Source organism: Arachis hypogaea, chromosome 14 (assembly GCF_003086295.3).
Source record: "Arachis hypogaea cultivar Tifrunner chromosome 14, arahy.Tifrunner.gnm2.J5K5, whole genome shotgun sequence".
Taxonomy (NCBI): Eukaryota; Viridiplantae; Streptophyta; class Magnoliopsida; order Fabales; family Fabaceae; genus Arachis; species Arachis hypogaea.
The window spans coordinates 1113242-1185330 of NC_092049.1; the positions used below are offsets into that span (position 1 = coordinate 1113242).

A 72089-nucleotide genomic window follows, 5' to 3' on the forward strand; every position below is an offset into this window, starting at 1 on the left:
AGTCGATCGACTGGATTCTTCTAGCACCTTTCCTGTTGCTTTTGCTAGAGACTAACCTCTCTTAGAAGTTTTTATTTTTTTTTATTCTTTTTTTTCCCTTCTTTATTTGGCTTTTAGATTTTATATCACCAAAAAAAGAAGAATAAATATTCATCGATAATAATACATAGTTTGTAATTAAATTAAAATATTTACATTAGGATTTATTGTTCCAAAGACTTCTCTTGAAACAAGTAGTTGAATTTTCAAGCATTTTACCATGATTCATGAGTAAAACTTACAAGTTCTCTTATTCTTATGTTAAAACCGATTTTGAGTAAGTATGATCTAACATAAGATGAACTTTTCTTGAACCTTTTTCATTATCATGGCTAGGGATGACAATGGATATCTGTAGGAAAAATATCCCTTTCTCCTCTCCATATCCATTTATGAAAATACCCCCTCTTGTCCACTCCTTGTTATAAGTCCATGTTTAATTGTTTCTGCAGGAATGGCGGATACCTGCGGATATCTATGGATATTGCTTTAATTTTTTTTAAAAAAAAAAATTATATTAACACAAAATACATAACTAATAAGGTAACACAATCTAAAATTCCAAGCACATTTAACATAATTCAATACAAACATTAAATATTCAAGATGATAACTTATAACTTTAATATATAAATGAGGGTATTTTAGTAAATTTTTCTATCAATGTAGTTAATAAAACTCACCCTTCATAACTAGGATTTTTTCTCATTGATATAAAATATTTTCTGAGAGCTCATGTCAACAGCTATTCTAAATGTGTTTTGGTATTGAGATATTGTTGGAAGATAGTAGAATAGTAAACAACCTCCTTAGGTATGATATTGAGGCCTATAAACTTACTCTTTAATGAAATCTATAAATTTTTTATCATCTTATAACAATATAAGAGTGAAATATACATCCTTATAAGTATCATAGAATATTCGCATCCTCTTTGAGTATTCAAGAGGAGCCGTGTATAATAATTTTTAGAACTTCTTAAAGAAATATTGTTTAAAATCTCACTTCCAAGATATTTATAAAGTAACTACATACAGTACAAGAAAAATGATGAGAATCATTGGATTTATCGGCGGATTTACCAAAAAAATCCGCCGGTAATATGTTTACCATCAGGATCCATCGATAATTATTTACTGGTAGATTTTTTCGCTTGCCGCTAATTACCGTTGAAATATTTTTGTTGGTAATTTTACCGACGGATTTAATCGATGGTAAATCCGATGATAAACTTAATTTTTTTTTAAAAAAAATGTTTAAAACTTAATATATAACAACAAATTTCAGCAAATAAAAAGAATTTACAAACAAAACTAAAAAAATCCTAAGAAACCAAGACAAAGAATTTACAAGTTTCAGCAAGTAAACACAATTTACAAAAAGAATTCAATAAATAAAAATACTAAGGCTTGAAAATTTTAAAAATCATAATAAACAAGGAATCAAAACATAGAATGAATAAATCATCCTTAGACTCTATTGGAAGATGGAGCCACGGAGGCTTAGAGACTGAGAGAGATGGAGCATCACGGTCGGCACAACGACATGAATGACTATCTGATAGTCATCCAGAAAATAATTACCAGAAGTGATAGAGAGAGCAAGAGACACACTCAAGACTGTCTAAATAGTAAAAAGGGTTTAGTCAAACACAGTAGCAAGCATTCTATGTATAAAACTAATTGAATATAAGGGAAAAACATTAGGAAATGATAATCTTATTGAATAACTTACCATATCCTTAGGGTCATCCGGTTCTAAATGAAGCTTTGCCGGTAAACTTCGTGATTGGACATCGATAGTTGCCACCTGTGCAATTTTTCGTTTGATAGCCTGCTTTGTAGGTTCAGTACCTCGCTCAACTTAAGCATCGAAAGAAATTAATTGCTGAATATGTCATTTTCCATCTTCGCTACAAACAGCCTGAACTTTACTGCCAATAGGATAGTTATCTTGAGGATCATATCTGATATCCCACTCTAAAGAGTGAAATAACAGAAGCAGTTAATTATGAACATTTAGATTTACAGTTTCTCTGACAGTCAGAATAGCAAATAATATATACCACTTCATTATCCTTATCTTTTGACAAAGTAAAAGGTGTACTAGCATTTGGACCGACATTTAAATCACATATTTCATTATCTTGTTCAATTTCTCTAGTCTGGAGCAACCAACTTGTATTCATAATCAGCAAAAATAATTCGTAAACCAATTCAATAATTAACAAAATCAGCATATTTATAGTCAACAAACCCAATCCCTAACGTAAGTCTACAATAAAATTAGTAACAATAACATTTCAACATTTTAAGATCAACGTCTTCCATATTCTAATCAGATCCATCAATCAACAATCAATAAAAGTTCGCATTCTTTTCTTTTTTTTATTCGTTCACAATTTTATCAAAAGGGCTAGATGCAACTTTGTAGAACTGTCCATGGGAACAGATGTTGGTTTAGCACCCAACAAACCATAATCTTCCAATAAATCAACGCGGTACTTTCTTTGAGATAAAGAAATTTCTTGAGCAGAATGAGCAACTTCAATACCTAAAAAATATTTAAGAATACGCAAATATTTGATTTTGAAATGCTTATTTAAAATAGATTTAATGGTAGCCATCTCAAAAATAGAATTTTCAGTGAGAACAATATCATCAACATACACTAATAAGACAGACACTTCAGCACCAATAAATTTGACGAAATCAGAGAGAGTCTGCTGGTACCACAAAAAATAAAAAATTTGGATAATTTTTCATACCATTGTCGCAAACCATACAGTGATTTCAGTAGTTTACAACATTAATTTAGGTGACTAGAACGGATTCCAATAGGCAAGGTCATGTATACATCTTCAGATAAATCTCTGTGCAAAAATGCATTGTTAACATCTAGTTGATGGATAGGCTATACCTCTTCATGGAAGCCAGAACTAATACAAGTCGAATGGTAGCTGGTTTCGCTATAGCTAAAAAAAGTCTCCAAGAAATTCACTCCTTCTGTTTGAGTGAATCTTTTTGCTACGAGACGAGCCTTACAGCGTTCCACAGATTAATCAGGGCGATGCTTAATCCGATATACCTATCTACAGCCAATGGATTTTACACCAGGAGGACAATCCATAACAGACCAAGTTTGGTTCAAATTCAATAAGAATATTTATTGGCGTCCTGAAAAGACTTTTGCTCAATTTCAGAATGCAAGGATAAAATAAATTTCTGATGAGAAGAAAAAAGAGAGGTCAACGACAGAATTTAGGAAATAGGATACCTACAAGTTGAAGATGGTGGAGTTGGAGTAGCGAGAGAGAGCCGCATATATAGTCAGCGAGATGGTTTTGAAGGATGTCTTTGACGGAGGCTGTGACAGATGGTAGGAGGAATAGTTGAAGACAGTGTAGGAGAGATTATGTATGATTGGGAAGCAGGAGACATGGTCAAGGATTGTGAAGGAGGGGAAGAGATGAACTTAGATGTATTAGGTTAATGATGAAGTATGGATGGGTCAATGGGTAATCGTTCAGGCCTAATGGGAAGGAAAATGGGTTTTTCAGTTGATGTTTCATGAAATTGTTTTGTTTTAGACATGTGTGGATTTAGTACATTTAAAAGTGATTTAGTAATAATGGCAAAAGGAGTTACCATTTCAAAGAAATCAATGTTTCTGAAAATTTCAAATTTTTTATTTTTCAAAGTGTAAACAATGTACCATTTAATTCCATTTTTAAAATTAAGAAAAACAGCTTTCTTTGTCCTTAGATCAAATTTAGAACGATTAGCCATAAGAGTTGATAGATAGCATAAGCAACTAAAAATCTTTATCTCATTGTAGTTAGGAGATTTATTAAATAAAATTTTAAAAGGAGTTTTAAAATTATTTATAGAAGAAGGGACTCGGTTAATTAGATAAACTGCATTATTGATAGCGTAAGACCAAAATAATAGAGGTAATTTAGATTGGAACATAAGAGCACGAGCGACATTTTAAATAATGTTGGTACTTAGGTTCCAATCATCTTCAAATTGTTGTCCAGTAAGAAACAAGAAGAGTGTAAAAAAGTGAGTTGGCAATTGATCATGGAAGTTATTTTTGAAATAGAAATAATATTAAAATTAAAGTAGGATTGGTAAAGAACATCATGAAAAGTTAATGAAGTTGAAAATTTAACAACACCTTTAAAAAAAGAAGTAACTTTAGAACTATTAGGCAAATGAACAGTAACTGGATTAATTTTATAAAAATATATGAACTAAGATAAATTTGAGGTAATATGATCCGTGGCACCAGAATCAATGATCCAAGTGCTTGTAAATTTATTTTGTGCATTAAAATTATTTAAAATAGAATAAGTGTGGAATGAGCACCAATAATGGGTACCCAAAGTTGAGTTAGGAAGAAGCCCAATTTGGTTGGAGGGTAACCAACGGTTTTTTGACGGTTTAGAATTCACAGATAAGTTCTCGTTGAAAGTATAGCTTCTAAACCAACAAGGGATCCTTTCGTACAAAAGTTTGGTTGTTACAAGTAACAAACCCCTAGTAAAATTGATAACCGAAGTATTTAAACCTCGGGTCGTCTCTCAAGGAATTGCAAGGAAGTGTTCTTAAAATTGGTTATGTAAAGGTATATTTTGGGGTTTTTTTAAGATAAGAAGCAAGAATAGTAAATTGCAAAAGGAATAAACTAATAACTAGAAAAGCTATTGGCAAGGTATGAGAACTAGAAGTCCTATCCTAGCTATCCTTATCAATTGTGATGAGAATTTCCCGTTGCTCCCACTTAGTTAACCCTCAACAAATGAAGGAAAGTCAAGTGGACTAATCAATTTGATTCCTCAAGTCCTAGTCAACTCCCAAGGAAAGACTAGCTTTAGAGGGATCCAAATCAATCAGCAACTTCCAACTATCAATCAACAAAGGCGTTTGATAACTCAAGTGTCATCAATTACTCAACCAAAGCCAAGAGGAGAAAATCTAACTTAAAACATCAATTAATAACAAATAATAGAAGAAGTAATAAATACGAAATACCTCAATTTGCATTAATAAGAGAAATCAATTCTAATATGGAGAGTTCATAGCCAAAATGAATAAGAAGAGAATCCACAAGAGGAATAGATAAACTAAAGTAATGGAATAAATAAAAAGTAGAAGAAAAACAAATTAAAGGAACATTGAACCTGGAATTGGGAAGAAACAAATCTAAAACTAAGAGAAATCCTAAATCCTCAAACCTAGAGAGAGGAGAGAGCCTCTCTCTCTAGAAAACTACATCTAAAACCTAAAATTGTGTGAATGAGAAGTCTCTCCTGATTCCTCCACTCTGCAGCCTCTAATCTGTGTTTTCTGGGCCGAAAACTGGGTCAAAAACATCCCAGAAATCACTGGGGGCGATTTCTGATACGTACATGTCGCGGCTCTGTCACGCATACGCGTCACCCACGCGTACGCGTCGCCTAACAGCAAGACAACTATGCCAAATTATATATCGTTACGAAGCCCCGGATGTTAGCTTTCCAGCGCAACTGGAACCGCCTCATTTGAACCTCTGTAGCTCAAGTTATGATCGATTGAATGCGAAGAGGTCAGGGCTGACAGCATTAGCAATTCCTTCAACTTCTTGTATTCCTTCTACTTTTGCATGCTTCCTTTCCATCCTCTAAGCCATTCCTGCCCTGTAATCTCTGAAAACACTTAACACATATATCAAGGCATCGAATGGTAATAAGAAAAGATTATAAATAGCAAAATCAAGGCCAAAGAAGCATGTTTTCAATCATAGTACAAAATCAGGAAGGAGAATGTAAAACCATGCATTTTGTATGAACAAGTGTATGAAAGACTGATAAAATTCACTCAATTGAGCACAAGATAAACTGTAAAATCGCAGATTATCAGAGGGTGAGAGACTTTTATCCTTACTATATAAAGATTGAGATTCTGCATTTTGTAGAAATGCTAGAAGGATGTTATGTTGGGTTGGAGTGAGACCCAAAGCCTGCTCTGTGTGTGTTCTCTGATGAGAGGGAACTGGTGGCATGAGAGAGATAGGAGGTCGTGTTGGCACAACAACGACAGCATTAACAGAGGCAAAGGCACGGTCAAGGAATCGTGGTCTCCTTGGGTGACGCTAATGACCTGGAGGGTAGCTATGTTTGTTGTAAAAAAACATCCACGGTGTGCCCTCCTCGACCACAATAAGAGTAAACCTTTGAGGAATCGCCGCTGCCGCGTCCTGGGTTTGAAGAGGCATACCCACGACCATGGCCAAGAAGAGGATGACGAGTTTCTACTGCAGCAGCTATGGTTCGTTGATTGTCCGAAATTCCAAATGTGTTTTGAAGTTGACGTTCATGTTGAACGACAAGAGCGAAAACCCTAGTTACGGACGAAAGAGGATCAACAAGAAGAACTTGTAACCGGACTACAGAAAAACTCATCAAGACCTTTAAGAAATCGAATGATGAAATATTGTGAGCGATGTGTTTTGGCTGGACAGTTACAGAAGGGAAGAAGATGTGAGTTATCAAGCTCTTTCCATAACGTCTTCAAAAAGGTATAAAATTCTGTTACTGACTGATTTTCTTATCATAAATTTCTTCTTGTAATTCTGCAATACGAAGAAGATCACTTTGAAAAAACTACTCTTTAAGGTCAGTCAACACAGAAGAGGCATTAAAAAAATAAACAACACTTTGGGTAATAGAGGGAGAGGGGGAATGAAATAGTTAAGACAACACCAGGTTATTGCAACGCTCCCATATTAGAAACAGAGGATCGTTATTGGAGATGATGGCCATAGAAAAATATTGACACCAAGAGTGATAGTTACTGCCAGTAAAATGTTGGATTTTCACTAGGATGAATATAAAAAGAACTAGTGGGATCTTGTGCTACGTTAGAAGATGATTCTACCATTAGAAAAGAAGAAGACAATGAGAACTGATTATTTGGGTTTGAAAATAGAGATGAAAAAATAAAAAATATGTATTGAAATTGTTGTTTACATGATAAAAAATCATGCTATTTACAAGAATATTTCAAACTAACCTCATAAATATTTATCTACCAACTATTTATCATTACTCTAACACAACTACTTATTATTGTCCTAATAAAAAGTAAAGAGGTTAACACAATAAAATAGAACAACAAAAGTATAAAAAGAAATAAACAACAAAGAATTAAAAAAAAAAAAAAAACTCAAACTATAGATATTTTTGGTATTGTCCTCAATAATTATTGGGATCAATATCATACTACTCTTTATAGCTCATAATTAATCTGTTAATAATTTCCGCTACTCCTATTTCTTGATTCCTGAATATTCTATTATTCATTTTTATCCATGTATTTTCGATGATAGCAAAAAAATCAATTAATTAACTATATTTTATGCTCTTTCTTTCTTACGGGCACTCCTGTACAGCTCTTTAAATATTGTTTAATTGTTCTTTATTTTAATTTTTCGGACGGCTCATTTTTGTTTTTCTCTTTTGTTTTGCTTAATTTTTTTTGCGCAATTACCTTATTTTGAGCTTGAAAAATGACTATAATATTTTTTTCTTTATTATATTGAACTGCTCCTGATTTTACCATTAAATTTCATACGAATCTATTTTTTGTCATAAAAAATAATTTGATGATTGGATGTTCTATATGAAAGTAATTTTTATTTATTAAATATATTTAAGAATGATAATTTAAAATTATTTTTTATTTATTATGTTAAAATATTTTTTAAAGTAAAAAATATTATTTAAAAAATACTTTTTTATTTTTTAATTTTTAATTTTTATTTAAAAAAATTTATCAAACATACTAAAATTTTGGAAAAAAATATTAAAAAATATCTTTTGTTACCACTTAATAGCATTCAAATACACACTTAGCCTCATAAAGTTTAAAATTCTAATTGGTTCGTGAAATTGAATTTAAGCCTTAATTTAATATTTAAAATTTTAATTTATTTAATTTAGATTTTTTATATTTTTTGATCGTATTTCTATCATAAAGTTATTAACAATATGTTAAGAAAGACTCACAGTTGTCATACTAGACTCCATAAAAACGAATTCATTTCTATTTTTTTTTTTTTTACTAAAGATATGAGACTCAAATTCGCAATCTCTTAATTGAGTATAAGGAGACTATACCATTTAAACTATTACTCATTGACAATTCATTTCGATTTTGACAATGAAATAGCTAAAAGATGATATCGTATGATGTGTTATTATATGGTAACGTTTTTTAAGACATTAATCACATCATCTTCTATTTCAAACAGTAACTCTTTTAATATTGTTCAAGTGAACATTTTTGGCATTTTAAAGTTAAAAAGATAAAATGATAATCTTATAATATTTAAGAATTTGAATACTAAAAAAATTATAGCATATTGGTTTTAGACATCATAAGACCAAAAATTCGTATAAAAAATAGAAGTACTAAAATGATGGGCTGATGGCACTCATAACGCTTAATAGACTAAACAAGGACATCAAAAAGTGCAATAGTTCTTTTGAAATTCATTGGAAAACATAAATTTGGTATTAAATTCGAAACTATTTAATTATATTTAAATTTGATTTGTTGGTAGAATTGTGTTTTTTTTTCAAAGATAATACTTTTATTGCAATCAAATAATTCAATTACAATACCCACACAAATAGGGATAAGCATATACAATAATAAAAATTTGGGAAACTCCCATAAACAACAATACCAAGCTAAACCATTAGGGATTTAAAACAAAAAGGACAAGATATTCTCTCCTCTTTAGTTTTAGTTGCTATGCCTCCCAAGTCGCCCAAATTCTTTCACAAATGTCAGAGCTTGAGACAGAATTTTCCCAACCTCAACACTGTAATTTTAAAAAATGTAATTTTAAAAAATGAGAGCGTTCCTGGATAACTAGATCTGCCATAGAAGGTAATTTACTTGATTGATTTTTTTTTAGTCTCTTCTTCTTCTCACCGCTTCCATCAACTGACACCACCACTCCCATGGTTCTATAGTCGGATCTCTGGGAATCACACTTGTTACTGGTGATTGATTCCAAACTTGCACAACTCCCGGACAAAAAATCAGAGCATGGAGGTGCGTTTCTGGCAGTGAAGAACATCGTGGGCATAAATTGGGGATCTGAGGTATCCTCTTATGAAGATTTGTCTTCACTGCTAGTCCTTCGTGAGCAAATTTCCATAGAACTGCCTTGATTTTTGGTTGACATCGAACCTCCCAGATGCTCCTCCATAGTTGTCTACTTTGAAATCTGACATGAAGACCTTCCATAGGCTTATGAAAAAATTTGTAAGCTACTTCATATCCCGTTCTAACATTGTACTGACCTGAAACATGCTTTATCCACCTGACTGAATCTTTACCTTCTTCAATGTCCATTTGGCAGATTTGTTGTGCTATATTAGGACTGAACTTACTATGAATGAGCTGTGTATTCCAACCCCCTATCTCATTGAATAGTTGTCTTAGCTAGATCAGATTTCCATCACTGCAGTCTTCTTCCTGTACTCGAAATGGAGGTAAGTTACCAAACCATGGATCTTCTTTGAATTTTACTATACCCTGTGTCGTGACTTTCCATTTGGTACCCTGTTTCAGTACTTTTCTGCCTTCCAATAAGCTCTGCCAAGGCCAAGATGGTCTCAGGCCTGGTTTTGCTCCTAAAAAAGAGGTAAGTCTAAAATATTTGCTTTTGAAGATTTTATAAAACAGAGAATTTGGTTTAGTCATTAGTCTCCATCCCTATTTTGCCAGCATCGCCAGATTAAACGTTTTGAGATCTTTAAACCCCATACCGCCTTCCTCTTTAATTCTGCTCATTGTATCCCAGCTGATCCATTGGAGTTTTTTTTATTCTGTTTTTGACCCCACTAGAATTGCATCATCATTTTGTGAATATCATCTAATAGTGATTCGGGCAGTTTGAAACAACTTAGAGTATAGATAGGTATAGCACACCCCACAGCTTTGATTAAGATTTCTCTTCCGCTTGCTGACAATAGTTGATGCTTCCAATCTTGTAGCTTCTTCGACACCTTATCCTTTACATAAGCAAATGTCTGACATTTAGATCTGTTAACAATAGATGGGAGCCCCAAATATTTGTCTTGTGCACCAATATTAGGGACTCTAAGAAAAGTAGCGATTTCTTCCTTAATAGCAAGAGGTGTATTCTTACTGAAAAATACTGCAGACTTACTGAAATTGATAATCTGACCGCTTAGGGAGCCATACTGCTGAATAATATTAATCAAATTAGCACAATTATGTGGAGTTGCTTTACAGAATAGTAAAGAGTCATCAGCGAATAAAAGGTGGTTGATGGATGGACATCTACTGTTCAACCGAAGCCCCTGAAATAGGTTATCCTATTCTCCTTTGTGGAGCAGAAATGATAGACCTTCTGCGCATAATAGAAAAAGGTAGGGTGAGAGGGGATCTCCTTGCCGGAGCCCTCTACTTGGTTTAAAGAAACCAATAGGAGAATTTTCCACAATAACAGAATAAGAAATAGTAGTGACACATTCCTTTACCCATTCTATCCACCTCTGACAAAAACCAAGTTTTTCCATTACGAACCACACAAAACTCCATTCCACTCGATCATAGGCTTTGCTCATATCCACCTTTAGAGCTAAATCAGTGCCCCCAAATGATTTATTCTTTAAGAAATGCATGCATTCATGAGCCACAAGAATATTATCACTAATAAATAAATGCACTCCGATTGTCACTAATTATTTTATTCATAAGAGGCTGCAAGGGATGGATAAGTACCTTGGAAATAATTTTATAAAATAAGGTGCTTAGGCTGATGGATCAGATCTGCGACATATTTTCTGCATTTGGAGTCTTTGGAATTAGACAAATTTGATGGTTGAAGCTCTTTAGTATTCTTCCTCCACCAAAGAAGCTCTTAACTGTCCTGCATACATTCCCTCCGATGATTCTCCAATAAAATTAAAAAAATTTTGCCGTAAATCCATCATCTCCCGGGGCAGCCCCCGGGTTAATAGATTTTATTTGTTTAGTAACATTTTTGGTGTTTAATATTTAAATTAAATTTAATCTCATTTTTAAAGATTAAATTTGACTTAAATTGATTATCATATCTTTAGGTATTTAATATTTAAATAAATATGATCTAATCAAATAAGATCATATTGATTTAAAATAGTTAGAGTTAATTTTAGAGTAATATTTTTTATTTAATTTTAGATTTTTTTATTTTATTTTAAAAAAATTTAGCCCACTTTTAGACTGATTAATTAGGGATCTATTAAACAAGTTTGTAAGGTATTTTATACATTCTTTTATGAATAAATTTTATGAGTGCTATTATGCACATTTTTCAATATGTATTCAAATGATGGGAGTAATTTACTTTACTTGTTACATGAAGAAATTTGAAGAATACAATCTAAGGTAATTTTTAGTGTTAATTCTTTCAATTTCTGCTCTTTAATCTTAGTTGTCAAAAACAGGTTCTTTGAAAGTCTAGTAACAAAAATTCTTTCGGTGATCTAGATGGCAAAGAACAGATTTCTTAGAAGTTTAATAAAAAAAATTTTATCTATTTTTTTCGTTGTATCTTTTCATCTCTTTTTCTTCTATTTTTTCTTATCATTTGATATCAGTTACAAGTCGTAAATAAATTCTTATTTATCTACGCGTGTTAGGGTTTTTGTCTAATTCCTTTGTTTTATCTTTTCTTTCTATAGTTTTACTTTACTATATTTATAAAAATAAAATCTTTTTTTTATATGAATACAACAGTATAAAGTATAGCTTTATCAAGAAGTTGGGTTATAAGATAGTTTGATTTCAGCAATGCCATCTTGAATGGAGATTTACATCAAATTATATATATGTTTCAGCCAATTGACTTTGAGGTAAGACTTATTCACATGCATGCAAGTTTAATAAATCTCTCTATGACTTGAAACAAGCACCTAGAGAATGGTTCAATAAGTTGAGTATGGCTCTACATTCTTTTAGTTTTGTTAATACAAAATGTGATACTTCCTTATTTATTAAGAAACAAATAGATTATGTTATCTACATATTGTGTTATGTGGATGATATTATCATCATTGAAAATAATTCTATATATATTAATATGATAAAGAAATTTGATATTTTTTTTTCTACATGTATCTTGTTTCTTGAGAGAGCCAAATAGGTGTAAATCTATTTCTTTTGATGAAACAAACAAGAAAAAAATCCTATACTTTATTCAAATATAAAAAATCCTATACTTTATTCAAATATAAAAATCCTATACAGCTTTTGATGAGCCAAATAGATTATTGTAATTTTCTCCATATTTCTCCAAATTAAATTGAAAAATCCTATACTTTATTCAAATATAAAAATTTATAAATTGTTTAGTTGATAAAGCGATCAAAATCTCCGTAATAAAAACATCAGGAGTCCAAGAGGAGTGATAGAGGATCAGCATGTTTTGTGGTTCGTAGAAAATTAGTTAATGTTGACTTAAATGTAAGATAAATTAAATATAAGAAAAAAATAGACTCTAACATTTGTGATAAAGTAGTCTAAACTTTGTTTTGTTGATTTCCAAAATTTATTTGAATTTTGATTTTATATATGATAAACTTGAGAAATTATGTTAACAGAGTTAAATTCATAGAAAATATTTGCACTTAATAAAATTTTAATATTCATTTTATATTAAAAAATTGAAAGCATAACCTTCTTTTATTTATTTATTTATTTATTTATTTATTTATTTATTATTATTATTATTATTATTATTATTATTATTATTATTATTATTATTATTATCTCATAAGAACATTGTCATGTAAATAGCAATTCTCCTTGAAATTGGTATTTGACTTGCATATTATGAATCAACTACTATAAGAGATATTTGAATAGGTGTCACAATTGATTGAAATACAACAATCAAGTTTTTCCTCTTATTAAATTATTTGATTTGAATAATGGAAGCATATATAATCTTATTATATAAGAGAATATGAAAACCACCTCTTTATCATATGGTAAACTTCCTTGGGTTTAAATGTCTGGGCTACATGTCCAGCACCCTGCATTTTTATTACAATAATAAATACATGCATCTAGTGAAGTAAATTCAAATATATTTAAAAATATTTATTTTGTAAATAAATTATGTTTACAAAAATGTATAAATACTAATTATATAGTTGCAAATGCAAATTCATTATTAAACTGACAAATTAAATGCAACTTACCTTTACTGACACATATGTTAAGTAATGGTCTTCTTTCATTTTGTAAATTTCCGTGAATCTGTGTAAACATTAATAAAAAATTATTAAAAGAAAAGTATGCAAACTCTATAATTTCAATCAAAATTAGTTCTTGAATCCTAATAAGGGCAAACTAATTTTGAGAAAGTATACAATAATGCAACAAAACTATTGTTAGAATTTGCATCTATATATTAATTTAAAAGAAAAGATAAAAAAAAAAGTGCTACCCTAATATATATGATGAGTATGTAAGGCGTAAAATTGGGTCCTATGACTCAATTAAAATTTATTTTATTAGGACTAGAATTTATTATAAATAGAGTAATAGTGATAGAATTAAAAAGTATGAATTTTGTTTATTATTTTTTTACGGTATTTTTTAATTTGAGGTGTTAAGGAACTCTATTTAAAAGTTTGTTGTTGGCCAATAAATTACTTTATATACAAAACGGAATTCAAACCCGATATTTACTTAAACAGAATAGTAAATTAACTATTACACCAATCCAATTTAATTAAAAAAATATGAAATTAGTAATTCATATATTCTTTTTGGAGAATTCCATTAATAGAAGGTGAATGATATTCTATCCTCTCTAAAGTAACATGTAAGTTACCTTATCTGATGTGTCATATTTTAATTGGGTGTTTATTTTAACCTGAATTACCTTAGCCACTCGTCGCGCCTCCCAAGCATCACCGTCTCATTGGTGTTTCGTTTTCTTTTCCCAAATCATTCTTCTAGAAAAGGTACTCAAACTCTCTCTAATTATGTTTACTCCTCCTCACTCTTTCGTCGTTGTCATTACGTCTCCCAAGTATCACCGTCTTATTGGGTGTCTTATTTTTTCTTTCCAAATCATTCTTCCAGAAGAGGTACTCTAACTCTCTCTAATAAACGTTTACTCCTCCCCATTGTACTCCTTCATGGTAGTCGTTACGCCTTCCAAGCATCACTATCTCATTAGGTGTCTTGTTTTTCCAAATCATTCTTCTAGAAAAGGTACTCTAACTCTCTCTAATTGCGTTTACTCCTCTCCACTCCTTTGTCGTTTATGCCTCCTAAGTATCACTGTCTTATTGAGTGTTTCATTTTCTTCTTCTGTCAAGCCGTCATCGTCTTCCAAGATATTATTAACTCTTATGAGATTAAAGTAATTCAGGTTAAAATAAATACCCAATTAAAATATGACACATCAAAAAAGATAGCTTACAAGTTACTTTAGAGATGATAGGATAGCATTCACCTTAATAGAATCATCTTTATCTTTTATCTCTTCCCCTTAACTCTTCATTCCTTAATTTTCTCTTATTATTCTTTATTTCTGTCTAATACTATTAATTTCTCTCTACTCTAAATTCTTCGTCCTTATTCATATAGAAATGAGGAGCTCAACCTATCTGTGAAGCATTTAGCATTATATTTTACCAATTAATATAAAAAAGTTAAAGAAAACTTTAATATATGTTACCCGGCCACTTGACCATCAACAAACCATGCACGCCACTTGTCATATATGCTAAGCTTTAATGACTTTATCCAATTTTGTGTAGCTATGTGTGGTATTGACATATCAAGATCAGAACTGCAATTATATAAAACAACACAAATTAAAGTTTCTCGTTAAAAAAAAAATACAAAATATAGCTACTAAAATTAGCAACAATATATTTATGTATAAATATATATAGTTTAATTTATATTTAGTGTATATTTATATTCAATATATATTTTATGGGAGTCACTCAAATAAAAATGTTTAAAATATTTTTTTAAAGATATTTTTTAGTAATTTAAATTCAATACATATAATCAATTAAACCGTATTATTTTCGTTAAAATTAGATCAGATAAATTGATTTGGTCGAAAAATTGATAAATTAAATATTAAACCGGTCTAAATTAATATTCTTTTTTATAAAAAATGACTAAAATACTCCTATAACAACACAAAAAGAAGAGGAAGGTTAGGATTTAGGGTTCTCAAAATTATATAATAATAATAATAATAATAGTATTTTAGTAATTTTTTATAATAAAAATATTATAGTTATTTTTTATAAAAATATTAATTTAGACTGATTTAAGATGTAATTTATTAATTTTTTAGTTAAATTAATTTATTTGATCTAATTTGAATAAAAATAACACGATTTAATAATTATATGTATTAAATTTTAATTATTAAAAAATATTTTAAAAAAAATATTTTAAAAATTTTTATTTAAATAATTTTTATTTTTATATTAATAACTAATTTTGATATACACGTAATATAGTCGATTAATAACGTAGGAAGTTAACCAGTAAACTAGAGCTTGGATATTGGCCTTGGTCAAATTTTGATAATATCCTGCAACGCTGAGTAGAGTCACGTTATATGCCAAAGTCTTGTTGCATCTCAAGAACTCTCCCTTTGTTCCCTATTTACATCCCAATATTAATGGAATTAATTCTCAGTCAACTGATTATTAATTAATATATTAAAATCATATACATCCATCAAGATAGCTTTTTTAATAACCTGTACAATAGTAAGAGAACATAAAGTAATTAATTAATATCTATAAAATATGAATATTTTATTGAGTTATCATGAACAAATATATTTAAATACGCAGATCAATAAATCTGTATATTCATATCTATATCAATATCTATGTATCATAGATAAATATGGATAAACATAAAATACATGATATGATAGAATACAAATGTCTTTAGTTATGCTAAGTAAAAACAAAGACAGACATAATAAATCTGAGATATAATACTGTCTCAGCAAATGTATCTCAACAGAAAATTAATTCCGATATTTTACGGCGGTTGTTGGATCTATTTTTTTGTGGTTTTTAATCGCCGCCAAATATATTGCGACGGTTAAACCAAACGCTAAAAGATAGACTGTAGGTAAACAATTAACGGCGATTTTAACTAACCGGTGGAATAACTGCCGTTAAATGGCAAAGAGCTGAAAACGACGTTTGTTTAAACCGCCGCTAAATACTAAAAAATATACAATATGATCATTTTGCGGCGATTTAAAATCGCTGCCAAAACCGCCGCCAAATTCAAGATTTCCATTAAAATTTTAGTTTTCTTTTTTTATTATTATTTTTCCTCTTTTAAAATAGTATGTTTATTCAACTTTAATTTATTAGTTATCGATTAATTTAAAGAACTTCCAACCAAATAAAACAACTAAATAACATAACAAACCAAATTATATATATGCAAACATAACATATAAAGAGATTGTCATAAGTGAAAGATTCAATATAAAGTAAAATTTGATAATTAGAAGAAAATAAACATAAAGAACTAAACCAACTTAAATTCAATAGTCTCTAATAACATTGATTGAAAGTCATTTTTTTATAATTTTATTAAATTTTTAATTAGATTTTTATATATTTTTAATTATATTTTTATATTATTTTTAATTTTGTAATTAATTTTTTTAATATAAAAAATGTTAGAATTAACTGAATAGTTTTTTACAAATTAAAAATATTTATAATTAACTGAATATTTTTCTACAAACTAAAAATAATATAAAAATCTAATTAAAAAAAATATATAAAAATTTAATTATAAATTTAATAAAACTATAGAACAAACAGAATAATTAAACTAAGGAAAGTTTAGGGGACCAACAACTTTTGTGTTTTCTGGCCAACACTTAACCATCAAAATAAAAGTGAGTAATCTCCCACCATTAGATGTAATCTCACACCATTAAAAACACTATTGATGGTCAATTGATGGTTACAAAATACCAAAATGACTGAACCCTAGCATTCATCATTAAACTAAAATACAATAACATCTCGAACTAATTATCCTATCAAATCATTCAAAGTATGTAGCATTATTACCTCTCTAATGTACAGGGCTTTCCTCACACTTTCATCATTTGCCCATGTGTTCACAAGAATGTGAGAATAACTCTAAAATAGACGGTTAGCATAATCAAGTTAGGTCTAATGTTAATTTTCTCTTAATTCTGTATTCCAATATAAATGGATGATGAGAATGAATTTATTAGGAAAATATATATATATATATATCAGGCATTCATTTAAAAAATAAAATAAAATGGAAGCGTTCTTTTTAAAATTTTGAATTAATTAAACATTATAAGGAGCAAAATGTTTCATGATAATTCGTTGTGTTAATATTAAGATGAAAATTCAGGTGCAGTCGACTTCACATGAAGTTGATAGCCGAGAACTGTTCGATAAAAATTTAGTCAAATCAGTCAAATTATTTAACGACTTTCAACTATCAACTTCACGTGAAGCCGACTGGACCCGAGTTTCCACCAAATATTAATATCTCATACATACTCTTTCCAAAAGTAGCTTTAAATAGTAAATAACTATCTCTTTAGTCCTTATTATTAACCTACATATATATAAACAAGTTGATATGTAAAGACAAATAATAAAGTGAATGTACTTAACTCTACACCAAAATTCTGAACGATGTTGAAGTGAGGATTGTAAAATTCCATGATTCACACCAGGTGTCGTTTCACACAAAGGTTCCAAAATTTGTTGTGGATTTATGTAACGAACTAACTGCAAATCCATAAGCTACATCATTATTTTAATTATATCTTATATGTACTAGGACTTAATATTAATTGCGACACCCAAAAACTTACATACAGATAAAGTGGTAAATAATACTTTTTGTCTATAAACTTTTTGAAATATTTTAAATAGACCAAAAATAAGTCACCAAAAAAAAAAAAAAAAGACCAAAATGGAGTTAGAGCAATTCTTAAGAGAAGATTAATATAAAAATATGATACCTACTTAAATGAAGATGTTAAAAATATCTTCTTATAAAAATTTTTGTATTAAAAGTGTGTTTTGTTTATTTAGTCATACTTTAAAAAACAAATAATACTTTTACAACATATTAAAATTAATAATTTATTATTTAATAATAAAAAAATATTTTTATATATAGACAATTATAAAATTTTTATAGTAGTATCTACTATAAAAATATAACTTTAAAAAAATTAAAATTAAAAGAGACTAAAATAAAAATTAATGACATTTATATATTAAAATTTTTAATTTGGAAGAGGCCATTGTCCCACTTTCCCAACCCTAGTCTCCGTTCTGAAATAGATTAATAAATTAGATATTATTCGTAAAATTCATATAAGATACAGATTAAATATATAAGTTGCACAGATAATTTTTTCTCTTAATTATGGGAATAAAATTAAATAAAATATTACGAATAATTTTAAGTTTTTTTTTTTAATTTAAAGAAAAAAATATAATGTATGTACTCGTTGTTACATATCGTACTAACCTCGGAATAAGCTTCATAATCTGAAACACACTTTGTGTCTTCTGGATCAATATTTACATAATTACCACCACAATGTTCTTTTATCGACTGTATTTAAGAAAAAAAAGGAAAGAAACGTGATGAAGCCACAAAATCAGCAAATAAAGAAGTCATGAATTTAACGATAACGTTAAAAAGACAAAAAAAAATTATAACTTATTTTATTTAATATTTATAATTATTATAACAATTATAAATATTAAAAACGATAAATTGTGATTATTTTTTATTAATATATTTTGGTTATCAAATATTTGGGTGAATTTTAAATTACCTGATAGAGTGATTCTGGTATGAGAGACATCTGGTATGCATACAACACTTTCGTGTTCTCGCTCTCATATGCGTCCACCCCTGGGCTTGCAATCACATAACCCTGGTAAATTTTGTTGGACCAAAATCAAAATAAAAACTTATGAAAACTAAAATAAAAAAAAGAAAGACCAAAAGTGTATTTAAGTAAAAAATCAGAGTGAATATCTCATTTGATTCCTGACAATTATCTCGAAAGGATAACGAAATTTTTAAGAAAAAAAACATCCAATCTGGCTCTGATATATTTTTTTGGGATTGATTAACTCTTGTGCCAAAAAAACAATATTGATTTTTTTTTGTACAGGGGCCTCGTTGTCCTTTCGAGGTAATTGTCAGGAGCCGAATTAGAATTTTTTTTTGTCAAGGACCTCGTTGTCTTTTGAGGTAATTGTCAGGGGCTATTTTGAGTTTTTCTCAAAAAATTATATATACAGCTTTGAGTGAAAAATCTAGACAAAGAGTAAATTTTTTTACCAAAGATAAGAAACTCAAGCCCACAACTTCTTAATTGAATATGGAAAAATTATGCCATTTGAAGTATAACTCATTGGCAGACAAAGAATAAAATTAAATATGAAAAATGTGTTGAATTTATTGGAATATTGTACTTTGATATTAATGCGTGGTACACGACCTGCTACGTAACCTGCGAATTCAGAAAAATTGAAAAAATCAAACCGAGTTTCGGACCAAATTTATGCAATCAAATAAATTAAAATAGCTGCTCAAAATTTAGCATCCACCCTATTTACCATCATATAATTTTTGAACGAGAGGAGCAGTAGGATATCCTGAATACGAGCCACCACCAACGTAAAATGGATTTGAGTTGAACTTTGGATGATCAATAAACCACTGCATTAGAAATTGAAACCTATCATTTTCTACAATGCATCATAATTAAGAGCATGTTTGGAAACAAATGTAAAACAACTTTTTAACCAAAAATATGGATGAAATTTTTTATTTTTTGTTATGGACCAACCCCCTTAGATTGGGCTCGATGTAATAGCCGGCCCAAGAATACTTCACTTAGAGGTATGTTGGTCCATAAAGAACATACTCTGAATCATATAAGGTTTCCGTAAAAAAAAATTTTTGTTTTCTCTCAGAAAAGCCTAGGGATTTCCTGTGTCTCCGTGCGAAAGTGAAGCAGCCATGCATGGTGGCTTCGTCCGAGGAGGGGCCTCCCGTCGACATGACCCAAGGGAGAGAATGCGGAAGGAAGGCGAGATTCTACATAGATCAGGAAAGAAGGTGAGAAAGTCAGAGAAAGGAGATGAATACTCAGGAGACATGGCCAATGTTCCTAGAGTGGAGGAATGGATGGAGGCAGAAGAGACAGAAGACGGTGTGGAAGTGGTGGTGTGCAGCCCACAACCAGTTACAGACGGCCAGCGGCATGGTTTTGGTGCACTGGGAGGAGCCCCATCCTTTGCGACAATTGTGAGGAACGGTAGCGCTACTAAGAGGATTGATGAGGAGGGAAAGAAAGCTAAAGAAAAGGTAACAGAGTCAGACTCGGAGGATGAAGAGAATGAGGTCAGAGTTGAGAAAATAACGGAAGGTATATACAATTTGATTATTGGAGAAGACATGCAGAGAGAACTCAGGAGCCATTGGTGGGACTCTTTGATAGTGAAACTGTTGGGAAGAAAAATCTCCTTGCCTGTTTTGAAACGCATATTAGAAGCAATGTGGGGTAAACAAGGAAGCTTGGATGTGATTGATTTAGGCAATGATTTTTTTTTTGGTTCATTTTTATAACTTTGAGGACCTAGATTTTGCTATTACTGAGGGGCCATGGAAAATCTTTGACCACTATTTAACTATTCGGTTATGGCAGCCAGAATTCAATCCTTTTCTTACTTCCATTGAAAAAATTGCAGCTTGGATCCGCCTTCCTGGTCTAGCTATTGAGTATTACAATAGAAGAATTTTGGAAAAGATAGGAAATATTGTGTGAAGAACTCTGAAAGTGGATGTGAACACTGCTCAGGTAGCAAGGGGCAGATTTGCACGGCTGTGTGTAGAGGTGGAGATGGAGAAACCCTTGATCTCTCAATACCAAATTAACGAGGTTAGTTACAATGTGGAATATGAAGAAATTCATCAGGTTTGTTTTCACTGTGGAAGAATTGGCCATGTAAAATCAGAATGCTCGGAATTGAGGAAGAAGGAGATTGAGCAGAGGAAAAATCTTCAGTCAGCTGTAAGGGAGGAGGAAGAAAGGGACAATAAAGGAATTCCAGAAAATCACAAGGGTAAAGAGGTCATACAAGAATCTGAGGATAATTATGGTCCATGGATGCTGGTACAAAGGACAATGCGTGGCAAGAAACCTGCAAGGGGAGGAGGTGAATGTACAAGTAGTGGTGAAGGTGAAAAAGGAAAGGAAAATGCAATTGTCGAGGGGGAATTCCTTCGAAATTTGCCGTGTTGGTGAATGGGGAATCTAATGTGCAGCAGGGTTATGAAATTGTGGAAGCTTCTATTGCCAATGCCACACCTACAGGTAAAGACAAGAGTAAAATTTTCACACAGCAAAAAAAGAGCCACAATAAGACCCTGTCAGCCACTCCCAAGCCCATTTTTGCTAGCGCTCCAAAAAAACAAGATGGCCCATCTAGTCTGTTAACCTCAAAAAATTCTACTGCTAATGGAAGCCCAATGAATGTTGACCCCAAAAGCCTCCTATCTGACAAAACCCACATGTCCACACAAATCCAACAAAATGCTCAATCTACTCAGTCCAACCAGTGTCACCAACCTGTCCATACAAAGCTTCTTTCTTCCCAAGTTAGCCAAACACAATCCACCCCACAACTCTTTATGAATGAGACCACATGTGCATCGAGAATCAAGTGAATAGACACCAAGAAAATTGGGTTTCTTAAAACTCGATTAGTCCAAACTTCTCCCAAGAAGTTCCTGTCACTGGTGTGGATCCACCTGACCCAAAACCTCCAGACTTCGGGTCAATGGAGACAGAAATATTAATCCAGGCGATGAAAAAATATGAAGAAAAAGAAGAGATGAGAGTTGACCAGATCCAGGAAGGAATCCCTCTAAGGGAGGAGGACATGCAGTGTGTCTAGGGAGCCTTTGTCTTCTTAAGCGGTGATGTTTCCTCTTTTTGTTTCTATTTATTTATGATTTTATTATCATGGAATATTAGAGGAGTGGCCAACAAAGCCACTATAAACACGTTGAAAGAGCTTTGCAGGCAATATAAGCCAGACATTGTGCTTCTGTATGAAACTAAGTGTAGTGGTCAGAAAGCGGAAAATGTTGTTAAAGAGTTGGGTTTTCTTTCTCTCATAGAGAAGAAGCTATGGGTTTTGTTGGGGGAATATGGGCCCTTTGGAAAAATGCCAATTTAGATATTAGTATTGTATGCTCCCACCCACAATTTGTTCAATTGGAAATTATTGACAGTGAAAAAGGTAGATGGTCGCTTTCTGCAGTTTATGCTAGCCCTCAGGAGGATACAAGGAGAATTTTTAAAAATAAAATTTCTGAAATGGATGCTAATATAGTTGGTCCCTGGATGTTGGTAGGGGATTTTAACGAAATAGCGGAGACCACAGAAAAAAAAGGTGGAACTGTTGTAAACAGACATGCTTGTAATCGTTTCAAGAGATGGATCAACGATTGTCAGCTTTTGGATTTGGGATTTGTTGGCTCCAAATTTACGTGAAAAGGGGGAGTCAGAGAAGGCATGGACAGGGTTTTTAAGAGATTAGATAGAGCACTTGCAAATGCACAATGGAGAACTCTCTTCCCATAAGCCTATGTTTCAGTTCTTCCTAGAGTCAACTCCGATCATCATCCCCTGTTGGTTAATTTGAAGCCTTCCCAAACTGATAAAGGTGTTAAACCTTTCAGGTTTGAAGCAATATGGAAAACACACCCAGAGTTTGCTGATTTCATTAATAAGATGTGGGAAAATGCCATCCCGACGCCCCAAGCCTTATGTATGTTGTCTGATGAGCTATAGATATGGAATAAAGAAAAATTTGGCCACATTTTTAAGGAAAAAGGAGATTATTAAATCGAATTGCGGGTATTCAAAAATCTCCCAACTATGGCATAAATTCTTTCTTAGAAAACTTGGAGCAAAGACTGGAAGGAGAACTAGAGGAGATTCTGAATAGAGAAGAAGTCTTTTGGATGCAGAAGTCGAGATAACAGTGGCTGGTTGAAGGAGACAGAAACACCAAGTTTTACCACACAAAAACTCTTGTGAGGCGAAGAAGAAATAAAATTCTCAAACTTAGAATTGCAAATGGTGTTTTGTGTGACAATCAAGATGTTTTAAAAGGCGCTGCTTGCAAATTTTTTATTGATCTGTATAAGGAGGATAACTTTGGGAGGTCCCCTCTTTCTACTAATCTTTCATATTCACCAATGGATGAGGTGCATGGAAGAAATATGTTAAAGTCCTTGACGTATGATGAAATTAAAGGAGCCTTATTTGGCATTGGATCTTTAAAGGCACCTGGGGAAGATGGATTTCCAGCCCTTTTCTTCAAGGAGCATTGGAAAACGGTTGGAAATTCTTTTGTTCAGTTTATTCAAAGCCTATGGAGGGATCCCACTCTGATTCAGGGGTCAACAACACTTTAATAGCTCTCATTCCAAAGAGCAAACAACCGGAATTCCTCACCCAATTCAGACCAATTGCGTTGTGCAATGTGGTGTATAAATGCCTCACAAAAATTTTCGTGGAAAGAATCAAACCTACCCTCCAAGGAAGAATAGCTCCGAACCAATCCAGTTTTATTTCGGGAAGGATAATTCATGATAACATAATTATAGCTAAGGAGATGGTGCACTCCATGAGACGGATGAAAGGAAGAAAGCAATTTATGGCCATCAAGATAGACTTTGAGAAAGCTTATGACCGGCTTAATTGGAGTTTTATTGAAAACTGCTTAATAGAATTCAATATCCCAAATCAGATGTGCAGAATCATTATGTCTTGTGTGAGGTTAGTATCATACAGCCTTCTTTGGAATGGGTGCAAAACAGATCAGTTCAACCCTTCTCGGGGAATTAGGCAAGGGGACCCAATTTCACTCTATCTCTTTGTTATAGCTATGGACAAGCTATCCCATTTAATAGAGGATAGGGTGAGGAATGGTGATTGGTGTCCAATGAAGGCGAAGAGAAATGGTCCTTACATCTCACATCTTCTTTTTGCTGATGATCTTCTTTTATTTGCGGAAGCGAACAGTGCTCAAATGCATATGATTTTGGACACTCTTAGGCTTTTTGGTGAAGCATCAAGGCTCAAAATAAATACCAACAAGACTTCCATCTTTTTTTTCCAGCAAGGTGGAAAATAACATGAGGAGCAGATTGTGTGACATGAGTGACTACAAGGAAGCCAAATGTATTGGAAGATACTTAGGTGCTCTGATCCAAAGCAAGGGAAGAGCCAGAGATAACCATAAGCATGTCCTAGAAAGAGTCAACAGCAAGCTGGGGGGATGAAAAGCTAGCTGCCTATCCTTTGCAGGTAGGTTAACTTTAGCGCAAACGGTGCTGCCTCCAATACTCAATTTCGACATGATGCACTCAAGAATACCCAAAGGAATCATACATGAGGGTGAAAAACTTCAACGAAAATTTATTTGGAAAGAGGGTCAAAATGCTCGTAAAATTCACGCTGTGAGTTGGAACACTCTGTGCAAGCCGAAGTGTGAAGGAGGCCTAGGCTTTCACAAACTCACCCACATGAATGAAGCCTTTATGTGCAAGATTCTTTGGAGATTAATTAATGAACAATATGAGCTCTGGATTGATGTTTTATATAGTAAGTATGGAAGGGGTAAGAACCTTCTCAATGAATTTCCTGTGACAGCAACGAATTCTCTGCTTTGAAAAGATCTGACTAAGTCATGGGAGCAATTTAGACAGCATATAGTGTTCAACGTAGGAAATGGAGAAAGCATAAACTTTTGGGGCGATAAGTGCATGAGAAACTGGCTACCTTTGGAAGAAAGGGCAATTGCATCCTTATGCAATGAAGAAAGAAACTATAGTGGTTAATCATGTGAATAGTGATGGAGATTGGGATCTGGACAGGCTTCGGGTCTTCTTACCTCAAGCAGATCTGAACAAAATTATAGCCATACCAGCCCCAAATAATGTGTTGGAGGCAGACAGAATTTTTTGAGATTTGATACAAGATGGAGACTTCACTGTGGCTAGTGCATATCACGCTATAGCAAATCGACCTGGTGTTGTAGATGTAACATGGAACCTGATTTGGAAATGGTCGAGACCTCAACGAATCAAAATATTTAATTGGTTGGCTGCCCATAAGAGAATTATGATTTCAACTAGGAGGGCAAGACTCTTTGGCTCTCCTCCAGATTGTCATCGGTGTGCGGGTGTTCCCGAGACGATGGAGCATGTGATCCGTGACTGTCCTGCAACGTTTAAGCTTTGGACGCAACTCATTCATCCCTCAAAGTTGTGTTATTTTTTTAGAGCTCCCTTCGATGTCTGGTTTTGTTAGAATTTAGTAGCAGAAATTGGACAAAATAGCCAAATCAAGTGGTTGACAATCTTCATGACAACCACTTGGATAATTTGGAAATGGAGAAACAGAGAAATATTTTCTCCACCATTTAAAAGGCCTCAGAATGCTTCTTTCAATATCCTTTCATATGCCCATGAAATAACCACAGCTTTCAACAAAGCCAGTTTCATGATAGGGAGCACAAGAAGGAGAGTAGAAGCTCAAATAGCTTGGACACCCCCTCCAAGTGGGTGGATAAAACTTAACACAGATGGAGCCTCATTGGGAAATTCAGGACATGCAGGTTGTGGAGGGTTATTTAGAAGCGAAGAGGGAGTTTGGATTGCAGGGTATATGGTCAATCTTGGGTGTTGCTCAGCCTTTCAAGCAGAACTCTGGGCAGTGTTTCATGGCCTTAGAATAGGCTGGCGTTTGGGTTTGAAGAAGATTCTAGTCGAGTTAGACTCCCTAGCAACTTATACAGTGATCAGCTAAGAATGGAAAAGAAGCAAACATCCAGAAAAATTAGTACGACTTATTGGTGCACTGCTAAGACAAGATTGGAATGTTATGCTCAAGTACACCTACTGAGAAGGCAACAGAGTAGCAGATCGTTTGGCCAAGGAGAGTTTGCTTTGTGACTTTGGGCTAATATTTCTTGATTTGCCTCCTTCAAGTATTAGGCAATATTTAGATGAGGACATTAGAGGGGTATCATTACCCCGATTAATTTCTATCTCTGCTGATTAGTTTTGGGTCTTAGGACCCCGACCCTCAACCGAAAAAAAATATCCAGACGAGATCCCACGTATATTTGGCACAGATTTTTTTAGATTTTCCTTCAAAATAATAAAAATATAGGACTTGAGAAAACACGCAAGGTATTTTTTCTAACTCTAGTCTCTATACCTTCTAGGTTATACTAATTTGAGCGTTAGAGTCTATTGTAGGTACACACCACCTTTGTGGAGATGTCGACCGAAAGTAAGAAAATCAGCCGCAACTTCGATCCTACAAATTTATGCTCGACCACTACGAGAGATAATCATAATCCCGTAATATAATATAAATAACAAATCAGGTGGATAATACTCAAAATACGTTCATAACGAAAATGAAATTTCAATACTCAAGATATACATAAGAGGTTATATATAGTTGGTGCAACCGAGATCAACAATCATTTGCTAAGTTTTTAAAGTTTTCGAAACTTGATTACACCTATAGTTTAATTCTAAAAGCACATAGGATCGTTGAAGATACGTGAGTGACAGAGATATTAATCGGCTGAATGCAACGTGGCATGTAGCCTGGACATTAGATTTTAAGGTTGGATTCTATCTCTTTTATATTAAGTAATTAATTAGTTTACATATTTTGATTTACTTCGTTTTAGTTGACATTTTATGATAATTCGATCTAAGGACATGTTAAAATATTGACATGTTAGATTATTTTGATTTAATTAATTAGGATTGTTGGACTTAATTAGTCAGAAGACTATTAGTTAATATAGAATGTTAAAAGATGAATAATTAATTTTTTAAAACTACATTAAGTTCCTTTTTTTTTATCGAATACTTAGGATATTGCTAATTAATATAAATGTTGTTTTATGATTATATTCATAAAATAGATTTTTTAATTAAATTATGAAACTATTTAGAAGATAATTAGTTAGAAGAAAACATTAGAATATGATTAATTGATTTTTAAAATTTACATGAAGTTCTTATTTAACAGAGTACTTAATTATATTAGGATATTATTAATTAATATTAATGTTGTAATTCATAAAAAATAGAATACTTTTTAACGAAATTATTTGTTTACATAATTCTAATATTTAATTATATTATGGTTAATCTGTATAATTAGTTATTGCTAGTATTGTTAATTACATTATGGTTAATCTATATAATTAGTTATTGCTAGTATTCTTATACGCCAATATAAAAACACTAATCATTACTTTTTTTTATAGTGGTCTAGTTTCTCTTGTCACGTTGTATGACACTGTCTATTCCTCATTAAACATCTCACTACTTTACGTTAGGGAGATTGGATTCGAAAACACAGTAAAACTAAACGATTTTATATTTGACAATGTTTTATTTTTTGCATTTATTGAGCAGTATAGGAGCCCGAGACCCACAATTTCTACTTTACATAGAGTTAGGTCATCATTATGCTCTACGATATTGCTTACCATCTTGGTTTACGTACACAGATAGTGAACCGATCGAGAATTGCACTAAAAATTTCCAACAACTAGAGGACAAGAAGCAGACTTTTAGTTTGAGAATGACCTGACTTAGAAACAGGGTTTTACATATTTTACATGGGGCAGTAGTTCGAATTTTGCTGAAGTGCTACATGAAGACTTCATCAACACCCAGCAGAAAATTGTTTTCATCGACAATGGTATTTTAGCCTATCTGACTCCAAAATTTTGTATTCAGCATTCAAAAGGTTTTTAGTGCCATGAAAAGATTTATATCCCTAAACTTATGACCTACCCAAAATTTCATGCCGCCATCCACGTTGTAATCTTTCTCTTCTCCAATGTTAAAAAGATCATCTAGTAGTATTGCATCTAAATTAAGAGTCTGATAATGGTTTGGAATTTCTGATAATTGTTGAATGGCAAAAGAAAGAGGAAGAAAAGACCGAGCACCTCCACTAATTGGAGTCTCTGTCACATACTCCTCAGAAGAATAATTCTCGTTACATGACCCAGTTTTAGCAACGTAATCCGAATCAGACTCACTCTCATCTTCTTAGACACTATCTCAAGGTTTAGCAAAGTGAATAAGTCTTGTTGCTACCAGGACTTCCTGCGGGACCGAAGGGGACGGTCCACAACCGCCACCTACATCACGAACTGTGGCATACCACTAGTGTTGCGGCATTAGTCTAGCATATATGTTGAACATGCTGGTTATCTTCGACACAAAATGTCATTTTAATAAACCCTTCATTCGGCAGCGTTGATAAAAATCTATATGCAATTCTCTCAATTTCTTTGAAATTTATTGTCCTCCTCAATATGACATTCTTTAGTGTATCTAGAATATCAACACAGCAAATACGTAACATCATAAGAAAACTGCATTCAAATATCACTCATTTCTCACTATTTTTTATTATTCTATTGGGATAAACTACCACACATAAAAAAATTATTATTAGCCATGTGTATAAAAAAAAAAAGATAAAGAGAATAGAGTAGGGAGATGAATGTAGTGTAATTAATGATTGAGCCAAATAAATTCTTATATAGATTTTTTTTATGTAATTATCTAGAATGTAAAAATACCTAAATAATTATACACATATCTTTTACACACTAGCCTCAATTTTTAACTAATCATATATCGAGTAACACTCGATTTATGTACAATAACTCAATTGTGTCATATCTCGAATGCAAATAGTTTCTTTTTTTTTTCTCTAATTATATCATATCTCGGATACATAGTACCGTCTTATGTTTTTATTAGTTTTTGAAATTATATACTCGAGATGTGTAACGTTTATTTAAAATAGTAATTTTTTACATATTACACATTTTTATAAATTTTATATTTTATTAATTAATTTTTTTTTATAAAATTATCTTTAATATTTAAGATGATTAAATTTTATTTTTAATATTTTAAATAAGTTTTAATTTTATGTTTACCGTTAATTTTTTATGATCAGTAAGTAGTTTTTTTTTTTTCTGTTTTATATTTATCTTTAACTTTCCATTCAACCATAATCCTAAGGTGGAAACTCAGGTGTAATCGATTTCACGTGAAGTTGATACCTGAGAGCCGTTAGATGATTTGACTGATTTGACTAAATTTTCATTTAACGGCTCTCAAATATCAACTTCACATAAAGTCGACTGCACCTGAGTTTCCACCTAATCCTAAACCGGTAAACCCTAACCAAACTCAAATCCAAAACCCTCTCTACAAAACTCCAAGCCCTCCCTTTTCCAGTCACCCTACAATCGCCAATCCCTCCACGACGTCAGCCACACCTTTCTGTTCACCATTCACCATCCATTGCCTCTTTTTCCACTATTATTACCACAGCCTCATTTTTTATGGTAGCGGAAAAGAAATGGGATTTTGGTGGGTTGTGAATGGAATTTGAGAGGTTTGGATTTGGATTTGGATGGTGTTTAAAATTGAGTTAGAATAAGTGGTTAGAGATAACTTTAGGAGAAAAAAATATTAATTATTGATGATCAAAAAATTAATGATAGAAATAAAATTGTTAAGGATCAAATTTGATCAAATTAAGTGCTTGTTTGGGTGTCATTATTTTGATAAAAAAAAAATTTTTAATGAAAAAAGATATTTTTTTATTTTTTAGCGTGTTTGGCAAATTTCTAGTAGTAAAAGTAAAAGTATTAGAAAAATAAAAAAAAGATCTTTTTTGAGAAGCTGTAATTTACATCTTTTTTTAAAAGATCTTTTTCACTTAAAAAAAGATGTTTTTCATCTAATAAATAAACAAAAAAGTACTTTTATATCGTTATACCTAAACATAATTGATAGATAAAAAGATCTTTTTGCATGAGATACCCAAACATAAAATTACTTTTACTTTTCTATAAGATCTTTTAAAAAAAGATAACTCAACAAAAGATCTTTTCTTAGAAGCTCACCCAAACAAGCTCTAAATATTAGGAATGATTTTAAAAAATTTTAAAAATAGAGTGAATACCCCATCCGGTCCCTGACAATTATCTCGAAAGGACAACGAGGCTCCCAAGAAAAAAAAAAACACCCAATCCGGTCCCTAATAATTTTTTTGGGACTGATTAGTCCCTGTGCCAAAAAAATAACATTGATTTTTTTTGCACAGGAGCCTCGTTGCCCTTTCGAAGTAATTGTCAGGGGTCGGGTCGGATTTTTTTTTTTTTTGTCAGGGACCGGTTGGATTTTTTTTTTTCAGAGACCTCGTTGTCTTTCAAGGTAATTATCAGGGGTTGATTTGGATTTTTCTCTTTAAAATATTAGAGCCAAAAAAATTTTTTTTTTCTAAAACATGGTAGCTACAGTAAACTATTAATGATCCTGCCATATGAACGTATTCTGCTATAAATAGATGCCAAATTATCTTATGAAGTATCAAAGTATAAGAATTCTTCACCTTTTGTAGAAAAGCATAGGTATGCTCAACCCATAATGTGTCACTGCTATAGTAACCTTGTTGCGTTTTTGAGTAAGAAAATCCAGTGCCCACTGGGATATCTATGTATAACATGCTCAACATATGGGTCCATGAGTATGGGTTCAGCTCAAGTTTTGGGATATTTCCACTGAAATTTTGATCCATTCTTAGAGGTCCTGCAAATGGTTAACCTATTAGCAAGTTAATTAGCTCACGTATTTTAGATAAGTTTTCAAATATTTATTTTGTTGGGGGTATAAATGAGATACATTTATAATTATTTCGATATCAATATTTTCATTAAAAAAAAGATGATTTTAATAGTTTATCACGATAATTTTTTCTAGAATTTCTTGTATTTTGATATATGGAAAATTTTCATAATGTTTTTAACTTTTTTCTCTCTCTCTCTTCCTTCTTGATCGTGACAAGAGAATATAAGTATTATTTTATAGGTATTAGTTTATATTTTTAAGTGTTAAAATATTCAATTTAATTTTACGTATTTTTATTTTATTTATTCAGTTAATATATTAGATTTTATGTTAGTGGATTTAGAATTTTGAGTGAATACTCTATTCGATTCCTGACAATTATCTCAAAAGGACAACGAGGTCCCCAAAAAAATAAAACACCCAATCTGGTCCTGATCTTTTTTTTTTTTGGCAAAGGGGCTAATCAGTCCCATAAAAATAAATCTCAGGAGCAGGTTGGATATGGGTAAAGTATATTTTTTGTCCTTGAAGTTTGATAAAAGTTTCAAAAATATCCCTAAGTTTTATTTTGTTTCAATTTTGTCCTAAAAGTTTTCGATTTGCATCAAATATACCCTCAACGGCTAAATTTTCAAAAAATTTAAGATCAATCTAACAATAATGCATGAAAATTATGCTTGATTTGCTTGTACTGAGGGATTATTCTTATGAAATTGTTGTTGAATCGGTCTCAAATTGTTTGAAAAATTAGCCATCAGGGATATATTTGATGCAAATCGAAAACTTTTAGGACAAAATTGAAACGAAATAAAACTTAGGGGTATTTTTGAAACTTTTGTCAAACTTCAGGGACAAAAAATATACTTTATCCGTTGGATATTTTTTTTTGTCAAGGACCTCGTTATCTTTTGAGGTAATTCATAGGGGCTATTTTAGATTTTTCTCTAGAATTTTTATCGTTAACCTAATATGAGGTTGTATAAATACCTCTTAAATTATTATAAGCGACAAAGAGGGAGAAAAATAGAGAGATTAGAGGAGTAAAAAAGCTCTTTTGGTCTCAGCACAGTATGGACAAGTGTGAGATTAACCGAATCCCTCTCTTATTGCATTGAGAAATTGAATAAAAAGTAAAGTGATTTTCTTTTATTTAATTTTAAGAGTATATATCCAAATAAGTCCCTAAAAAATTTTATGTCGGATGTTTTTATATCCAAAAAAAATTTATTATATAGAGAAAAAAATATTAATTTTTAAATAACAAGTATAAAAATTAATTATTTTTGTTTGTATAATAAACTTAACACCTAATTAAATTCAAAAAATTAATAACTAAATTCTTTCGAGTATAAGATAACGAATATTAAAATTAATTATTAATAAAAAATTAATTTCTTTTATATTAAAATAATCATTTAAAAATTTATTATTTAATTTTTTATATACAAAAACTTTAATCTTCTAAATGATTGAACTTTTATCTCGTATAACTTTTTTAAAAAATAATTTAATTCTATAAATTTTATGTATTATAATCTATAATATTAAAATAAAATTGACACAATCTTTAAAATTTATATTCTTATGATTTGATTAGGTACAAAAATATTAATTTAATCCAAGTGACTTACCATTTTCGAAAAAGAATGCAGAAAGTGCAGAGCAACCAGGACCTCCAACAAACCACAGCAGAAGTGGATCAAATAAAGGATTTCTTTCGGATTCCACAAACAAGTAAAATAATTGCACAGCTTCGTCTTCCCCAACCCCTACATATCTATACACACAAAATGCACATTTTTATTTTTAATATTGCGTTAATAATGATATTTTTTTAAATTGTGATCTACTGTTGTATTTTTTTAAAATGTGGGATGATTTAATTTACGAAATATAAATCGGATCGTCTGATTTTTAAGAGGTACAGAAATCAGACCGTCTGATTTTTAGGTACAAAAATCGGACTGTCTAATTTTTGTACTCGGACCGATTTTTAAAATTTTTTATGCACCTCCCATAATTTTAAAAAATACCAAAAATTATCACGTTAAAGTATAACACTCATCTTACTTTCATATTCAAATTTTTTAGCTCAAAAAATGACTAGAATATTTCTTTAACAAAAAAAAAATTTGCATCAAACAATATAGGATCACAATAGAAAATTTTTATTTATAAATAAAATAAATATAATATTTACGAATATATACATGCTTAAAAATAATTATATTCTTCATTTTTATTACATATTTTATTGGCACAAAAAATAAAATAATTATATTTCATTTGTATTGTCAAGGTGTCAAAATTTAAAACACGTATCTTTATTGCACACAAGATAAATTTCCAAAAAAAGTTAGCATGTACTAGTATCATAATTACTAAATATAGATACATTTTATCACATATTTTTATTTTTTGGAATTAAATATTTAATATATCAATATAAATAATACTGATATCATAATATCTACTTATTTAGAATATTCTCTAGACTATTCTATTTCTTTTACACTATTCAAAAAGGAATACTGATGATAATTCTTATGGTGGGTTGAATTTTGAACTCGCTAATTATACGATTAAAATAACCTTTTTTACTTTTTGACCAACTTGTTGATTTCTTAATAATATTTTACTATTATTATTATTATATTATTATATTTTTATTGTAAATTTGGATCCGTCTCGTTAATCTGGGGCAAAGCGTATCACGCAGATTTTTGCAAATTAAAGTGTATAAAGACCACCTTACCCAAAAAAAAAAGTGTATAAAGACCAAAAATCAGTTTATTGAAAAATGGATTGTTACATGATACGTTTAAAGTGAAGAACGTAATACAAATATTATTTCTAGGTGAAATCAACAAATTATATTTACGACAATACAGAAAATTGACGATATGTTAAGTAGTTATACATTTGGATTTTTTTTAAAAATAAATAAAATAAATATAAAATTTACAGATATAAATATGCTAAGAGAAATTTATGTTTTTTTTTATTATATATTATCTCGTCTATGCTGTGCACAAAATGAGTACATAACGGAATGGTCTTCCTAAAAAATAGATAGATGATAAAAAAATGTTAAATTATGTTGGTTCTTATATTTTTAGTGAAATTGCAAATTGATCCTTACACTTTAAAAGTTTATAATTGGGTCCCTAAAGAGAATTAAAATTTACAATTTAGTCTCCGTCGTTCAAAAAGTATTTAATTTAACAGAATATTCTCAGCATATTCTCTATTTTAATAGAATATTCTCAGTATATTTTGAGAATATTCTGTTAAATCAACACTTTTTGACCGAAAGACTAAATTACAAATTTTAATTCTCTTTAGAGACCTAATTACAAATTTTTAAAATATAGGGACCAATTTGTAATTTCACTAAAAGTGTACGGACTAACTGGGTAATCTAACCTAAAAAAACATAAAATTTTGTCTATATGTGTAAATTTTATATTTATTTTAAAAAATCCAAATGTAACTACTTAACTTATTGTTAATTTTCTATATTGTCATAAATATAATTTGTTCATCTCACCTAGAAATAATATTTGTATTATTTGTTTTATATATTTTAAAAATGAATTATTTATTATTTTTATTATATTCTTTTTTTTTCACATTTTTTATTCTAAAAATATGGAAAAAAAATTTGAAAAAGTATGCAAAATAGGGACAACTATAACAACATTAATTAATAGCACACTGAATTTGTAAATAATGACTTGAAATAAAAAGCCAATGAGTTATAGCTCAAATGTCATAGACTCTCCATACTCAATTAAGAGGTTGCGGGTTCGAGTCTCCTATGTAAAAAAAAAAAACTTGAAATAAAAAGGAAAAATAAATTATAAGTACTGACCCGGTTTCAAGGTTGAATGGAAGATAGCCGTCATAACCAGGTAGGTTCTTAACAATAGAGCTCGCAGAAGCAGAATCTATGACGGGTTGAAAAACAACAACAACAACCAGAACCACACACCAACATCTCCAACCCATGCCTCCTTCGATCTCTACACATCATCAACATTCCATGCTTTTGTCTTATTTATAAATATTTAATAACTTGATGCCCCACAACGGATTTTAATGGAGGTTTTAGGCAATTAATTAAATTACTATTTTTTATTGTAAAAAAATCTGAATTTTGACCATTATTCTAATTACAAAAGTATTCAAAATGAGTTGGGAAGGTGTTCAAATTAAGTTATAGAAAAGGGGTATGTTAACAAGAAACATTATTTGAACAATATATGGATAATTAGGAACACAGAAATAGAGAGCGAAGACTGAACAAGTACCAGTTAGGTTCCTGAGTTTCCACCAGAAGTTGAAGCAACCAAAGTGGATTTATTGTGAACTGAGCTTAACGACGAGCTGGATGGAGAGAAGATAATGAATTTGCTTGTCAATTTTTGCTAGCGATAGCATATACTCGTGTCCTCTACGTAAGGTGGCCATGGTACGAATTTTTGTCCTATTCGACTTTGTTCTGTTTTATAATAACTTGCATTAAATTCGTCTCATTTTTATCTGTGCGTAATAAAAAATTAAATTCTAATCCGTTCTTGCGAGTACCCGTTTCATTCCTACCTGCTTTTATAATTGTTAAAATTCAACAAATAAAATAAAATTTTAAAATTTATATAATCATCATTACATATATAATATAAATTAAAGTAAAAAATTAAATATGATATAATATTATTAATTATTTTACTAATTATTTTATATATATTACATATATGAGTTAAGTATTAAAGTGGTTTATGAAATTACACTCGAACCTCAAAGTAATATCTAAACTTAATAGTTATCCGATTTTATCCCTCAAGTTATACGTCGGGACCCACAATCATCTTTCTAACAATTTTCGTGCACCTGACTCCATCGGAAAGTTGATCTGTACTCCTCTCTAACACATTGGCAAAGAGAAAACGACGTAGTATTGTTGTGGCACATAAATAGAAGAAAACGATATCGTTTCTCTCTCAAAACCTCAATCCCTCAATGTTAAACTAACGTATTGCCTTCCTCTCGCAAAATACAACACAAACAGAGCTGTTTTCTTCTCCCCTACCCTCATCAATAGGGTTTGTGTGATTGCTGTAACTGCAACGATTTGCGTTTAGTCTCTCTTGCACAGGTGTGGTCATCCATGAACGTCTTGATCTGCCATCAATTATTCTCAGTATTATTAGAAGTCTACACCAGCAAAACACAGCTCTCATCCTTATACACAACTTTCATTCTTACATTATCATTCTTCTTAAACTAAATTCTCCTACCCTCCTGAATACAATATTCACACACATCCTCTTTAAACTCCATCTTTATAGTGAATGTCATTCCAATCTCAAGCGTAAGTTCTCCAAACCTTCCTCCTTCTCTGAACACAGGAAAGACCTCATCTGAATCAACCTCCTCCAACTCATCCTTAGAGTTCGGAGGAGTCTCCACCTTCCAAATTGTTACGGCCACAGTAATCGCACAAACGCCATTGATGAGGGTAGGGGGAGAAGAAAACACCTCTCTGTTTGTGTTGTGTTTTGAGAGGGAGAGGCAATACGTTAGTTTAACGTTGAGGAAGTGAGATCTTGAGAGAGAAACAATGACGTTTTCTTCCATTTACGCGCCACAACAATACTACATCATTTTCTCTTTGCCAGCCTGTCACGAAGGAATACAGATCAGCTTTCCGGTGGAGCCAAGTGGACGGAAATTGCTAGAAGGACGATTGTGGGTCCCAACGTATAACTTTAGGAATGAAATTAGGTAACTATTAAGTTCAGGGACTACTTTGAAAATCGAGTGTAACTTCAGATACCACTTTGAGACTTAACTCAATAAAAGTATATATATTTATATATATTATATATACCGGGGCGGGTTTAACCGAAACCCGACTCTTGTCCCGCCCCGCCCAAGAACCCGCTCTGTTAAAAATCCGTCCCAGTGCGAAGGTGGATAATTATCTACCTCAAGCATATAGGGGTGGGGTGGATACCCACGGGTTTGGATAGTGTTGCCACCCTTACCTGTACAGAATCATATACGAAAATATATAAAAGAAATTAAATATTTTAAAAGAAATTGAAAACACACATAGTAGTTATTACAATAAAAGTTTTATAAAATTCATTAAATCTAATAGTTAATTTGATTTTACTCTTATGTTAAAACTGATTTGAGTATGATCTAACATGAGATGAACTTTTCTTGAACCTTTTCATTATCATGGCTAGGGATGACAATGGGAATCTGTAGGGAAGATATCCCTTTCTCCCCTCCATTTACCCATCTTGTCCACTCCTCGTTATAGGTCCATGTTTAATTATTCATGCGGGAATGGCGGATACCTGAACTCTAAACCCTAAACCCTAAATTAAACTCTTCTATGGATAATGCCTTAAATTAAAAAAAAATTATATTAACACAAAATACATAACTATTAAGGTAACAAAATCTAAAATTCCAAACACATTTAACATAATCTAATACAAACATTAAATATTCAAGATGATAACTTATAACTTTTATATATAAATGAGGGTATTTTAGTAAATTTTTCTATCAATGTAGTTGATGAATCCACATTTCATGGTATTTATTTGTTTTAATTGAATGAATTTCATTGACTTTTCTCACATTTATCCATTGAAATAGCATAGTTTCATGATTTCTTCCTAAATTATGCCTAAAAGTGAAAACATGCTTTTTAGGTCCTTAATTACTAAATTTTATTCACTTTAATTCCATTTGATGTCTTGATGTGTTTGTTGAGTGATTTCAGGCTTACAAGGCTAATATGGATTGGAAAAGTGAATAAAAAGCATGCAAAAGTGGAGAATTCATGAAGAAATAGAGTTTGGAGCTTTTCAGCAAGTGTGCGTATGAACAATGATGCGTGCGCACCCACGATCGGAAGTTCATGCTGTCATGCATACGCACGAGAAGAGAATCAGCAAGTGTGCGTACGCACAAGTCCTGACACGTGACTTCATTAAATACAAAACGCTGGCAGCGATTTTTGGGCCTCCAGAACCCAATCCAACTAATTTCTGAAGCTATTTTGAGCCTAATTCAATAGGGAACAAAGGGAGAGCAATTATGTTTTAGTTTAGACATGTTTTAAATTTTTCTTAGATTGATGCTTTGATACTTGTCTTGATTTAGTTTTCTTTACTATTTCTTGTTCTAACATCTTACTTCTTTTAGTTTTACTTGTTATTTCTTTTATTTGGTTATTTTATTGTTGATCAACTCTTGTTAATTTGAATTTTTATTAATGCAATTTAATGTTTCTTTATTTATTGTTATTTAATTGAGTTGTTATTATTATTTTCTTGCATTTGGTAGCTTTATATTTTATTATTATTGCAATTTAATATGCTTTTATTTTCATATACACCAAGTGTTTGATAAAATGTTTGGCTTAGTTTTAGTGTAGTTTTTCACACTCTTTGCTTGGAATTGAGGACTTTGGTGACTTTGAGTCATTGATGTCCATTCTTGATTGATATATTAGGGTAGTTAGTTGATTTGGTTTCCACTAACGTTAGTCTTTCACTAAGCTAATTAGTGAGTTGGTTAAGACTTGTAGATTGAGATCAATTATGCCTATTTGACTTATCCTCGATGTTAGGGTTGACTAAGTAGGATTAACTCTTCATAACCAATCTATGTTTATGGCCAATGGCTAGGATAGGTAACCTTAACTCTCAATCCTTACCAAGAGGTTTCTTATTACATTACTTGCCTCTTGCCATCAAACCCTCATTCCCTCATAGCCAATAATTGAGGACTCTATTGCAATTCCTAGGGAGAACGATCCAAAAATTAAAAATTCCCGACTATTTTGTGTTGATTGTGACGTCTTTGAATTAAACTTTGATTGAGAGTTAATTGTTGGTTTAGACTATACTTGCAACGAAGAAACTCTATTTTGTGAAATTTTAAACATGCTTTTGGATCTCATCAGTAGTTAATAAAACTCACCCTTCATATTTAGGATTTTTCCTCATTGATATAAAATATTATCTGAGAACTCATGTCAACAGCTATTCTAGATGTGTTTTGGTATTGAAATATTGTTGGAAGATAGTAGAATAGTAAACAACCTCCTGATGTATGATATTGAGGTCTATGAGCTTACTCTTTAATGAAATCCATGAATTTTCTATCATCTTGTAACAATTTAAGAGTAAAATATACGTTCTTATAAGTATCATGGAATATTCGCATCCTCTTTGAGTATTCAAGAGGAGCTGTAATAATTTTCAGAACTTCTTAAAGAAATATTGTTTAAAATCTCACTTCCAAGATATTTATAAAGCAACTACATACACTACAAGAAAAATGATGGGGATTTATCAGCGGATTTATCAAAAAATTCTGCCGGTAATATGTTTACCATCGAAATCCGTTGGTAATGATTTAATGGCGATTTTTTTCGCCCGCCGCTAATTACCGTCGAAATATTTTCGTTGGTAATTTTACCGTCGGATTTTTTTTTTTGGTAAATTCGAAGGTAATATATTATTAATTAATAATTAAATTAATAACTACTGGTAGATTTAATCGACGGTAAATTTGACGGCAAACTTAAATTTTTTAAAAAAAAGTGTTTAAAACTTAATATATAACAACAAATTTCAGCAAATAAAAAGAATTTACAAACAAAACTAAAAAAAATCCTAAGAAACCAGGACAAAGAATTTGCAAGTTTCACCAAGTAAATACAATTTACAAATAGAATTCAATAAATAAAAATCTTAAGACTTGAAAATTTTAAAAATCATAATAAACAAGGAATCAAAACATAGAATGAATAAATCATACTTAGACTCTATTGGAAGATGCAACCACGAAGGCGTAGAGACTGAGAAAGATGGAGCATCACGGTCGCCACAACGACATGAACGACTATCGGGTAGTCATCCAAAAAATAATTATCAGAAGTGGCAGAGAGAATAAGAGACAAACTTAAGACTATCTAAATAGTAAAAAAGGTTTAGTCAAATACAGTAGCAAGCATTCTATGTATCAAACTAATAAATTTTATAGATAAGAGGAAAACATTAGAAAATGATAATCTTATTGAATAACTTACCACATCCTTAGGCTCATCCGGTTCTAAATGAAGCTTTGCCGGTAAACTTCATGATTGGACATTGATAGTTGCTGCCTGTGCAATTTTCCGTTTGATAGCCTGCTTTGTAGCTTCAGTAACTCGCTCAACTTAAGCATCAAAAGAAATTAATTGCTGAATATATCATTTTCCATCTTCGCTACAAACAGCCTGAACTTTACTGCCAATAAGATATTTGTCTTGAGGATCAGAACTGATATCCCACTCCTAAGAGTGAAATAACAGAAGCAGTTAATTATAACCATTCAGATATACAGTTTCACTGATAGTCAAAATAGAAAATAATACATACCACTTCATTATCCTTATCTTTTGACAAAGTAGAAGATGTACTAGCATTTGGACTGGCATTTGAATTACATATTTCATTATATTGTTCAATTTCTCGAGTCTAGAGCAACTAATTCGTGTTCATTATCAGCAAAAAGAATTTATAAACCAATTCAACAATTAACAAAATCAGCATATTCATAGTCAGCAAACCCAATTCCTAACCTAATTCTACAATAAAATTAGCAACAATAACATTTCAACATTTTAAGATCAACCTCTTGCCTATTCTAATCAGATTCATAAATCATATTCTAATCAATGAATCAACTATTAACAATAAATATAAAATATTAAAATAACTAAGAAAAACTTACATGTTTATTGTTGTTGCAGCTGCAGAGTCAGGCAATGCAGTGCATGCAGCAACATCTGCAGAAGAGAGGCGACCGAGGGATGGGGATACTGCACAGCGTGGCGAGACGCAAGCACTCACCAGGCATTGGGTGCAATCATGGCGGATGAGCAGAATACAAGACAGAGGGAGCAAGACACCTAGCAACGAGCACGTGTTGGACGATGAGCGGAGGCGATGCGACGAGACGCGAGCGTGCGGTGGATTTGGCAAGAGCATATGATGCAGTGTATCCGGAGGAGACGCGATTTGCAAGCACACGATGTGGTGGATCCGGCGAGAGGCGTGACGACGAAGGCGAGCATATGGTGGTGGTGAACCAAGGTGAGAGTGAAATGGCAGGGGAAAAGGGGGCGGCGTTGTGCCTCTGTGTGTGGGAGTGAGAGAGAGTAATGCAAAAATGAGAAGGGAGGGTCTGCGATTTGAATTTAGGGCAAGATTACCATCGGATTTATTGACGGATAAATCTGCCGGTAATGTTTTGCGAGTGACCAAAACGCAGTATTGCATGCTTTGCTGTAAATCCGACGGTCATGCTCGTGCCAATTTTTTCTTTTTCCCTACATTTATTACGGGTGGATTTATCATCGAAAAATTAAATTCGACGGTAACTTTTTTACCTGACGAATTTATTGTCAAATTTGCCGATAAATTCGTCGGTAAATCCGCTGCTAATGTTCGACATTAAATCCGACGATATTCAGCGTTTTTCTTGTAGCGATATACATAGAATTTTTTTCTAATAAAGTGGATGACAATGATAAAGTTTTATAGTCTATATAGTACTAAATTATAATAGCTGAAAGTCATCTAAATATTTTTTATAATATCAGCAAACCAAACAAAATAGATGCGTAGTACATGTTGTGAAGACTTCAAATTTAAATAATTACACATATATGAAAATAAAATTGAATATAAACATATTATTACTTGCAAGTACATAAGTCAACTTTTCAATTATGAATTATCTTCTTTCAAGTTAAACAAACTTTGTTAAAAATAACATAAGTCGAATTTCAAGTATGAAGATATGACCTTTTAGTTGTCATTTAACTTAAAAACATAGACTTGTGATATTTTGTCTTTTCAACAATATTAGGCATATAAGAAGATTTATTGTAACGTAAATCATGGAATGAAAGTTTAATCACAAATAGTTCTTTTTCTTGGATATCATAGCCAAATAAATGTCATATTGCATCACATTCCAAAAAGTATCTACAATTATTAAACTAAGGGTAAATACTCTTTCCGGCCCCTGAACATTTTAAAGTGGGACATATCGCACCTTTATCATTCAGAAATCTCTACCCGATCCTCGACCAACGACATAAGTGAGCAAATCGACCCCTGTGACCGGTTGCTAACAGGTGACCTGGTTGACGTGTCAGGTGGATGCTGAGGTGTCAACTGAATGTGCCACGTGTAAGTAAAATTTGTTGCAGGGACTCAAAACCCCCTCCCTGCAACTCAAACGGCATCGTTTTGTTGGGTTAAAATTCCCCCATTATTGAATGATTGAAAAGGTTTAGGGTTTGCATCTTCTGGCTATCTGAGAGGACCTGCAACGGTGGGCATGGCAAGTGCAAATTCTGGTGCTTCATGGAGTCGCGAGAAAAGATGCGGTGGGGGTGACGAGAGTTGGGGCAGTGGAATGAGTGCCGATGGAAGCATTCTGAAAGGAGCGTCGAGAAGGATAAAGAAGAAATTTGTTTCTCCAGTGTGCAATTGCGGATCATACGCCATTTTGTTCGAATCTGGAACTTCAAAAAACCCTAGGAGGCTTTTCTTTGGTTGTTCCTATTTTAAGGTAAATTTTTTGGAAATCATTTTTGTTTGGGTTGCTGCGTTATTTTGGTAACTTGTTGGAGCTGAACAGTATGCATGTTTGATGTAGAACAACAGAGGACATTGCAAATACTTTGCCTGGCTAGATGAGTATGTTGCCTCTTTTTGTATTGATGAGGAGGTACAAGAGGCAGTATCGGACCCAACAAAAAAGATGGAAGAAAAAATTGCAGAGATAGAGAAGAAGATGGATGAGGTCAAAATCGATGAGATTAACAGTGGTGCTCTTAGCAGATGGAAAGTGTTTGGGTTGATCTTGTTGGGCATTGTAATAGGAAAGGGATGTAGTATAGTAACAGCTGCATAATGTTAATATGCCTTTGACATTGTAAATTTAGTGTTTTGTAATGGGTTCAATGTCTGGATGTAGTGAAAGAAAAGAATGTGAAATTATAATGAACTATGATCCTGGATGAATAGAGTTTGTTTAGTCAGTTATGAGTATTTTCTGCATTTCATGATTTGTGTGTAATTGATTGACAGAATCATGGTAAACCAAATTGAAAACATAGTAAAAATGCAACCTTTTCACAAGGGTTAAACATTGTCATTTCACAAATCCAAGCCATGTGAGGTAAAGTTTCCATCTCGGTAACAAAGAAGGTACACCAGACAAAGTTTACAAAATAAAACTCACACACTATGTGAGTCCAAGTAGTTTTCCAAAAAAACATGTCCCTAAACATATGCAGTTTTCAGAATTCTGGTGCAGCAGCCAGGAAAACATAAACAGCAAGACAAACAGATAAGTCTTATAGTCTAAAATTCCTAGTTAACTAAGTCTACTTTGGTGGCCTGAAATTTGGGGTTGGAATGAACTTCAATAAGTCTGAAGTGGTTCCTCCACTTGATGCAGCAACTGTTTCCTTGGTGATGGCCTCAAGATTTTCTGCTGCAGATGCTGGTTGGTGGCTTGTTTGTGGAGACAGAGGACCTGGTGGCCTACAGGTCTTCAGCTTGGGCCTGAGTCTGGCACTTGGCTGGGCTGGTGGTGCAGGACTGGGCTGGGATGGTGGTGCAGGAGTGGGCTGGGCTGTTGGTGCAGGCCTTGTCTGGGCTAGTGGTGCAGGACTTGGCTGGGCTGGTGGTGCAGGTCTTGTCTGGGCTGGTGATACAGGACTTGGCTGGACTGGTTCACCTTGAGATTGCTATTCAACAACATCCAAAATAATCCAGTTAGTAAGAAAAAAAATGAGTAAACAACTTAGACTGCATAGTATACTATAACATATATCACTGTAGGGGCAGATTGAGAAATTGGCATTTCCTCTTGTGGAGCATGTGGCCTCTTGGGCATCTTTTTCTTATGCTTCTTTAGCTTAGCCTATTCCAGGAGTACAACAATAATATGGCAAACCATTCAGCAACAAACATACACACAACCAATGAAGCCAGTAAACCTAAAGAACAAAAAGTATAGCAAAGTAAAATTCAGATATCTAACCCTAATTTCCTCTAAAGTAGGGTTCGGCCTCTGATGCATGAGTTTGTTCTGAGATTGGCCAGAAGTACCACCCTGAACAATGAGTTAAAAATTCAATTAACTTTGGTAGTATTCCATGGCTGCAGAAAGAAAACTAAATTGTGGAAAAAATTATTCCATACCTTATTAGTTCTCCTCCTTTTTGGTTGCCAGTTAGGATTTTTTGGTGCTCCCTTACATCATTTGAAGTAGTGGCCAGCCTCTCCGCCTTTGCTACAGGTAACCTGGAAGGTCCTTCTAACCTTGCTGCCATCAGTTGGAGCTGGAGGGGTAGCTGATTCCTTTCTCCTCTTAACTGGTCTACCAACAGGTCTCACTATTTTGGGTGGATCTTCCTTCAGTTGGTCAGTTGGTTCCCAAAACTCCTCACTGGGTACAGAGTTGATACAGATGTCATATGTCTTCCTTATTGCCTCCATAGTGAGAAATGGAGACACGAAGTCTTCAGCTGCTTTTACCCTCACTCTGGATATGGCTGCAACAGCATGAACACAAGGTACACCTACATTACAGAATTTAGCAATTATAACATCTGTCATAGCTCAACAACATTGCCAAAAAAAATTGAAACTGATTGACATGCTTTCACCTAACCTGTGAGCTGCCATAAGTTACATGTGCATGTTTGATTTTTCAGGTTAACCCCCAGCTTGTGTGTATTCCTGGATACCTCAAACACAACCCTGTCATTGTCACCACACCATTGAGCATTCCACTTGTGAATTTCTGGCTTAATCCATTTGTCCAATTTCATTTGTTGTACTGGAGCCAGCTTTCCTTTATATGCCCCTAGGATCCTCTTGTGTCTAGCCATTTTGTTCATAATATGAACCCGTAACTCCTCACACAGTGTCAGAATTGGTTTCTCCCTAGCCTCCACAATCACTGCATTCCAAGACTCACACATATTGTTTGTCACAGCAGCGTTCTTAGGATAGTGACTGAAAAAAGCCCTACACCATACCTTAGGGTCAAACTTACTCATGTACTCCCAAGCTCCATTACTCACAGTTTTCAACCTATCCATAGCAGCCTTGAACTGAACTGGAGTTGTGCTCCTAGCTGCTTCCCAAACACAACCCTTAACCTGTTTGTCCCTAAACCTCTTTTCACAGTTTTTCCACATATACAGCACACAGTTTCTATGAAATGCATTTGGCATCACCTCTTGGACTGCCCGAACAAGACCCTGTAGTATATGATATCACACATTTAATCTAACAGAACACTTAACAATACATGATGCTAGCTAGTAATTATGAAACTTACTTTCTGTTGATCAGACATCAAATGCCATCCAAAGAGCATGCTTGACCCGAAATCCTCCTGAAGGCAGTTCAGAAACCATTTCCAATTATCAGTGTTCTCAACCCTGGTTACACCAAATGCGATCACAAAGACATGATTATTTGTATCCTGGGTCACTGCAGAAAGCAATTGGCCTCCATAGTAACCCTTCAGAAAACACCCATCCAAACCGATGAGAGGCCTGCACCCATTCTTGAAGCCTTTTTTGCAAGCATCAAAACTGATATACAATCTTTGAAACAAGTTTGGCCCTTGTGGTTGGGGTAAGGTGTTCATATGTGCTATGCTCCCGGGATTGCTTTTGTGTATCTCATTCAGATAGTCCCTAAGCTTCCCAAATTGAGCCCCTTCACTGCCCAACACAGTCTCCCTAGCTTGCTTTATTGCTTGTGTAATCATCTTCCGATTCAGTTGAACATTATAGTCTTCCTTTATATGCTGCATTGCCTCCCTAGGTGTCAACTTTGGTTGCGTTTTTAGTCTCAGCCCCAATTTCTCAGCCACCCATTTTTTATCAGCAAGGTTGCTGCCATAATCCCGGCCACATGTGTGCTCATTGTGGAATGTCTTGACCTCAAAAGACTTGGTAACCGAGTTCTTCGACACAAAAATCAGCTAAGGACAATCTTCCTCAGCACAGGCTGCTCTAACTCTCCCCGGCTCATTTTTTAGGTACATGCAATCCCTTTTATCTTGCACAAAGACATCCTTAAGTGCCCTTTTAAATTGCTTCATAGTTGCAAACTGCATCCCTAGTCTAAACTGCACCTCTCCAAATGTTTTGCCCTCATTAAATTCTGGCCCAGAAGGGCCCCTCTCATCATCAGATGAAACTGGAGTCACAAAACCCTCAGACTCATACTCATAAATAATATCATCACCATCAAGGAATTCCTCACCAGCCTGACTTGCAACCCCTTTCTGCCCCACATTTCCCTCACTAGCTGGGCCTTCCATATTACCCAGATCCGGCCCAACACAGCCTCCACTACCTGGGCCTTGGCCCAACCATGAATCTCCACTGCTAGGCCCACTTTCCCTTTCTGTATTCAGAACATGCTTCATCCTCCTCTTACCAGTATATCTCCTGGAGGCCCTTCTCTTTGCCATGGTGTTAGGTGAGCAAGACTTCCCATTTTTCTTCTTTTTACTTTGTACATCAACAGCCTCCTCAGAACTGTCAGTTTCATACCCAGGAGGAGGGGGCTTGTAAGCTTCATCTTCAGCACTCTCGTATGAATCGTAGGAGGAGGAAGAAGATATTGAAGAATCTGTCACCGCCAAGACATCCTCATCTTCAGATACCCATTCCTCCTCCACAGGCTCATCGTTAGTTACATCAGGGATATCCACTCCATGATCAAAGTAAAGGTGGAACTCCTTTAGATTATGCCTCATAGTGAAGTCGCACATATTGTTGATCTCCTTATCATCATAGAGCACATGCAGACCATCCTCGAACTCAATAACAGTTGGGTCGTGCCAGTAGATTTGTTTGTATGTCAAGTACCCCAAACCCTTGAAAAGTTCCTCCAAATCCTTCTTGTTTACGAAATCAATATCCATTGGAGAAAACTTCTCTACCTTCCCGTCTAAGTAATGTAGCTTACCATTAGCTCTAACAAGCTTTCCGCCATGGTTAAACACAGGGATCACAAACACAGACATCTGCAACATTTAAAAACAGTTTTACCGTAATGCATAATAATGCCACCAACATTATCATCACTATAACCACTACATACAAATTTCATTACCCGGATTACTCACTACATTTATCAACCCCTAGCATTAACAAACCCTAATTAAAAACAGTATTTCTTCGTAACCACTTTATCCATTAATCATACTAATCATCTCGAACGTAAAGCTCCTCACATCACACCCCGCATAGACATGCATGGAAAACAACTATATTCTTAACTAACACAATGTGAAAATAAAAAATCTGAACTAACCTTTCATTGCCGTCTCACACAGTGAACGTCTATGCCATGCACACGTTCGTCGCAGATTCGATTATCCCACACTTCCGTTCTAGCATCGTGCAAAGGTTCTGGAGGGAAACAATGGTGGAAGATGAAGTGTTAGGGCTTTTTAGTGAATGAATGAAAAGAAGAGGGAGATTACAGTAAATGTACATCGAAAGTGAGGGAAAATGTTAACCCAACAAAACGACGCCGTTTGAGTTGCAGGGAGGGGGTTTTGAGTCCCTGCAACAAATTTTACTTACACGTGGCACATTCAGTTGACACCTTAGCATCCACCTGATACGTCAACTAGGTCACCTGTTAGCAACCGGTCACAGGGGTCGATTTGCTCACTTATGTCGTTGGTCGAGGATCGGGTAGAGATTTCTGGATGATAAAGGTGCGATATGTCCCACTTTAAAATGTTCAGGGGCCGGAAAGGGTATTTACCCTTAAACTAATTTTTAATTTTATCAGCAACTTATGTTTTTTTATGGTGAATCACTAATATTGTATATAGTGATTGTTATATGATATTACCCTTGTATATTGTTTAATGGTTCAGTTTTAATAAACTCATTTAAGTTTAGAGTTATGTATTCAATCTTCATAATTCTTACTTTTCTTCATTTTAATAAAAAAAATTAAAATTATTTTTTCTAATCTTTGTTTTACAAATTTTCTACTATTAATACATTAATAATCTTTTTTTGAATATCCGAAAAGTATTCAATATAAAGTTATTCTCATTGATTATCTTTAATTTGTCATCTTATTAGAAATAAAGTAATTACTAAAATTATTGAGTTAATATTCAAATTGGTTCACAAAATTATATTTGCACTTCAAATTGGTTTTCAAAATTTCAATTTAGCTCCTAAAATTAGCATTTATGACTGACATTAATTCATCAAATATTTTTCTTTACAGCATGTCGATGTGACATATTGATATGGCATACTAATATGGACTATCAATGTTACTAGTTAAAACATGGTTCGACCATGTATATTCGGATAATGGCATGTCAGTTAGTGATAAACTACTTATAATGTGCTTTTGAGATATTATATTATGATTGAGATATTATATTATGATTGCAAGTGATTTGATTTAATCCCTGAATTTTGCTAAACTATTTAATTTAGTCTCTAAAATTAAAAATCATAAATTAAAGTAGTCTTTACACAAATACGAGAACAATAAAAAAAAATTAATAAACTTAAAAATATTAAAAATTTGATTCGTCTAACAAAATTTAGTGATTAAATTAAACTACTTATAATAATGTCATTGAGTGACATGTGAACAACTAATAAAATGTTATTTGGAGTTTCAGCTATGTTAAGTGTATCAAAGGTTCTTGTAATGCTTCTTGTTTTTTCTCCTTTGTCGTAATGTTTCTTTAAAAGATTCTTCTTGTAGATACCCAACAAGTTGGGTTCTTGCTATCCGTGTTAAACTAGCATGTGTTCCAATCAGATCCATTCACAAACATGGTCGATTACCTGTTTTTCAGCCTTTATAAGTAGGACCTACAATGAGTAGGGTAGGGTTTGGACCTTACTCTAACATTATCCGCGAGTTAAAAATTTTATTAAAATTCTATCTTATCTTATTCGCGGGTTGAGAATCTCTCAACCCTAACCCTAAAATTCTAAACCCTACTTTATCCAATTCTATCCGCAGAAATATCAAATTTTTTTAAAGTAAATATAAAATTCAATCATTTTGAATTTTATACATATTAATAACATAAAAAATAAAAAATTAATGTTCTAAATTATCAAATTAACTAAGTTTAGTAGTTGTTCACTTATTGTAAATCATTACATAAGGAAGGTTGTAGGTTCAACTCTCACTTCCTTTACTATATACCTAATTTTTATAAAATATGTGTTATATATGAGATACGGGTCCCGTACCCTACCCTACCTGCGCGAATCGAATAACCTATCCTATCCGAACAGATTGGACCGAATTGGATACTCACAGATAGAATACAAATTGCCAGTCCTATTTATAAGCCCCTTCTATAATCCATTCAAGGCACATAACGGTGCCCAAGAAGGGGAACTGTGCAATATGATATCATTTATTCCTTATTCAATAATCAATATGATATTATATATGACTATATTATATGTACACTAAAATCAGCTATTGAAATTAGCTATTAGTATAAAATATAAATATATATTAAAAATAAATTAAACTACATATATTTATACATAAATATATTAATAATTAATTTTAATATAAAAATAGTATTTTTGTATGACTTATTCCTTATTCACATAAATGATTAGACATAGGAGTTGTCAACATTCATAATACATAACAAAGATGATTACAAGTGTAAACAAAAAAGTTTAAATATGATGGCTAGATTCAAGTCCATGACAACACTTATAGTTAACGGAAGTTACCTCCATTTCATGTCCACACTTAACAGGGCATGGAATATGAGCTAAAATATCCGTGGGATAATTAACAAATTCTCTATGTGCACATTTTTGTTTACGCTTGCTTCTCTCATGCTCATAGTGATGTTTAAAACCAGAATCAAAGCTTACTTCTCTATACAATCTTCCCTTCTTCCAAGCATCAAAAGCTTTCACTGTGTAAAGCATAGCTTCACCTTCACCAAGAAGCTTCACCTGACGCCCTTTACTCAGAACTACCCATCCGTTTGGGTCTTGTTTAAGTAACAGCAGCTTCTGTATCTCTCTTGTTACAGAGTTTTCTTCTTCTTTTTCTTCATTCTTCTTCTGTTTCTTGGTGGAGAGTAGTAAGTTGTCTATGGCGATCCAGAAGCATGGTATAATCTTTGGGCTTTCCCTTCCAAATTGATACCACTCAATTGATGTGGTTTCTGGTGATTTCATGCTTACATTCAAGTTCTCCAAAGCTGTAGTGAAATCCTGGATCCACTTATTGTTGGTACTACCATAGATGAACAGGTAGCAGCCCTTCTCTATCTGAATTCATGGGAAAAAAATTATTATTTTCGGATATAAGGTGAAATAAAATTTGTTTGTAAATAACAAGAAGATAAATGTTAGGAGCCGACAGAATCAACTGAATTTATTTAAGGAAAAGTATAGAGACAATTCGTTTAGTGAACAATGCAGTTATGCATACAGTAACTTCTCTTTTCCACTTGTGATTTCTGTGATTTTCGTAGGGGTGTAATGTGTTTTTACTTTATTGGACTAATTTTAAAGTCCATTATTCACATTGTTTATAAAAGTCATTGTCTATCTAACAAAATCATTTATTTAATCTAGCTCATTTAGTTTAGTAATTCAATAACATACTTTATCCAAAACGATAAATTCTGATGGTTCTCTATCATTCCTCTAACAATAACGTATATTTTTATGACAAAATTTTGTTTGTAAATAACTGTAACGCTCTCTCATAACACTTTTCTCTCTTTCTATACATCTTCCTCTTCCTCTTTTTTCTCCATTGCGTTTCTCTCTAGGGCTGGCAATGGGTAGGGTAGAGTAGAGTTTGGACTCTACCCTAACTCTACCCGCGGGTTGAGAATCTCTTAATCATAACTCTATCCGCACCTTAAAGTTCTAAACCCTACCCTACCCTACCTATAGAAATATCAAATTTTTTCAAAGTAAATATAAAATTTAATCATTTCAAATTCTATACATATTAATAACATAAAAAATAAAAAATTAATGCTCTAAATTACTAAATTAACTAACTAGTTTAATGGTTATTTACTTATTGTAAGTCATTACATAAAGGAGGTTGTGGGTTCAGCTCTCATTTTTAATAAAATATGTGTTATATATGAGGTGTGGGTAGGGTAAGATATGATACACCCTAAACCCGTACCCTACCCTACTCGCAGGCATACCCAGACCGTACCCTACCCTACCCGCAGCGGGTCGGGTAGCCTACCCTACCCGAACGGGTTGGATCGGGTTGGATACCCACGAGTAGGGTATGAATTGCCAGCCCTACTTCCCTCTTCCCTCTAAGGGGTGAGATTGTTGAGGTGGTGGATATATAGATAGTAATAAGGGACTAAGAAGGATAAAACATAAACAATTATAGATGTTTAGGTGCAAATATTCACATACCAATTCCATTATTGATGGACTGAAATCGGTGAGTAGGTTCCAAAACCAGTCCCATTGCTTTGTAAGACGAATGTGATCAGAAGCTCTAAATGGGAATCCATCAATTCCCCATGTAGAAATTGTGTGCTTTGCATCATGGTTCTCTACTTTGCCTTGAGGGCCTATGAGCATTATAATTGCCTTCTCCTTGTTGTACTTCAACACCTCTCTCATCAACCTTATACCTGTTTTGAACTTAAATTCCTTTACCACATACCACCCTTTGTCAAGATTCTCCAATGATACTTTGCTTGGTTTCTCATCTCCATCACCCTCATCCACTAATTGAATCCATAAAATCTTCAAGTCCTCTTTCTTGTAGCCTTGTATCTCTTTTGGATCTTCCTTTAGTTTCTCATTCATTGATTTTAGTAGTTGAATCTCACTTTCAAAGTTGTCATCAATACTTGAAATGAACAATAATACGTACTTATTCTTGAAATCTTGAACGCCAACCTGCAGTTAAGATTCAAATATTATGGATCAACCATTTATCGTTAACCTTAAGGTAGAGTTTGGTAGAGAGATAGAGACGAAAAGACTGAAACCGAGAGACAGAGACTAAGAGACCGAGATTAAAATAAATCTCAGTATTTTGTTTGGTATAAAGTGGGAGACAGAAATTGAAACAAAAATAAAATTCTAATTTCATTTGTACAAAGGGTAAAATTGGAATTAATTAATTGAAATAAAGGTATTTTAGGTATAAAATGTTATTAAAGTTTCAGTCTCCATTTCTAAAAATTTTAGTCCCATGTGTCCCTACTTTTTGGAAGCACTGAAATACTGAAATTTTGGAGATAGAGACAGAAATTTTAGTACTAGTCTCTAAATCAACAAACATGATACTGAATCTCAATCTCTCAGTCTCTGTCTCAGTACCTCAAAACAAACGCTACCTAATTAAATGTCATAGATATAACCATTCATGAACTTTCTCCTACCAGTTTAAATTTTTGAGAGAAGCAAGATCATGATATAGTATTAGAGTTTCTATAACTAAAAAAATAACGTACTAAATATATAATCATTCGTATACTTCTTTTATAACTTAATTTTTCAGGAGAAGTAGTATCATATACTGAAATTCTAGCCATTAGAAACCGTGAATAATATAAAATGAAAGAAATTAAAAAAAAAAATCACTAGAGACTGATGAATAATACTAATAATTAAACAACGGAGTATATCAGATAAAGCTAAATTATTAATCAGTATAGTAATGCAAATATTACCTGCTGTTCTCTGCTAATTCCATTATTAGGAATAATAAGAGCTTCAAGAAAATTTACAATATCAATATCCTTATTAGTAGTAGTTTCAATGGCACTACTGATAATATCCTTGCGTCTTTTGTAATCTTCTATTGCTCCTACATTCACCATGAATTGAAGATTCTAAGATCAAATAATGTAAGAGAATAAACACCCTTCACTAATTAAAGGCCGCTAGTTAATTACAAAACCTATAATTAACTACCTATTTGCATTTTGCACTTTTCCCGGAGTTCCTTGAAATTTTTGAGAATGGAGTCAATCTTATCATCAAATTTGGATAATTCATACTTATAACCCCTGAAAGAATGAAAGCAATGCCAACTATATGAATTATTTATACACAAAATATTAAAAAAAAAAAACTAATTCTATATATATAATATATTAATTCAGAGTGTTTTTAACAATTAAATCATATTATATATTCTGAGTAATTCTATTATATATTCAAACTTGTGTATATCACTATTTGAAACGCCAGATTAAATATAAAAGTGAAAAGAATAAATAAAGCACACATTAAAACCACAATATATGTGAATGATCTTGCAATTAGTGATGCAGAGAGAATGAACAAGAGTTATTGAAAGAGACATTGAGTGAGAAATTGTTATTAGATTCTGTGTTTACAAAGGCATTTAAGATGTATAGGTAGCGTTTGTTGAGGTACTAAGACAGAGACTGGGAGACTGAGACTTAGTATCATGTTTTTTTGATTCAGAGATTGGTACTAAAATTTCTGTCTTTGTCTTCGAAATTTCAGTACCTCTAAAAAGTGAGGACATAGGGGATTAAAATTTTTAGAGATGGAGACTGAAACTTTAATAACATTTTATATCTAAAATACCCTCATTTCAATTAATTAATTCCAATTTTACCCTTTGTACAAATTAAATTAAAATTTCATTCTTGTTTCAATTTCTGTCTCCCATTTTACACCAAACAAAATATTAAAATTTATTTCAATCTCTGTCTCTTAATCTCTGTCTTTCAGTCTCAGTCTTTTCATTTCTGTCTCTCCACTAAACACTACCATATATACTACTAGAGAAGCTGCACTAACAACCTCTAACAGCTCCTAACAGAATTCACTTTCTAACTAACACACACCTGGTAACTTGCTATCTAAGTTACCAGCTTCTTCTCCCTTAACAGTATAAATATTTTCAGTTGTAAGTAAAGTGTCTTTGCAATAATTAAATATGAGTGAAATCTTAAATATTTTTATTTTTCAATAATTAAATTTTATTATTTATTATTTTTAAATACTAAATTTGGAATCTTTGTTAGTAAAAACTTTTTTATCTGGTGACAATAATAATATATGTAAAAAGAATTTTAGTATGTCTATGTTATGATAACTATAATGACTATTGTGGAAATAATAATATATATCTTTGTTAGGAATATTTTTTAAAAAAATTTGTGTTAAATAATAAAAAATATTATTTTAATTTTAACCATATTTTTAAAATATTATAATCAACGTAAATTTCAATTGAGAGAATTGATAAAGTGAAAGTTAATCACTCTTGATTTTGTAAATTTTATAAAATATGTCCCACTACTTTAATTTAAGAATAATTAACTCCTCATTTTATTATTTTACCAATTTTCTCATTTTAAAAAATCTTAATCCAATCATCTTAACGACGATAGCACATGCATATTTGAATGACCCTGTATATAATAGATTGGAAAAGTATTGGTTACTAACTACTAATATATTATCTGCTAATTTATTGTCAATAATAATTAATTATTATATTTTAAACACATATATAAAGAGATACATTTAAAAAATATATTTATAAAGATACTTTTATTAGATACAATCATAAAAAAGACATTTTTATTAGACACTTCCATTAAACACAATTATAAACAAGAATTGACAGAAGTTGACAGAAATGCTATTGGTAACGTAGCGGGATTGAAGCTTACTTATGAGTGAAGGAATGAATGTGGGTGGCAGAGGTGACAAGGGTGATGATTGCCCAATAAACAAGAACAGGGATGTGATGCAATGTTTCAGCCAAGGCAGGAACATCCTCAATGTTGTAGTCTTCATTATTGTTGGTGATGCACTCATCAATCACTTCCATCACCTTCTTCATCAATCCATTGAACCTACTCAGCTGCTCCTTGTTCTCACTCAAGTTTTCAATCCCATTCAACTCCGCCAACCATTTTCCGAGTTCGTTGCCACGTGGCGGCAACGCTAGGTTCCAGAACTTTCCAAACTCTAACGCAAATGCGGCTAGAGATATCGCTGCTTTTGCTTCCCATGAGTAAGATCTCAACTGTTTCAGTATCAATATTGTTATTTCATCTGCATGTTCATGTTTCTCACCGCTAGCTACACATATCATCTACAGTAATATCCAAAAATTAAAAAACTTGTATTATTTACTTGTCTTTAGAACAAGATATAATATAATCTAGAGTAAATACCAAATTGGTTGTTAGAGAATTTCAAATCAAATGGTGGAAACTCAGGTGCAGTCACGTAAATTTGATAACTAAGAGTCGTTAAATAATTTGACTAAATTTTCATCTAACAGCTCTGAATTATCAACTTCACGTGAAGTCAACTGCATATGAGTTTTTACCTTATAATATTCTGCATTAGAGGAAAATGAGTATTTAAAAATCAGAAATATTTAACAAAAAAAATTAAAAAATAGTCAAAATTTATTTTATTTAATATTTATTAATTATTATAATAATTAATAGATATTAAATTCTTTCTAACATTACTGTTTAGAAATAGAGTTATAACTTTGTTAATTTAAACTTGGTAAAAATTCAGGTACAATCGACTTCACGTGAAGGTGACCGATTTGACTAAATTTTCATCTAACAACTCTCAGCTATCAACTTTATGTGAAGTCGACTGCACCTGAGTTTCCACCTTTAAACTTTGTTATTACCTGGCATGAAATACGCTTTAAGAGAGGGAGTCGCGGGAAAGATATTGATGGAGCCGTTTCTTCTTTATCTTGATTAATTTGTTTCTCATTCTGTTTATAAAAAAATAAAAATAAAAAGAAATTAAATCATAATCATTGCCAATGATCGAATGCTTAAAAATATACAAATATATTTTACCTTGAAAATCAATTCAGAAGTTTCAATTGAATGTTTGATAACATTTGAAGCAACAAGGTGGAGCGATCCATGGTCGTACTTTTCAATACAATGGAAATGTGTTTGGTAAACTTTCTCTAGAATCTTCTCATCACTTATTTCGAATGGATTCACCAAACCCTGATGATGAGTAGTATTACTACTGGGAATTGCCTTAAACATTATTATGTTAGTTTTGGTGATTTAATTAGGCCTATTTTTGAAAGTTCATTAGATGAACACTTTAGAGTGTATGTATATGATGCCTATTTATAGCTAGGATAAATAAAGCAAATTAATTTAGGAAAAGTATATGAAACCAAGAGGTGATCAGCCAAAAAGTAAATAACTTAACTAATTTATAATTATATTTAATTAATTTTATTTGTTTTTAATTTATAATATTTGATATTAATTGCTTTTCACCCTAAATTAAAAATTTGAATGATACATTAGAGAAATAGGGGAGGGGATCACGGAACTTCCAACAATCCCGATTCTTAGTATATAAAAAAATTTATAAAATATATAAAAAAATCCATTTAATATGAAAAAGAAACATTCTGATATTTAGTAGAAGAAACATCTTAATACCTATCATAAACACCATCTACGTAGAGATTTTGGATTCACCCAAAGATATTTAATTGATTTATGGCTGATATCCTCTTGATTCCCTAGCATTGATTTACAATGCGAGGCCGTAAGTAACAAATAATAATCAATAACATTGCGAATACAAAAATTTTTGTAGGTCAACAAATTTTAGTATTTTTATTATTATTTAATCAGTATAAATATTAAATTATTTTAAATAAATAAATTTTATTAATTTATATATATAAATTTTAAAAAATATAAATATAAATTATATTGATTTATTTATATAAAATTCTATTAAATATAAATATAAATATAAATTATTATTAATTAAATAATAAAAAATAATAATATTTACTAGACAGGAAGAATTTTTTTGTGAATATATATAAAAAATTTGATGTAGCTTTTGTGTCCCTTAAGTTTGTCATCATGTGAACTGTATTAATATACCATTTTAACTTGTTCGAGATGGATGTGATGTGATTAGGGGGAAAAGAGCATATCTTACAAAGCCATTGTAGGATTAGATTGCCATACCCTTTTTCTGTTCACCAATGAACATGTATATCTCAACAATAAAAAATTTGAGAAAAGAATTTCGTTACATATTAATACGAAAAGAGCATCTCATCGCTAAAAGATAATAAAAGTAAAATTCGGGACAAAACAATGTACTTTGAGTGTTGTTGATATCATTGTGATACTTGTCACATATTTTATGTTAAACTAGCTAGCCAATTCAAAACCTCCGAATACAAACTTGCTATTAATTAATTCATTTGTTTAACTATAAAAAATTGTTACATTTTATCCAAATATAATTAAATCTTATAAACAACAAAGAGCTACCCATAACCCAAAAATAGAGCTACTAGAGCCAATAAAATAAAACCTTCTAAAATTATTTGATTCTACTAAAATAATTTTTAAAACGTGAATCTCCTATTTCTAATAATATATAAATCGTTTCAGGGTCTTGTGGTTTATATAATATGCTATTCATTACACCTTAGGACGATTTATGCATAGATAGCTTTTGAAAAAACACTCATTAATCGTTCTAAAGTGGCCAACTTTACAAGTTGTGTATAAATCATCCCAAAATGGGAGGATTTACGTGTTTCAAGATAAAAACACAAGGAATTGGTACGATTTATGTGCAACAGCTAACCCTCAGCACTCAGCCACGATTTATGTTCAAAATTGCACACCCTCCACACCAGCCACGATTTACCCTCAACTTACCTAACCCTGAGGAGACTGCGACGATTTATACTCGGATTGGAAGCTGAAGACGTTGTAGTGATTAACCTTGCCACCAATTTCACCGTATCTAAGTGTCGGAGAGAAGGTTGGGGAGGAAGTGAGCCCGCAGCAGTGGGGGAAGGGGCAGTGAGTGACAGCGTGCGGCATACAGCGATGAGGTTGCGACGGCGAGTAGCACAGAGCAACCACTGTGTGGCAGAGTGTGGCACAGAGTGGCGATTTGTGCGGCAGAGTGGAAAGAATCAGCTTTGAGGCAAGGATGACCGCCAACGAGGGAGATATGTACCTCCTGAACGGTATTGTGCATGTTGCCGGATTTATCGATGAAGATGTTAGTTATCAAAATCCGTATTTAGTTGATTTAGTTGATGCCAATTATATCCTGATGAATTTAATCTAATTTCAATATGAATATCTAATAAGATCTTGGCTGATTTAAAGGCCGATAGTTATAATTGACTGTTACAACATTTGTGATTATGAAATTTAGGATTTTATTGTTTAGTGAATTTTCAGGTTTTTGGATGATTGTAAAGCATGTTAGACTTAGGTGAACCTAAAGACTTAAATTCAGAAATTTCGTTTATGATATATTTATGCTTGTGATGGTAGACTTGTGATATTATAATAAATACCTATAACCTGGCCTGTTTTACGTCATTAGCTTATTCCGTATTCTTTTTTTACTTTGAATTATATATATTTTTATGTGTATACTGACCCCATAAATTGTGGCCTTAATATTTCTATTTTATCAGCCAACTCGATGTGTTAGGAGTGTCTGTAGGCAACAGAAGATGATGATACATGACCCTGTAGTGTCCAACTTAGATCATGGCAATTTACTACATGTTGATCGGCTGAATGATTATTGGTTTAAGCTTGATGAGCCGCTGATCAGTGCATTTGTGGAGCGATGGCGTCCTGATACCAATACGTTTCATATGCCTTTCAGGGAGTGCACGATAACTCTGCAGGATGTGGTAAACCAGTTTGGCCTTCCTATTGATGGACATGCAGTTAGTGGGTGTCTCAGTGACTTCAAGTAGTTGATTGAGGGAGAAAGCCTGCTTGGGTGGGTTTGGAGAGTTATTCAGTGAACTTCTACCAGATGATTGTATCGATGAGTTTAAAGTTTCTTTTTCGTGGTTCCAGAACAAGTTCAAAGTCTTGCCTGCCAATGCATCGGAGACAACGGTACATATTTATGCGCGTTGTTATATTATGATGTTGTTGTCCACGACGCTTTGCAGGAACTAGTCTAGTGCTAGGGTTCATTTACGATGGCTTCCGTATGTTGCGGACCTTGATGGGCTCGGCAAGTATAGCTGGGGTTCGGCTACTTTGTCTTGGTTGTATAGGTGTCTTTACAAAGTTGCTAACCAGAATGTTAAGAACCTAGTTGGGCCACTGGCATTGCTGCAATCTTGGATTTTTTAGCATTTTTCCATGTTCAGGCCCAGAGGATTTGACACCATATTTTGGCTGCTTGCATCGAGGTGAGTACTTTTCATGGATGATATTTACAGTGCACTAGTTCATGAACCTTTTTCCTAAGTTTAATGCTTATCATTATTAATCTTCCAAGTGAGGTAGGTACCTGCCATCGTCAGACCAGAAGGGTCCTCGGGTCATCGCTACTCGACTAAGGCTAAACAGGTTGGGTGTAGATGATGTAAGTATAAGCTTTCATTAATCGCTTTCGATTGTACCAGGTAATTGTTTAGGTTTATGACATAATACTTACATGTATCTATTTATGGTTTTGTTAATTTTGACTAATTGTCATGTTGCAGTTCATTTAGATTCAGTACAACACTCTTGAGGTTATCCAAGTAGTCCATCCTGATATCCTCAAGCCTAGTCACACACTATTATGAAAGTCGACTACTGCGTTGATCTACTTTGCATCAATTGAGCGGCATCAGGTTGACAGGATTTTATCTCAGCTTAGGAAAATCCAGCATATCCCCGAACCAGCTATCAACATTGACTTTCTGTTGTCGAAGGATGGTCGAGGACCGACCCAATGGTTTCCTGAAGTATTCGCCACATGGCACCAATATTAGGACCAAAGACATCAGAGCGTGCTTGAGTTTCAGTTAGTTCTAGACCCTCGACCTTCGGCTATGTATCTTGATTGGTGGTTTAGAGTAGCCTGTAGGTTCTTTTCACATGATCGGTTACTTGTAGATCCTCACCAAGGAGGGATTCCTGCAGATGCTCCTGTTCGAGATCATATTACTGCACTAGCAAGACAACAGGAACCAAACGTGCCAGACAATAGGTGTAGGATAACTTGTGAGCACGTTGGCACCCGATACAGCCAGCCTATGGTAACAGGATTCGAGGATGTGTTGGTGTTGGATGAGGAACAGGACATTGATGATGATGATGATGATGATGGAAGTAATGGGGGTGGGGGTATAGGTGGAGGTGGATTCGATTGGGGTTGGGGTGGTGGTAGCTCCGGTTCGGGAGGAGGTGTGAGTGGTTCTAGTTATGGAGTGGGTGGGGGTAACACTAGGTGGGGAGGAGCTGGTGGTTTTGTAGGTCCTAGAGGAGAAGGAGCTGGGGGTCTGCATTTGGTAGTGGTGCCAAGGGTGGGGGGTGGAAGTTCCCAAGTTGAGACATCAACCTTATTTTCAGACTTCGGTAGTCCGAGGCAGATGGGGCAGGTTTTTGGTGCGGGTAGTGATTTTTTGCCGAGATTGCCTAATTTGTCAGCCCAGGTGGTGATTATAGGCCATAATTTGAGGGAGGTGTAGTGGATCTTAACGTGGATCTGAATGAAGCACCGACTGATTATCAAGGAGGTTCATTTACGTTGGGTGGTACTCCTGCATCTACCTTTGGTGGACATACACAGCTTCTACCTGCCGATCAGCTGGAGTAGGTTTTAACACATTTGGTGGACATACACAAATTTAGAGTTACTTTTAGTGGCCATATAAATTGCCGGTAAAATGAATTTTAGCAGCAATAGTAATGACAACTAAAAGTGAATAACATTACCATATTAGAATTACTTTTAGTGGCCATAAAAATTGTCAAAAAAATGGCCGCTAAAAGTTATAACTTTTAGCGGCTATTAAAAAGGTCTTTACCAGCAATGTATAATTGCCGTTAAAATCTTTTAGTAACAAAGCATAAGACAGCTAATGTCTAATAATTGCTAGTAAATGAATCAGCGGATATTTTTATTGTCGATAAAAGCAAAATAAATGACTGTTAAAAGTGATTTTTCTAATAATGCTAAGCAATAGCTCTATCATTTTAAATCGTCGTGTTAATTCTATGTTCAAGGTTTAGTATTCGCTCGTCTATCCTAATTCCAGTTGCTCATTAATTAGATTCTAATCCATTCCAGTAACCAAAATCAGTAACAGGAAATAACTACAAATTTATTACAGAACACAGGAAAAAAAGAAAACAAGCATAAATATAATCACAGAAATTAAGCATAAAAAAATGTGGTAATCAATGTGATGCATGTTTGTTCTAAACAGGCCATAAATTCACGCATTGGTTGATTACTTGTAACCCGACATTATTCGGGGCTAAGCCTAAATATGATTTTTTCCAACTGCGTACATTCTGCATACGTGTTTAATGGACAAAGCCACATACATTCTGACAACTGATAATCGTCGCAGAGCTTGACGTCATAGTATGCTGTCAGTTGAAGAAACAATATGCACTCTTATGGGTGTCTCACCATTAATTTCAACTAAGTAGTAAGTAAGAGAGATGCAACCGCTATCCTCGTCAGACATACACTCTAAAAGGGTATACATTCTAAAATCTTAATAAAGTCTCTAACCATCTCTTCTAATATTAAATTTATAATACATTGTTTCATTCTCAGCATGGTCCCTTTTGCCTTCAATCTTTTACTAAATTTTAATTTTTACTCTTTTCTTGTGTTATGATACATTCTCATTTTAAATCTTTTTTAAGTTGACTTTTTGTCTTTAATCTCTTAGTAAAATATCATTATGTTATTTAATCTTTTCTTTAAAATATTTTTAGTTTTTTTATAATTATTTTTTTGTTTTTATTATATTTAGAATAGGACAATCTTATTCTTATTATTCAACTTTTAAGATTTTAACCTTACAAAACTACCTTACCAAAGCCTATCATCCTAATAGAATTCACAATTTTGCGTCCAAATTAAAAATAGTATTATTATCTCTGACTTGAGTTTGATAGCGAAGGTTAGAATAGTATTAGGATGATATTTCATGATTTTTTCTTATAAAATATTTTATTTTTATCACTTTATTTTTTTTTTGGACAACTATAAATAAGTTGTACGTTATATTGTATTTGTCAAAAATATAATTATCCATATCTATTAATTTAAATTTTTAAATAAAATAAGTTTATAATGTAGTGTGAGAATTTAAATTTTTAAATAAAATAATTTTATAATAGAGTGTGGGAATTTTTATGACCAAAAAATCTAAAATTTCATCATTACTCTTGTTCATACAAGCGTGTTCACAAGTCTCCTCTCTTATTAGTTTCCAATATTATCCATGTATTAGAAAAAAATGTGTTACACGTGAACAAAGAAAGCTGCAAACTAAACCATAAAACATGATATTTTATATATATTAATTATTTCTTGTCAAACTTTTAATTCCTACAAATTCAAGCTCTGTTCCATGTCCGATCCGATGCATGAAGTGACCACGTAACAGTTTTTTAAAGATTTAGAATGAAGATACATAAAGAAGGCGAGAGTGCAATCACGTTTACACAAGTATTATTTATGAATGATATATATTCTGAATGTCACACTTGATGGCAACATTCTTAAAGAGCCCCATATATCTTTTTCACTTTAATGGTTGTTACAAAATATATACTATTATCATATGGTGGAAACTCAATTTGCAGTCGACTTCACGTGAAGTTGATAGTTGAGAGCCGTTAGATAGTTTGACTGATTTGACTAAATTTTCATCTAACAGTTCTCAGCTATCAACTTCACGTGAAGTCGACTGCACCTGAGTTTCCATCTTTATCGTATACATGCACTATATGGCTCTTATCTTTTGGAATTGAAGTATATATCAATTTTTTTTCCTTATCAATTTACCCGATTCCTTTCTTGTTGGTTTCATCAATTCATTCTGTTAAAAATGAATTAGGTTTCAAGAAAAGCGTAATTATAAGAACTAGTAGGGGAATCCTAACAAAATGTCACTGATCATGTCTATTGTCAATAGTAGTTTCTTTGATGAAAACATTAATGTTACGTTTTGAAGAATCAAGCATGTTTCATTCAGCTTATTCTAAACTCAAGAATTATACAATAAAAGTCATATTATTTGTTTAGTAACTTAGGCTACAATTTATTGCTTTCTAATTTTGGCAATTTATGTGAAGCTCTATTTTCGTTCAAGACATAATAATAAAGACTTAGATAATTTTGTTCAAGATCCATTTTTTGGAAGCAAAACTACTTTTTTATGGATATTAGCCAAAAAAGTTTATCAAAGAGGAAAGGATATAAGTGTTTTACAATCAAAACACTGCATATAAACATGCCTATATATATATATATATTTGAAAATACATCCATACATATAGAGTTTCATTTTAAAGCATTGACAGTACACAATCGTGCAATTACATTTGTTCTTTTAGATGTCCATTCACGCGATCAATATAAAAAATAGTTATTTTTACTAATGTGTCATTACGTAATTGAATGTACATGTAAAACTACTTTACACTGATCGTACATAAAAATTAATTACTAATCAATAAATATTCAAGATATTTTCCTTACACTTTATAGAAATCCAAGCAAAACAAATACATCTAAAACCCTAATCTTTACATAATATCAGAGTTAAGAAATGAAATACAAATTAGAGTAAGAACGTACTCAATACAAATCTTGATCTGCATGCTTGCATGGGTCGATCACGCCAATTGCTTCATATTTTTGGAATCAATTCTGCTAGAGAGACAATGAGAAATCCAATGGGCTGATTATTTAGCTCAATAGGGATAAAAAATAAAAACAACTCCATAAATTATTCTAATTCCAAAAACTCCCATTCAGTTATTTTAGAAATAACCATCCAAATTCTAAATTACAAACAGTTTTCACCCCCAAATCACTCTTCCTCCCCAGCCGGCAGCCACCCCTATAGCCCCTCCCCTGTCACCGTCGTGGGATCATCATCAAACAACCATCCACGTAGTTAAAATTATCATCTGGCTATCTGGTGAAATAACCATTCAGCATTTGTTAATTATATATACTTAAATTGAATCGAACAAAATAACCATCCAATTAAGAATTAAAATAACTATCTACATACCTAGTGAATTGAACGTCCATCACATTTGCCGGGTGGAGAGAGCCGACGGCGACTAGATTGTGAAAAATAGTAGAATTAAATCAGAGGTGTTAAAGAAGAGAGAAAAGAGAGCTAAAGATTCTGTATCTTCATTTATTGTGGATATGTGGATATATAGCAACCAAAGCCATCCACCAACAACTTTTTTGCCATCTCTGTCATTGATTCTGTATCTTCATTGATTGTGGATATGTGGATATATAGAACGGAGATAATGTGCGTCTCGAACAGTGCGACGGGAGATGGCGGCCTGCGGTGGGACCTGCACGGGGCTATTCCGGCGCGATCTCCCGTTGCTTCGGCGGGGAGCTGGACAGCGTTGGCTGGTGTTCTTGACGGCGACTGACCGGAGTGATGGAAAGGGAATGGGCGAGAAAAAGGCTCGACAGAATGAAAATCACACGTAGAAAGAAGAGATTACCGTATAATAATTGCACCATTTACAAATTTTTATTTTTTTAAAATTCAAACAGTAAAATTATTTGAAATTGATTATCATCTAATTTTAATTTCTTTTTTAATACTATTATACATTGTCCACTAAATTCATTATCTTCTTATATATACTTTTCTTTTTGCAATTTGAATTTTTACATTGGCGAATCCACCTAGTCTCCTCGACCATAGCTTTACATATGGAAATCATAAAATTTTCTAAGAGTTATTTAGACTCGGATTCTTCTTTTAATTTCATTTAATTTTATTCTTAATATTTTTGGTTTATTCAATTTTGTTCTAAATATCTTTTATTTGTGTTAAAATTATCCATTGACATTTTAAATTTTGTCCCTAATATTTTAAATGGAGTTAACGTCACAAAATAATTTTGACACAAATTAAAAATATTAGAGATAAAATTAAATAAAATTAAATATTAAAAATATTTTTGAAAAAAATCACGAATATTAAAACACTCTTCTTGTACAAAAATACCTTGTCATATTTTCTGGCCAACACTAGGCTAATTTTCCTTTTTATTTTATTTCTTTATTTATTATTGTGGTGTGATATATAGAGCTAGGCATAGCATTATAAAGTGCTGTTTGGCCTCTTTCCAAAAATGTATAAATAGATCCTGATATGCCATTGAACTAAATATATGTAGCCATCATCATTCATTTCCAAGATGTCGAATTATCAAATTGCAAGTAGCAATGTGCTTCAAAGCCCTCTTGAACTAGATGATGATCAAATCCTTGAGAATGTATACAAAACCCATTTCCATTGTGTTGAAAAATGTGATGTTCAATGTCTTCACAGTGTTGCTTCAAATGTTATACACCACTCTATTGCAATTACTGATTGCCTCATCAACAAGGTAATTTACTTCACTTTATTTCCTTCTTTATCATATCATGTATAAATCAAGAGAAAAACCCAAAGCAGCATGACAATTACTTCAAAAGACAACGAGGCACTCGACAAAAAAAATACCCAATTCGGCTTCTGAGCTTTACTTTTATGGGACTGATTAGCCCCTGTGCCAAAAAAAGTGAATGTTATTTTTTTTGGCACAGGACTAATCAGTCCAAAAAAAATATCAAGGACCGAATTGGGTGTTTTTTTTTTCTTGGAATCTCACTGTTCTTTCGAGATAATTGTGAGGGGATGGGTGGATATTCACTCATAAATCAAACATATATATTAACAACTTGTTTTACTTTTCTTTTTATTTTTTTCTAGTTTAGATTGAGTTCATGTCAAGACATCTAATTCTTGTCTAAATGTCATGTATGTTTAATGAAAGGTAGAAAGTAGGTGCAGTGAAGTTGATAATTAAGAGCCGTTAGATGATTTGACAGGTTTGACTAAATTATTATTTAATGACTCTCAATTATCAACTTCACATCAAGATAACTGCATTTTTTATTTTACGTGACAATATCAATTATTGTTTATTAATTAATCTTAAATATTTTTCTTTATATATTAAAAATTTGTAAGTTGTTATAACATTTTAAATTTCTTTGGTTTATCATCAAGATCGAATGATTGATGAAATATTTAACATTTTAAATTTCTTGAATTTTATATAAATAATTATTGACAAAAAATTGATGGGAACATAAAGTAGTATAAAGTGTAAACTAGGTGAATCAAATTAATTTAGAACTATTTTTTGTTCTTTATATGTGGAAAAAAAAATACTGTCTATGCAACGTTTATACTAAAATCAATCACTAAAGTTAGTCACATTATTAAATACATATTGGAATATAAATACACATTGAAAATAAATTAAATTACACATGTATTTATACACAAATATATTAGTGACTAATTTTAGTGGTTGATTTTGGTATACGAATAGTATTTTTGAAAAAAATATATAATCTATCTAAAGTTAAACTAAAAGTTTTATCTCGCTGCAAAAAATAAAAAATATTTTACATGGCTGAAATATTAATAATAATAGTAGTAAATAGTAAATTAATGTTGCGAACATGAGAATGTTAAGTTTAAAGATAGATAGATACATTGGATTAAAAAGATAGATATAGATACATTTTTCTATATGTATATATATAAAGAAAATTAAGATAGTTTAATTTTGATCAATTAAACTTAGAGCAATGCTAGGGGGCCAGCAATTTTTGTGATTAATAGCCATCAAATAGCCATCAATAATGATCTAATGGTGTGAGATTGGTGTGAGATTTCATCCAATAACTCACCTTTATGTGCTGGTTACATGCTGGCCAAAATTTAACAAAACTGCTGGCCCCTAGACTTTTCCTTTAAACTTATTCCTTTAAGTTATATTCCAACGTATTCTTTAACCACTAAATTATAATTCCTTTTTATATTTATTGCGTTTACAAAAATGTGGCTTATTGGACATAGAGTGTCCGGCAAAGTGTTAGTTTAAAGAATAAATTAAAGACACTACACTAACTAGTCCCCTAACTCTAAAACAATTTAATATAAAAAAATAACTATTTTACTTTTAATTATTTATTCCGTATATTAATAATTAAAACCAATTCCCAGCTACCATTTTAACTTATAAAATCAACAAAATTTACAATATTTTTATTTTGTTAACAGGGTAGCCAGCAGAGTGATCAATTCCATGAAGGATCGAGCTTCGGTTGTGTTCAACAACTCACGGCTAAACTAAAACGGATTGCTTGCCAGGTGATTTTTTTTTTTTTTTCACAATTAGGAATGAGATTCGAACCCGAAATCTTTAGGTGAGGACGAAAAGACTATGCCATGTGAGTTATAGGTGATTGTTAAATATCCAGTAAAATATTGTTTTTGTCCCAACGTTTGAGGTAAGTTTTAAAGTTGTCCTTAATGTTTGAATTGTCCTATTTAAGTCCCTAACATTTCAAAATTGACTCAATATTATCTTGTCGTTAGGAATCTGTTAACGAAATTGACGGCGGGACAAAATTGAGACGATTTTAAAACGTTAGGAACTTAAATAGGACGAACACGTTGGGGACAAAAATAATATAGAAATAAATTTTAATTTTATCCTTCAATAATATCAATTTTTTATGGTACATAGTTATTCAATTATTTTTTTAATCACATCTAACTAAATTACACTTAATCACATTAATTTTATTTGAGAGAATTTTTTTTTATAATTTTATTCTTAGAAATATTTACTCATCATAAAATGTTTGTAGAATGATTAGTACATAAATTTGTGGGGAAAAAAATGATACATATACAATAAAGTAATGTAATTTTAGTCTTTTTAAAAATATTTCATGATGAGTAAAAATATTTAAGAGTAAAATTATAAAAAAGATAAATTTATTTAGAATCAAAGTAATGTGATTAAGTGTAATTTACTTAAATATGATTAAAAAATAATTGAATAACTATATACTGTAAAAGATTAATATTGGTGAAGGATAAAATTAAAATTTATTTCTATGTATCATTTTTGTCCCGAATGTTTTCGTCCTATTTAAGTTCCTAACGTTTCAAAATCGTCTCAATTTTGTCTCGCCGTCAATTCCGTTAACAGATTGCTAACGGTAGGACAACATTGAGTCAATTTTGAAACGTTAGGGACTTAAATATGACAATTCAAACGTTAGGGACAACTTTGAGACTTACCCCAAACGTTGGAGACAAAAACGATACTTTACTCGTTAAACATTTTATGTGGATATATATAAGTAACTAAAAGTTATATGTAATTCATTACAAAAACACAAACAAAATTGCAAAAATTCGGAATGAGTAAGATGCTTTGCGAATATTTTTTTGGTGACTTAAAAGAAAATAAACAACTAAGAAAAAAAATAAACAAAAAATTGCTACAGTCTTACTAAATACTATTCTCAAATTCATTCTAAGACAACGGAAACTCTACTTAAGAAGAAAAAGTCCTCATCGGTCATCGCAGTCTTTGCCATGATAGATAAAGACTGCAGAAACTAATTATTTAAATAATCAGATATTAATTATAGAAAAATATTTTGTTTTTGGAACAAATATGGCAGATGTTATGCACAGGACGTGGTGATAAGTATGCGCATCAGACAACAATGTTGATACTGGAACAGTTGAAGGCATATTCTTGGGATGCAAAAGCACTAATAGTTGAAGCAGCATTTGCCTTGGAGTTTGGAAAACTATCCCACATTCCACAAAGTCAAAGTCAAAGTCAAGGTGAAGTAGTTGACCAACTCCAGGAAGTTGAAAAGTCATTGGCGGAGTTGAACGGGCTTCCAAGCCTCCGGGAGAAGTCAGAAGAGCTTGTTATTTTGAATGGTTTGGTGAAGAAGGTAATGCAAATGATTGCATGCATCAGTGAGTGGAAGGAGCTCATAAGTAAAGAATATGACATAAAAGAAGTTCCCATCTTGTCTCAAACTTTGCATCAGATCCCTGTCATTGTTTATTGGACCATCTTCACCTTTGTCACTTGTACTGCTCAAATTAATTACTTCACTACCACTCATCATACCAAGTAAGCTTTATTGTTTATGCTAATGTTAGGAAGACTAAAAAATAGTCTATATTTATTTTATTTAGTATTTATGAATTGAATAAAATATAATTTTGAGTAAAATATATTTTTTGTTCCTAAAGTTTGATAAAAATTTTAAAAATATCTCTAAATTTTATTGTGTTTTAATTTTGTCTTAAAAGTTTTCGATTTGCATCAAATATACCCCGAACGACTAATTTTTCAAAAAATTTAATACCAATTCAACAACAATTTCATAAGAACAACCCTCAAAACAAGCAAATCAAACATAGTTTTCATCATTATTGTTAGATTTGTCTTAATTTTTTTGAAAATTTAGCCGTTAAGAGTATATTTGATGCAAATCGAAAACTTGTAGGATAAAATTGAAACAAAATAAAACTTAAGGGTATTTTTAAAATTTTAGCTAAACTTCAGGGATAAAAAATATACTTTATTATTTTATAGTTTATTAAAAATTTTAAAAATATTTTTAAGTTTTATTTTGTTTTAATTTTGCCTTTGAAATTTTTGATTTGTATCAAATATACTCTTGACAGCTGAATTTTTAAAAAGTTTAGGATCAATCAAGTAATAATGCATGACTCCTAAGTCTGATTTGCTTGTGTTAAAAGTTGTTCTTGTAAAATTGTTGCTAAATTCATCCTAAGTTTTTTTAAAAATTAGCTATTAGGGATATATTTGATGTAACTCGAAAACTTTAGAACAAAATTGAAACAAAATAAAATTTAAGAGTATTTTTGAAACTTTTGACAAACTTCAAAGACAAAAAAATATAATTTACCCTATTAATTTTAACGATAATTAATAAAGTAAGTTGATATTTAAGAACTGATAAATAATTTGACACGTTTAACTAAATCATCATTTAACGATTCTCAACTATTACATTCATATAAAAACAGTTGTATATGAATCTTTACTAATTAATAATAAATATTAAAGAAGGCAAATTTAGGCCGTTTTAGCTGATTTTTTTTATCTTCCAATATTATTATATTACTTATTACTTAACCATTTCATTATTCCTTTTTCAGTTTTTTTATAGTCATCCATTCTTTTAATGCTGTTTTATTCATTTATTTTTATCTATTTCATCTTTTAAGTTCTTAATTTTAAGTTAACATTTCTAATAAATACTAATTTTAATATGTATAATTAATATTATCCAAAATATATTGAATACGTTTTATCTTTTTAGAATATTAAATAATGCATTTGAATATAAATTTTTCCTTTTAAAAACTAGAAGAATATATTATTCTTCTTCCATGTATACATTTGCTTAATTAAGTTTTAAGCAAGAGAATTTCTTTTTAATTTTTAGTACTGTAAGATATTTATACTTAGTTTGGTATAATTCTTTGAAAAAATTCTTCACTATGTTTTTTATTTAGTAAATAAAAAGAATTATGTGCTTATTTGCAGTTTTTAAAAGTTATTAATATTCTTAAAAGTACCTAAATAGGTGCTAATACAAAAGTATTTTTTAAATTTAGTTTATACTTATTAAAATTAAAATAATCTAATATAATTTCATAAAACCTCCTAAGTTAATAAATTTTTAAATTTATCATTATATTTATATTTATTATAATTAATTTTAATTTTAAAAATTATTTTATCAAAGATAATTATTATTGCTTGTACTTTTTAAAAATTTTTTAATTTTATTTATTAAATATAAGTGTTACAACTAGAAATTTATCTTTTAAAAACCAATTTTAGTAAGTTATTTTCGAAAAGTTTAAAGTTAAAGCAAGTCATGAATGTATTTAATTTTTAAAACAATTAATATATTATTACTCTATGTTGTAAAACATGTATCCAAAATATTTAACCTTCAGGTTTCCTTCTTTACAAAAGCAACCCTCTATTTTTTATATTTTTCCATATAAAGAGTACAATTTAATTACTAAAATTGTTTCCATCCAACAGGGATAACAGATATGAATTGCCCAAGCATTTTGATCATAGGCTTGATGGCATTCTTAAAAGTTTTCAGGACAACCTAGAAGACTGCAAGAAGCAAATAGGTTAGTTATGACTGTTAATACACACACCTTTTAATACACACACCTTTTTACGAAAATATTCGATAACAAAAAAAATAGCCAAAAAACAACTCAATCTTATTTAATATTTATTAATTATTGTTAAAATTAATAAATACTAAATACGATAAATTTAGACTTTTTTTTTGTCATTCTAATATTATCGTATTTTATATTAGTAATTTATGTCGATTTCTAATAAAACATTTTGTGTGAACCCTAATACAGAAGCAATAGAAGATTACACGAAGCGTAAGAATATCATTTATGGTGGTAATAAAGATATTGTGAGGGTTTTGAGAGCTTTTATCATCTCCACTCATCAGTACTCGGACTCAAGGCAAATAGTTTATTGTGGGCTCAATGGACAACCGGTAACAAAATAAAATTTATGCGGAAACTCAGATGCAGTCAACTTTACGTTAAATTGATAACTGAGAGTTGTTAGATAAAAATTTAGTCAAATATTTAAATTATTTAACGGCTCTCTTCTATCAACTTCATGTGAAGTTGACTACACCTGAGTTTTCACCTAAAATTTATCATTGACTCTGTATTTAGGTTTAATTACTCTTCAGTTTCATCAAATTTTTAATTAAGTCGTTATAATTTAGAATTCGTAATTTGATCTTTATATTAGATAAAATAAATAGATTCTTTCTAACTAATATTTTGGTTAAAAATTATATTTTTGTTTGGAATATTTATTTATGTGTTGAAGTAGGATGAATTACGAAATACTTTAAACGTAAATATTTTAGTATTATTTTGTTTTATTTTTTAAAATTAAAAACTAATAAGAATTTAATTAAACTTTTTTATTTAATATAAAAATTTAATTAAAAATTCGATCATACTAAAT

At 31.9% G+C, this 72089-nt stretch overlaps 4 protein-coding genes across 23 annotated transcripts in view; 1 reads left to right on the forward strand and 3 right to left on the reverse strand.

Annotated features, from left to right (window-relative positions):
• Positions 1-5063: 5063 nt before the first annotated feature.
• Positions 5064-35422, reverse strand: LOC112740841 (serine carboxypeptidase-like 13). 19 transcript variants are annotated; one of them, XR_011870503.1, is made up of 17 exons: positions 35258-35422; positions 34819-34969; positions 32576-32721; positions 30709-30905; positions 19778-19880; positions 19634-19671; positions 18985-19086; positions 18672-18758; positions 17801-17917; positions 17213-17284; positions 15639-15757; positions 14806-14919; positions 13313-13370; positions 13086-13144; positions 10848-10995; positions 10270-10732; positions 8656-10111 (listed from the first exon to the last, which is right to left on the reverse strand). XR_011870503.1 is itself a non-coding variant. In XM_072213520.1 (16 exons), exons 2-15 carry the CDS (start codon positions 34953-34955, stop codon positions 10890-10892), a joined length of 1455 nt encoding a protein of 484 aa, XP_072069621.1. In that variant the 5' UTR covers positions 34956-34969; positions 35258-35422; the 3' UTR covers positions 5064-5728; positions 10848-10889. The 19 variants fall into 19 exon arrangements, 15 of the variants coding, with proteins under 15 accessions (XP_072069621.1, XP_072069624.1, XP_072069623.1 ...); XR_011870506.1 differs by lacking the exons at positions 8656-10111; positions 10270-10732 and adding an exon at positions 5064-5728 and having other exon boundaries at positions 10848-10990; XR_011870505.1 differs by lacking the exons at positions 8656-10111; positions 10270-10732 and adding an exon at positions 5064-5728 and having other exon boundaries at positions 10848-10990; positions 17801-17932.
• An 8425-nt stretch (positions 35423-43847) lies between these two features.
• LOC112740460 (uncharacterized) lies at positions 43848-45878 on the reverse strand. The gene is made up of 5 exons (XM_025789157.1): positions 45396-45878; positions 44721-45315; positions 44351-44628; positions 44088-44159; positions 43848-43967 (listed from the first exon to the last, which is right to left on the reverse strand). Exons 1-5 carry the CDS (start codon positions 45876-45878, stop codon positions 43848-43850), a joined length of 1548 nt encoding a protein of 515 aa, XP_025644942.1.
• Positions 45879-49674: 3796 nt separating this feature from the next.
• Positions 49675-56202, reverse strand: LOC112740842 (protein SIEVE ELEMENT OCCLUSION B). Of its 2 annotated transcripts, none has more exons than XM_072213537.1 (7): positions 55941-56202; positions 55763-55852; positions 54774-55132; positions 53032-53126; positions 52788-52924; positions 51514-52008; positions 49675-50385 (listed from the first exon to the last, which is right to left on the reverse strand). In XM_072213537.1, exons 1-7 carry the CDS (start codon positions 56139-56141, stop codon positions 49777-49779), a joined length of 1986 nt encoding a protein of 661 aa, XP_072069638.1. In that variant the 5' UTR covers positions 56142-56202; the 3' UTR covers positions 49675-49776. The 2 variants fall into 2 exon arrangements, with proteins under 2 accessions (XP_072069638.1, XP_025645284.1); XM_025789499.3 differs by having other exon boundaries at positions 54774-55201.
• A 9024-nt stretch (positions 56203-65226) lies between these two features.
• LOC112740844 (protein SIEVE ELEMENT OCCLUSION B) overlaps positions 65227-72089 on the forward strand; it is a 9996-nt gene continuing 3133 nt past the window's right edge. Inside the window, exons 1-5 of the mRNA XM_025789502.3 lie at positions 65227-65531; positions 67262-67351; positions 68683-69152; positions 71112-71209; positions 71456-71601. Coding sequence (XP_025645287.1) covers positions 65340-65531; positions 67262-67351; positions 68683-69152; positions 71112-71209; positions 71456-71601 — 996 coding nt within the window. The 5' untranslated portion in view covers positions 65227-65339. The remainder of the gene's footprint in view (positions 65532-67261; positions 67352-68682; positions 69153-71111; positions 71210-71455; positions 71602-72089) is intronic.

Excerpts from the sequence above, each read along its gene's own strand:
- LOC112740460 (XM_025789157.1), bottom strand. The coding sequence starts at position 45,878 with ATGCAGCATATAAAGGAAGACTATAATGTTCAACTGAATCGGAAGATG. Across the intron at positions 44,629-44,720 it reads TAACTTATGGCAGCTCACAG|GTGTACCTTGTGTTCATGCT; the intron begins GTTAGGTGAAAG and ends TCTGTAATGTAG. Across the intron at positions 44,160-44,350 it reads AGGTTAGAAGGACCTTCCAG|GGTGGTACTTCTGGCCAATC; the intron begins GTTACCTGTAGC and ends CTCATTGTTCAG.
- LOC112740841 (XM_025789494.2), bottom strand. The coding sequence starts at position 34,955 with ATGGGTTGGAGATGTTGGTGTGTGGTTCTGGTTGTTGTTGTTGTTTTT. Across the intron at positions 17,933-18,671 it reads ATTATGAAGCTTATTCCGAG|CTTATGGATTTGCAGTTAGT; the intron begins GTTAGTACGATA and ends ATAATGATGTAG. Across the intron at positions 10,996-13,085 it reads GTTTACCATATGATAAAGAG|GACAGTTAAGAGCTTCTTTG; the intron begins GTGGTTTTCATA and ends GAATGTATGCAG.
- LOC112740842 (XM_025789499.3), bottom strand. The coding sequence starts at position 56,141 with ATGTTTAAGGCAATTCCCAGTAGTAATACTACTCATCATCAGGGTTTG. Across the intron at positions 52,925-53,031 it reads AAAGTGCAAAATGCAAATAG|GAGCAATAGAAGATTACAAA; the intron begins GTAGTTAATTAT and ends TGGTGAATGTAG. Across the intron at positions 50,386-51,513 it reads GTCCATCAATAATGGAATTG|ATAGAGAAGGGCTGCTACCT; the intron begins GTATGTGAATAT and ends CCATGAATTCAG.